Below are 72,089 nucleotides of genomic sequence, written 5' to 3' on the forward strand. Positions count from 1 at the left end.
GTTGACTACGTAACTGTTATACCTTAAGTCCAATCAATTTAGTTGTAAACACTTTTAGCCCTTGTTTGAACCCCATTTTTGAGGAAAAAAAGAATTTTTGAATAGTATATTGACGGAAAGTGTGTGATTAATAATTAAGAAAAAAATTTGGATTTACGTATAATATTATTTTATTGAAAAATGTGTGGTTAAAATAATGTCAAATTATCATAGAAAAATGCATTTTTTCTAAATAATGGGTCTCAAACAAGCTGTTAATATGTTAGTGCATTTATTTTGGGAAGAGTTATTATTTATTTGAATTACTATTCTAATAAATTATTTAAATAATAGAGTCCGTATATTTAAGTCTTAGTGATTTGTCAATTACAAGTAGTTGTAACTGTGAGATATAAATAATAAAATGATTGAATCTTAAATTATCCGTGATCGTAAGTAATAACGAGATACGGACATCACTATTACGGGTAGACCCATCACATGTGACATTTCTTATTTGAAAAGTAAGTAGCTAATCTCAAATACTAAAGTTTAGTGATATTTAAATGAACATGTGAATATATTTTTTATAGCACAAAACATTGGAGACACATTTGGGAGATTCCATATGGATAATTATTCGAGTGTCGGTGGTTAACCTCTAGCGTTCGATAGTGGAATTGATCATTTGACTTGAGGTCATCATAGTGTCTTATATGATGACAGTCATACTTTGGTGATATTGGATATTGCTCTGCCAAGTTCTACGAATACGGCATCGCTCAGATATGTCAATAATCATATAAATGTTATGAATGATCAATAAAGGATTTATCACACTTAGATAGGAAGAGATTATAATTTATATTTCATTTAGCTAAGTTGATTATGAAATCTTTAGTCAATGTGTACTTATAATATTTACTTAATAGTTGAGATTGAAACATATTTATATCTTGTAATTGATCGGATCATATTGATGAAATGATTATAGTTTTACGGTAAATGAACAAGTTTGGTATTGTCATAACATGTAACATTTTCCATCACATATATTACCTTGACACATTACTAGATGTGAATTTGGAATGACGAATGTGAATTAGTAATAAATTAGAAAGGGGTATTTCAATTCCTCCTCTGCATGTATTGCATATATATGAGCACAACACTTATTGGTTATGAATTAGTCAATTGATTCAGCCAAATCAACGCCCGGATAGCAATCAATTGATTATATTCAACACTCCTAATTAATTATTTGATTGGAAATAGAGAGTATTATAGACTTTTAAGTCTCTACAAGTCATGATCATGATGTATGCAAATTAAGAATGACTTCGGGGCCCCCCAAGGCATAGCTCAACTGGTGGATCAATCAACATTGTCTTACTTCCAGCGACATAGTGGAGGTTAGAATCCTGGTGGGAACCTGTGGCCAGATTTATTTGGTATGGAGCAATTACTTCGGAGGAGGATTTCTTGTGCGCAGAACTGTACAGGCGGTAGGGGAAACCTGTGATCCAATTGAGGCATAACCAGCGATTTACCCCCTCCAAGGTTCTAGGGGCAATGGTCTTGGGGGGTCCAAGATTTAATCTAGTGTAAGTTGGGATACCTGGATATAAAAAAAGAATGACTTCGGGGAATCTTTTACTTACTAGACTTGTGAAGAATTTTTAGTGGAAAATATAAATAGAAAATCTCAAATATAATATCCCTTATACAGTAAGATTTGTGAAGACTAGAAAAAAGAACCCGTCATTTCTTTCACTCCTAGAATTTTCTCTACCTCTTCTAGGTGAGAATTTTCTATAATTATTTTATAAAAATTAACATAATACAATGCCCACAAATGATGTTACTATGTTAATCTTTTTGTATATATTTCTTCACCCTGCCCCTAACCTTGGCCTCCACACACACAATTTCTGGTAATTTGTCTTGTTTTGGTCTTATAACGTCAATGTGTGAGTTAAAGAATATTTTAGATTTTGCTTTTGACTGTTCGAATTCAATGGTTTAGAAAGGCTCTCTTTATGTCTATATTTGATTTTCAAGGATGGTAATCTTATGATTTTTGACTATGTAACTGTTACGCCCTAGGTCGAATCAATTTAGGTTGTAAGCACTTTTAATATGTTAGTGCATTTATTTTGGGAAGAGTTATTATTTATTTGAATTACTATTCTAATAAATTATATTAAATAATAGAGTCCGTATATTTAAGTCTTAGTGATTTGCCAATTACAAGTAGTTGTGATTGTATGATACAAATTACAATATAATTGAATCTTAAATTATCCGTGATCCTAAGTAATAACGAGATACGAACATCACTATTACGGATAGATCCATAATAGCTAATCTCAAATACTAAAGTTTAGTGACATTTAAATGAACATGTGAATATATTTTTTATAGCACAAAACATTGGAGACACATTTGGGAGATTCCACATGGATAATTATTCAAGTGTTAATGGTTAATCTCTAACGTTCGATATTGGAATTGGTCATTTGACTTGAGGTCATCACAGTGTCTTATATGATGACAGTCATACTTTGGCGATATTGGATGTTGCTCTGACAATGGCTACTTATATGACATGGCTCAGATATATCAAGAATCATATAAAGGTTATGAATGATCAATAGAGGATTTATCACACTTAGATAGTAAGAGATTATAATTTATAGCTAAGTTGATTATGAAATCCTTGACCAAGATGTACTTATAATATTAACTTAATAGTTGAGATTGAAATATATTCATATCTCATAATTGATTGGATCATATTGATGAAAAGATTGTAGTTTTACGGTAAACGAACAAGTTTGGTATTGCCATAACATGTAACATTTTCCATCACATATATTACCTTGATATATTACTAGATGTCAATTTGATATATTACTTGATATATTACTAGAAAGGGGTATTTCAATTTATTGATTTTCATTAGATCAAAATAATAATTCACGTCGTTAGGTATCGTGATTGGGAACCTAAAGTGTCATACACAAAAGAAAAACTAAAAGAATGAGATTTACCAATTAATTAATTGACAAGTGCTAGATAATTAATTAATTAAGTTACTTGTTAATAGTCTCAAATTAATTAATTGGATTAATTAATTTATGAACCATATTTAATTGATCAAATTAACTAAATATTGGACCGGATTAAATTAACAGACAAGTCAAGTCCACTTGAACTTATATTAATAGGTTGCTAGGGTTGGAAAAATTTGTAAAGAATACAATTTCATATTCTTGCTAGCATAAGATAAGAAAACTCTAGTTTTCTCGTTCTTGTTTCTCGTGTGAATTTCTATTATAGGCTGAATGATTCGACAGTTGTGAATAGCATTGTCAATGGTTCGGTTATGGGTCGGTTTGGCCAAAACTATAACCGCAACACTAATTTTTTGACCATACCATAACCGCACCATAACCACGTAAATCGATTTGGTTCGGTTCGTATCTTGATTCGGTTCGATTAGTAACCACAAAAATAAATTATTTTTTATAGGTTCATCCGTCAAGTTGATATAAAACAATTTCTAAAAAAAGTTAATGAAAACAAAAAACACAAATATTCCAAACGAAAATGCAAACAATATTCTAAACGAAAATGCAAATATTATCCCAATTTCCAATTACAAAATACAAATTTAACAAACAATATTATGAATATAATAATACTAAACTTTTTCCTTCATTCTTGATTGTTGTGCATCGAAGTTAGTTGATACTAGCATAGATCAACACTCAAAATTGATTCCTATATAGTAAATAAAAAATGTAAGTAGAGAATACAACGATACTACCTATTCCAGAATGGTCTTAACTAAGATTTAAATAAAAAAATGTACATCTTCGTTAGCTTTCTCCTTGCTAAACGTTGCACAAACTCCAAAGTATAATGAAGGAGTAAAACTTTCTACAGAAAAAATTAACAATAAAATGAAGTGCATAAATAATAAATATAAAACAATAATGATTGAGATGAAATTTTTGTTCCAATAAGCCCCTCACTTGAAGTCTTGTCTTTTCTTTAAAACTAAAGTCCAATCTGATTCAAACTGAAATCATGTGGAAATTTTTTCGAAGGCGACGACGGCTTGGACCGTGAAGACAGTGGAACCGTGCGTAAATTTGTGGTTTGTGGAGAGTAGGGTTTGCATTTATATACTGTTATACTAATACTATTATTATGAGCTAATGGTCAGTGGGTTGGCCGGCTGTGTCAGGTAGATGTAATGGGGGAATTTTGTTTTGGACTGGATAGAAAAATAGTGTTAAGCCCAATAATCAATTCAATTGTGTGTGTATGTGTGTGTGTGTTTTTTTTTAGTGGGTAATCGATTCGGTTTCGATTTAACGGCGTAAATATCATACCCACACCGCCACGAACCGGTTCATTAAAATCAAATATCATATCAGCCCGATTGCACCATCGATTTGATTTTTTCGCTCCATTCGGTTCAGTTAACTACGATATTCGATTTTAACAGTTCAAATTGCCATCTCTAATTATGAATTGCATATTAGAAGTAGAGATGTCAATGGGCTGACCCGAGCCGGCTCAGCCCATAAAAGCACGAGCTCGGCTCAGGCTCGCCATGAGCTCGTGGCTCGTGGGCCGAGCCGAGCCCCGCTGGCGAGCAAACATCTTTTTTTTTTCAACAAATAGGTAAATTGGAAAATAAAAAAGTAATTTTAATTTTTAAATCGTGAATTATCAATTATATATAAAAAAAACTAGGTAAAAAATTTAAACCATCGTTCTTTATCCGGGCTTGGGATTGACTACTTAAATTTAGAGTAGGCGGAGTTAAAAATTGTGTTGGTTGTTTGTTTGTTCGTGTACAATTTTTAAAAAAAAATTTAAAACGGTAGTAAAAATAATTATTTCAAACAACGTTGCGCATCCTCTTGCATATAATTTTCGAAGTAAATCTCTTCTAAAAATTGAAAGGGTAATCGAATGCCCTATCAATTGTTAGAAGTTTTCACTTCGAAGATTATATAAAGACTATATATAATTTTCGAAGTGAAAGACTTCTGACAATTGAAATGACAATCATTTGATTACCTTTTCAATTTTTAGAAGAAATTTACTTCGAAAATTATATGTAAAGGTATGCAGAACGTTGTTCAAGGAAAGAATTAAAAATGTAGATATATAGTAGTAATAGTACCAAATACTAACAAAAATTTAATTAAATTGGTCGAAAGAAATTTTTTTTCTTTTTTTTTATAACTAAAAGAAATAGAAAAAAATAAAAATGAAATCTTTAATTTTTTTTCTTTTTAAAATAGATAAAATATAAATCCTCATCTTTTATCCGGGCTTGGGACCAGCTACTTAAATTTTCAGTATGCGGAATTAAAAATTGTACAAGAACAATTTTTTGTAGCGTGTACAATTTTTTTAAAGAAAATTAAAAGTAACGATAAGAAAAGAAAAGTTCCATCAATATAATTAAATCAAATATCACTTACTTGACGACATGTAATTTCGGCATATTTATCTTGTAGTTGAAAATGAACGTCCTGCCAATCCTTAAGGCACATTAACACATCTAAAATATCTTCTTTTAGTCGGCTCCTGACCTCGCTCAAATTTTTTTTACCTGCACTAAAAGCAGATTTCGAAGAAACAGCGTTAACCGGAGGTGTCAACAGATCTTTTGCAATCGCGGATATAACTGGCCAACGTCGTTCATACCTTCGCCAGAATTCAATTACTTCGTCTGAACTTTTTTTAATTATTTTATCTGTTGGCATATTCTGGTTAAAATAATCAATTAATTCAACAGACAATGGATTATGGTTTGAGTCCGTAGATGTTTGATGAGAATGAGATACAGATGATGATGACATAGCAGTGGTAGTAGATGAACACATTGCAGATGAATCATATCTATATGAATTAATACCTTGAAATAAATTAAATATTTTCACATCTTCTTCTTCAATTTTAACGGAAGGAGTAGGTGCATATGGTACCCGACTAATATTGGTACCCATTAGGTTCGCCTATAATTCATACATTTCACATAATATTTGCTCTAAATTTCTATATGTGATAAGTGTATCAAATGTTAAGGAGTTTGAAATTTGATCAATTATATATTTAGTTCCCGATAAATTATATCGGGGGTCCATCGCGCATGCTAAAGGAAATGACATAGGCAAATCTTCTCAATATTTTCTAAATTTTAATTCCATTGCAATTATAATTTCACTAAAATTAGGGTCGTTTCTCTATTTATGAAATGTTCTTGTAATTATATAAAGAGGTTCAAGCACCATACAACTGGTGGGATAGTAAACGCCCGATAAAATCTTAGTGATTTTATAAAAAGATGTCAAAAATCTTTTAACTTTCAAAACTATTTGCTAATCACGTTCAGTCAATATACACTTGTCATCACTTCTAACATGTCTATTGTTATAAAAATCAGTTATTAAATGTTCAAAACCTTCACATGACTTTAATAATGAGTACGTAGAGTTTCACCTATGACCTACGTCACTAACAAATGTTTTAGTATTTTGCACTCCTATTTCGACACAGTAATCCTCAAATGCTTGTTTTCTATTTGGGAAGATTGTGATATATATTAGTGCGTTCCTAATATTTTGAAATTCATCATTTATATGTTTTAAACCATCTTGAACAATTAAATTCAAAATATGACATACACAACGAATATGAGACAAATACCCACCAAAATCAGGTTGTAGTACCCTCTACAATTTATCGGCAACTATTTTATTAACACTAGTATTATTGAAAGTAAATGAACGAATTTTACCTTCGCAATGATATTCTCTAACAATACTAATAATATCATTAAATATATTATTAGCGTTGTGAGGAAACTCAATAATTCTAAAAGCAATAATTTTTTATGCATGCACCAAAGTGGGTCTATATAATGTGCAGTTGCAGCTATATATGCTCTTTTATTAATTCCTTCCCATATATTCGAATTTAAAGATACGACACCCCCATATTTTTACAAATCCATAATTAATTGTTGTTTTGTTAAAGTAAAATATTGTATTGTATCAGAACGAAGAGTGTTTCGACTTACCCCAATGTACCTTGGCTGCAGATATTCTTTCACATACGAGACGTAGTGTTTGTTGTTAATTAATGCCAAAAGCAACTCAAAACCAGCAACAAGTTTCATCATTCCGGTTCGAGCTTTCTCTTTCGAATACACCCATGTGGATAGGAGTACAGTAGAACCACCGGCGTCTGGACTGTCAAATTACAATTGTGTTTGACAGCCTGGAATAAGTCCGTGTTTGGCTCCACGTACTTTGTAATGACGGTTGAGATGGGTGGTACCAATTCCTCTTTACTATGTCAATTTTTGTTGACAGTATTTACATACTGCTTTGGATTCTTGGACTCCATTGATGATTTTTCCCGTTGAAAGCAACTTAAAGTGATCCCAATATTTTGCTTGTTTTTTCCCCTCGCATCAGGAATATTTAATTCAGCCTCTTCTTCCTGATCGTGTTCTGCTTCGTGAACATCAATATTATCCAAATTAATTGGATAATTTGGATTGCCGCTTACATGATGAAGATCCAAATCTGGAATATCTTCAGGCAGGGGTACGTCATTTAGAGTTTCAAATTGATTCTGAAATTGACTTTGCGGTGTCATAAGCGATTCGTTTCCTCCCACACTGAACAAGTTTTCGACAAATGTGCTGGGATCCATTCATTTAATTGTAATAAGTAATAACTAGTAAAAGAATAATTGTATAAATGTAGTGAGAAATGAAAATTAGATGAAATTTCAATAAAATATAGTGAAAACTGTAAAATGAGAATTGAATATTGTATATAAAAATTGCACAACTATCAACACAATACAAGAGAGTTGAGAAAAAGCTAATTGAGAGTTGAGAGTGAATTGTAAAAAAATTTGTGGCTAAATGCCACTATTTATAGAAGAAAAAAAGAAAAAAAATAAAATTTAAGGTCCAAAACGTTAACGATAAAAAAAAATTCAGAGACCGAAACGGTCACTTTTGAAAATGAGCCGCTTGCGGCTCTTTTTTGTGCGAGCCGAGCCAAGCTCGAACTGGCCCGTGCGGCTCGCGCTCGGGCTCGTGTTTTTACGAGTTCGAGCCGCCCACGAGCTCCGTTTTCACGAGTCGAGAGCGTGAGCCGACGAGCCATTCGACCCATTTGCCACCCCTAATTAGAAGTGTTCTTACCCATACATGGACTAACATCCTCTCCTAGTATCATGGGATATGTTTTATGAAATATCTAATTTATTGATTCTCGTAATTACTAATGTATCCTCTTGACTATAAATATATTATTTTGTCAATGCCTTAAATATGAGTACAAGTAGCCGAAAATTTTGATTAAATAAGTTAATTTTTTAAGGACTTTTTAATTTTTACTCACTACTGTGTACAAATTATAGGCAGCTAACCTACATTGAACACAAAAAGATAAATAAATAAAATAAAATTGGACACATTGAGTCGTGTATCATGATATAACCTTATAGCTAATATCTTCAATTGCCGACCCAAAAAGTAGATGAAGTTATAAAAAACAATCATGCTATATATAAACTTTATTTGACATCATTTTTTACATTGTGTCACGTGTTATAGCATGAATGAACAGTTTTAAAATGAAACACACTTTTTCTGGGATACAATGAATTGCAAATGTTGGTTTTGTTGTGGAAAATAACACAAATATTGAGGAGAATAGAAGTCAAACTCAAGAAGTTTATATATTCTATATTTCAAAATTTAGAGAGTAAAAATAAAGCCTTCTTAAATAAATATGATGTGAAATCGTGTGAATTGACCTTTTAGTGTCAGTTGCACAACCATGATATCAATCAATCGTGTGAGTCTTATTTTGATTGAATCTTTGTACAAAAGATCTCTTATTTAAAATAGACAAGACGTCGTGATAGTATTTCAACAGCGTCGTTCCACCTTTTACCACTTCGACATATATCATTCCTAGGCGTATCACATCGGTGCCTCGATCAAATCACGAATATACATGTTGACCACTTCACCCGTGGGGTGACATGAATTGCAGATTTTGTTGATGTGCTTAATTTCTTCACCCTGCCTCTAACCTTGGTCTCCACACACACAATTTCTGGTAATTTGTCTCATTTTGGTCTTATAACGTCAATGTGTGAGTTAAAGAATATTTTAGATTTTGCTTTTGACTGTTCGAATTCAAGAAAAGGTTTGTATGGATTAGAAAGGCTCTCTTTATGTCTATATTTGATATTCAAGGATGGTAATCTTATGATTGTTGACTATGTAACTGTTATGCCTTAAGTCCAATCAATTTAGTTGTAAACACTTTTAGCCCTTGTTTGAACCCCATTTTTGAGGAAAAAATGAATTTTTGAATAGTATATTGATGGAAAGTGTGTGATTAATAATTAAGAAAAAATTTTGGATTTACGTATAATATTATTTTATTGAAAAATGTGTGGTTAAAATGATGTCAAAATATCATAGAAAAATACAATGTGTGATTAAAATGATGTCAAAATATCATAGAAAAATGCATTTTTCTAAATAATGGGGCTCAAACAAGCTGTTAATATGTTAGTGCATTTATTTTGGGAAGAGTTATTATTTATTTGAATTATTATTCTAATAAATTATTTAAATAATAGAGTCCGTATATTTAAGTTTTAGTGATTTGTCAATTACAAGTGGTTGTAACTGTGAGATATAAATTATAATATGATTGAATCTTAAATTATCCGTGATCGTAAGCAATAACGAGATACGGACATCACTATTATGGGTAGACCCATCACATGTGACATTTCTTATTTGAAAAGTAAATAGCTAATCTCAAATACTAAAGTTTAGTGATATTTAAATGAACATGTGAATATTTTTTTAATAGCACAAAACATTGGAGACACATTTGGGAGATTCCACATGGATAATTATTCGAGTGTCAGTGGTTAACCTCTACCGTTTGATAGTGGAATTGATCATTTGATTTGAGGTCATCATAGTATCTTATATGATGACAATCATACTTTGACAATATTGGATGTTGCTCTGTCAAGGTCTACTAATACGGCATCGCTCAGATATGTCAAGAATCATATAAATGTTATGAATGATCAATAAAGGATTTATCACACTTAGATAGGAAGAGATTATAATTTATATTTCATTTAGCCAAGTTGATTATCAAATCTTTGGCCAATGTGTACTTATAATATTTACTTAATAGTTGAGATTGAAACATATTTATATCTTGTAATTGATCGGATCATATTGATGAAATGATTATAGTTTTACGGTAAATGAACAAGTTTGGTATTGTCATAACATGTAACATTTTCCATCACATATATTACCTTGACACATTACTAGATGTGAATTTGGAATGACGAATGTGAATTAGTAATAAATTAGAAAGGGGTATTTCAATTCCTCCTCTGCATGTATTGCATATATATGAGCACAACACTTATTGGTTATGAATTAGTCAATTGATTCAGCCAAATCAACGCCCGGATAGCAATCAATTGATTATATTCAACACTCCTAATTAATTATTTGATTGGAAATAGAGAGTATTATAGACTTTTAAGTCTCTACAAGTCATGATCATGATGTATGCAAATTAAGAATGACTTCGGTGGCCCCCCAAGGCATAGCTCAACTGGTGGAGCAATCAACATTATCTTGCTTCCAGTGGTAGGGTGGAGGTTAGAATCCTGATGGGAACCTGCGGCCAGATTTATTTGGTATGGAGCAATCACTTCGGAGGAGGATTTCTTGTGCGCAGAACTGTACAAGCGGTGGAGAGAATCTGTGATCCAGTTGAGGCATAACCAGCGATTTACCCCCTCCAAGGTTCTAGGGGCAAAGGTCCTGGGAGTCCAAAATTTAGTTTAGTGTAAGTTGGGATACCTGGATATAAAAAAAAACAAAAAAAAAAAAAAAAAAACCTGGAAAAAAAAAAAAAAAAAAAAAAAAAAAAAGAATGACTTCGGGGAATCTTTTGCTTACTAGACTTGTGAAGAATTTTTAGTGGAAAATATAAATAGAAAATCTCAAATATAATATCCCTTATACAGTAAGATTTGTGAAGACTAGAAAAAAGAACCCGTCATTTCTTTCACTCCTAGAATTTTCTCTACCTCTTCTAGGTGAGAATTTTCTATAATTATTTTATGAAAATTAACATAATACAATGCCCACAAATGATGTCACTATGTTAATCTTTTTGTATATATTTCTTCACCCTGCCCCTAACCTTGGCCTCACACACACAATTTCTGGTAATTTGTCTTGTTTTGGTCTCGTAACGTCAATGCGTGAGTTAAAGAATATTTTAGATTTTGCTTTTGACTGTTCGAATTCAATGGCTTAGAAAGGCTCCCTTTATGTCTATATTTGATTTTCAAGGATGGTAATCTTATGATTTTTGACTATGTAACTGTTATGTCCTAGGTCGAATCAATTTAGGTTGTAAGCACTTTTAATATGTTAGTGCATTTATTTTGGGAAGAGTTATTATTTATTTGAATTACTATTCAAATAAATTATATTAAATAATAGAGTCCATATATTTAAGTCTTAGTGATTTGCCAATTACAAGTAGTTGTGATTGTATGATACAAATTACAATATGATTGAATCTTAGATTATCCGTGATCGTAAGTAATAATGAGATACGAACATTACTATTACGGATAGATCCATCACATGTGACATTTCTTATTTGAGAAGTAAGTAGCTAATTTCAAATACTAAAGTTTAGTGACATTTAAATGAACATGTGAATATATTTTTTATAGCACAAAACATTGGAGACACATTTGGGAGATTCCACATGGATAATTATTCAAGTGTTAGTAGTTAATCTCTAACGTTCGATATTGGAATTGGTCATTTGACTTGAGGTCATCACAGTGTCTTATATGATAACAGTCATACTTTGGCGATATTGGATGTTGCTATGCCAATGGCTACTTATATGGCATGGCTCAGATATAGCAAGAGTCACATAAAGGTTATGAATGATCAATAGATGATTTATCACACTTAGATAGTAAGAGATTATAATTTATAGCTAAGTTGATTATGAAATCTTTGGCCAAGATGTACTTATAATATTAACTTAATAGTTGAGATTGAAATATATTCATATCTCGTAATTGATCGGAGCATATTGATGAAAAGATTATAGTTTTACGGTAAACGAACAAGTTTAGTATTGCCATAACATGTAACATTTTCCATCACATATATTAGCTTGATACATTACTAGATGTCAATTTGAAATAACGAATGTGAATTGGTAATAAATTAGAAAGGGGTATTTCAATTTATTGATTTTCATTATATCAAAATAATAATTCACGTCGTTAGGTATCATGATTGGGAACCTAAATTGTCATACACAAAAGAAAAACTAAAAGAATGAGATTTACCAATTAACTAATTGACAAGTGCTAGATAATTAATTAATTAAGTTACTTGTTAATAGTCTCGAATTAATTAATTTGATTAATTAATTTATGAACCATATTTAATTGATTGAATTAACTAAATATTGGAACGGATTAAGTTAAGAGACAAGCCAAGTCCACTTGAACTTATATTAATAGGTTGCTAGGGTTGGAAAAATTTGTAAAGAATACAATTTCATATTCTTGCTAGCACAAGATAAGTAAACTCTAGTTTTCTCGTTCTTGTTTCTCGTGTGAATTTCTATTATAGGCTGGATGATTCAACAGTTGTGAATAGCATTGTCAATGGTTCGGTTATGGGTCGGTTTGGTTCGGCCAAAACTATAACCGCAACACCAATTTTTTGACTATACCATAACCGCACCATAACCACGTAAATCAATTTGGTTCGGTTTGTATCTCGATTCGGTTCGATTAGTAACCACGAAAATAAATTATTTTTTATAGGTTCATCCGTCAAATTGATATAAAATAATTTATGAAAAAAGTTAATGAAAACAAAAAACACAAATATTCCAAACGAAAATGGAAACAATATTCTAAACGAAAATGCAAATATTATCCCAATTTCCAATTACAAAATACAAATTTAACAAACAATATTATGAATATAATAATACTAAACTTTTTCCTTCATTCTTGATTGTTGTGCATCGAAATTAGTTGATACTAGCATAGATCAACACTCAAAGTTGATTCCTATATAGTAAATAAGAAATGTAAGTAGAGAATACAACGATACTACCTATTCCAGAATGATCTTAACTAAAATTTAAATAAAAAAATTTGCATCTTCGTTAGCTTCCTCCTTACTAAACGTTGCACAAGCTCCAAAGTATAATGAAGGAGTAAAACTTTCTACAGAAAAAATTAACAATAAAATGAAGTGCATAAATAATAATTATAAAACAATAATGATTGAGATGAAATTTTTGTTCCAATAATCTTGATTAAGAAAGCCCTTCACTTGAGGTCTTGTCTTTTCTTTAAAACTAAAGTCCAATCTGATTCAAACTGAAATCATGTGGAAATTTTTTGGAGGCGACGACGGCTTGGACCATGAAGGCAGTGGAACTGTGAGTAAATTTGTGGTTTGTGGAGAGTAGGGTTTGCATTTATATACTGTTATACTAATACTATTATTATGGGTTAATGGTCAGTGGGTTGGCCGGCTGTGTCAGGTAGATGTAATGGGGGGAATTTTGTTTTGGGCTGGATAGAAAAATAGTGTTAAGCCCAATAATCAATTCAATTGTGTGTGTGTGTATTTTTTTAGTGGGTAATCGGTTCGGTTTCGATTTAACGGCGTAAATATCATACCCGCACCACCACGAACCGGTTCATTAAAATCAAATATCATATCAGCCCGATTGTACCATCGATTCGATTTTTTCGACCCATTCGATTCGGTTAACTGCGATTTTCGATTTTAATAGTTTAAATTGCCATCTCTAGTTGTAAATTGCATATTAGAAGTAGAGGTGTCAATGGGCTGACCCGAGCCAGCTCGGCCCATAAAAGCACGAGCTCGGCTCAGGCTCGCCATGAGCTCGTGGCTCATGGGCCGAGCCGAGCCGAGCCTAGCTGGCGAGCAAACATCTTTTTTTTTTTTTAACACATAGGTAAATTGGAAAATAAAAAAGTAATTTTAATTTCTAAATCGTAAATTATCAATTATATATAAAAAAAACTAGGTAAAAAATTTAAACCATCGTCCTTTATCCGAGCTTGGGACTGACTACTTAAATTTAGAGTAGACGGAGTTAAAAATTGTGTTATTTGTTTGTTTGTTTGTTCATGTACAATTTTTTAAAGAAAATTTAAAACAGTATTAAAAATAATTATTTCAAACAACGCTACGCGTCCTCTTGCATATAATTTTCGAAGTAAATCTCTTCTAAAAATTGAAAGGGTAATCGAATGCCCTATCAATTGTTAGAAGTTTTCACTTCGAAGATTATATAAAGACTATATATAATTTTCGAAGTGAAAGTCTTATGACAATTGAAATGGCAATCATTTGATTATCTTTTCAATTTTTAGAAGAAATTTATTTCAAAAATTATATGTAAAGGTACGCACAGCGTTGTTCAAGAAAAAAAATTAAAAATGTAGATATATAGTAATAAGAGTACCAAATGCTAACAAAAATTTAATTAAATTGGTGGAAATAAATTTTTTTTCTTTTTTTTTATAACCAAAAGACAGAAAAAAATAAAAAAGAAATCTTTATTTTTTTTATTTTTCTTTTTAAAATAGATAAAATATAAATCCTTATCTTTTATCCGGGTTTGGGACTGGCTACTTAAATTTTTAGTATGCGGAATTAAAAATTGTACACGAACAATTTTTTGTAGCGTGTATAATTTTTTAAAGAAAATTAAAAGTAACGATAAGAAAAGAAAATTTTCATCAATATAATTAAATCAAATATCACTTACTTGACGACATACAATTTCGGCATATTTATCTTGTAGTTGAAAATGAGCGTCCTGTCATCCTTAAGGCACATTAACACATCTAAAATATCTTCTTTCAGTCGGTTCCTGACCTCGCTCAAAATTCTTTTATCTGCACTAAAAGCAAACTTCGAAGAAACAGCGTTAACCAGAGGTGTCAACAGATCTTTTGCAATCGCGGATATAACTGGCCAACGTTGTTCATATCTTCGCCAGAATTCAATTACTTCGTCTGAACTTTTTTAATTGTTTTATCTGTTGGCATATTCTGGTTGAAATAATCAATTAATTCAGCAGACAATGCATTATGGTTTGAGTCCGTAGATGTTTGATGAGAATGAGATACAGATGGTGATGACATAGCAGTGGTAGTAGATGAACACATTGCAGATGAATCATATCTATACGAATTAATACCTTGAAATAAATTAAATATTTTCACATCTTCTTCTTCAATTTCAACGGAAGGAGTAGGTGTAGATGGTACCCGACTAATATTGGTATCCATTAGGTTCGCCTATAATTCATACATTTCACATAATAGTTGTTCTAAATTTCTATACGTGATAAATGTATCAAATGTTAAAGAGTTTGAAATTTGATCAATTATATATTTAGTTCCCGATAAATTATATCGGGGGTCCATCACACATGCTAAAGAAAATGACATAGGCAAATCTTCTCAATATTTTCTAAATTTTAATTCCATTGCAATTATAATTTCACTAAAATCAAGGTCATTTCTCTATTATGAAATGTTCTTGCAATTATATAAAGAGGTTCAAGCACCATACAACTGGTGGGATAGTAAACGCCCGACAAAATTTTAGTGGTTTTATAAAAAGATGTCAAAAATCTTTTAACTTTCAAAACTATTTGCCAATCACGTTCAGTCAACATACCCTTGTCATCACTTCTAACATATCTATTGTTATAAAAATCAGTTATTAAATGTTCAAAACCTTCACATGACTTTAATAATGAGTACGTAGAGTTCCACCTATGACCTACGTCACTAACAAATGTTTTAGCATTTTACACTCTTATTTCGACACAATAATCCTCAAATACTTGTTTTCTACTTGGGGAGATTGTGATATATATTAGTGCGTTTCTCATATTTTGAAATTCATCCTTTGTATGTTTTAAACCATCTTGGACAATTAAATTCAAAATATGACATACACAATGAATATGAAACAAATACCCACCAAAATCAGGTTGTAGTACCCTATACAATTTATCGGCAACTATTTTATTAACACTAGCATTATCGAAAGTAAATGAACGAATTTTACCTTCGCAATGATATTCTCTAACAATACTAATAATATAATTAAATATATTATTAGCGTTGTGAGGAAACTCAATAATTCTAAAAGCAATAATTTTTTTATGCATGCACCAAAGTGAGTCTATATAATGTGCAGTTGCAGCTATATATGTTCTTTTATTAATTCCTTACCATATATTCGAATTTAAAGATATGACACCCCCATATTTTTACAAATCCATAATTAATTGTTGTTTTGTTAAAGTAAAATATTATATTGTATCAGAACGAAGAGTGTTTCGACTTACCCTAACGTACCTTGGCTGCAGATATTCTTTCACATACAAGACGTAGTGTTGGTTGTTAATTAATGCCAAAAGCAACTCAGAACCAGCAACAAGTTTCACCATTCCGGTTCGAGCTTTCTCTTCCGAATACACCCATGTGGATAGGAGTGCAGTAGAACTACCGGCGTCTAGACTGCCAAATTACAATTGTGTTTGACAGCCTGGAATAAGTCCGTGTTTGGCCCCACATACTTTGTAATGACGATTGAGATGGGTGGTACCAATTCCTCTTTACTATGCCAATCTTAGTTGGCAGTATTTACATACTGCTTTGGATTCTTGGACTCCATTGATGATTTTTCCCGTTTAAAGTAACTTAAAATGATCCCGATATTTTGCTTGATTTTTTCCCTTTTCGCTTTCCCCTCGCATCGGGAATATTTAATTCAGCATCTTCTTCCTGATCGTGATCCGTTTCGTGAACGTCAATATTATCCAAATTAATTGGATAATTTGGATTGTCGCTTACATGATGAAGATCCAAATCTGGAATATCTTCAGGCAGGGGTACGTCATTTAGAGCTTCAAATTAATTCTGAAATTGACTTTGCGGTGTCATAGGCGATTCGTTTCCTCCCACACCGAACAAGTTTTCGACAAATGTACGTGGATCTATTTATTTAATTGTAATAAGTAATAACTAGTAAAAGAATAATTGTATAAATGTAGTGAGAAATGAAAATTGGATGAAATTTCAATAAAATATAGTGAGAACTGAGAAATGAGAATTGAATATTGTATAAATTGTATATAAAAATTGCACAACTATCAACACAACACAAGAGAGTTGAGAGAAAGCTAATTGAGAGTTGAGAGTGAATTGTAGAAAATTTTGTGGCTAAATGCCACTATTTATAGAGGAAAAAAAGAAAAAAAATAAAATTTAAGGACCAAAACGGTCACTGAAAAAATTCAGTGACCGTTAACGATAAAAAAAAAATTCAGGGACCGAAACGGTCACTTTTGAAAACAAGCCGCTCGCGGCTCGTTTTTTGTGCGAGTCGAGCCCGAACTGGCCCGCTCGGCTCCTGCTCGGGCTCGTGTTTTTACGAGTCCGAGTCATTCGACCCATTTGCCACCCCTAATCAGAAGTGTTCTTACCCATACATGGACTAACATCCTCTCCTAGTGTCATGGGATATGTTTTATGAAATATCTAATTTATTGATTCTCGTAATTACTAATGTATCCTCTTGACTATAAATATATTATTTTGTCAATGCCTTAAATATGAGTACAAGTAGCCGAAAATTTTGATTAAATAAGTTAATTTTTTAAGGACTTTTTAATTTTTACTCACTACTGTGTACAAATTATAGGCAGCTAACCTACATTGAACACAAAAAGATAAATAAATAAAATAAAATTGGACACATTGAGTCGTGTATCATGATATAACCTTATAGCTAATATCTTCAATTGCCGAGCCAAAAAGTAGATGAAGTTATAAAAAAACAATCATGCTATATATAAACTTTATTTGACATCATTTTTTACATTGTGTCACGTGTCATAGTATGAATGAACAGTTTTAAAATGAAACACACTTTTTCTGGGATACAATGAATTGCAAATGTTGGTTTTGTTGTGGAAAATAACGCAAATAATGAGGTGAATAGAAGTCAAACTCAAGAAGTTTATATATTCTACATTTCAAAATTTAGAGAGTAAAAATAAAGCCTTCTTAAATAAATATGATGTGAAATCGTGTGAGTTGACCTTTTAGTGTCTGTTGCACAACCATATATCAATCAATCGTGTGAGTCTTATTTTGATTGAATCTTTGTACAAAAGATCTCTTATTTAATATAGACAAGACATCGTGATAGTATTTCAACAGCGTCGTTCCACCTCTTACCACTTCGACATATATCATTCCTAGGCGTATCACATTGGTGCCTCGATCAAATCACGAATATACATGTTGACCACTTCACCCGTGGGGTGACATGAATTGCAGATTTTGTTGATGTGCTTAGCTAATTGTCATGCTGATGGCGATCTGGAGCCTCTTCATAAGAGGCTTAGCAATATTAATTCTCAATATCTAGTCTATCGTTTGATCATTTAACATGTGCACCTCACATCTCAACTTTTAATGCATTATACGGTCTTAAGAAAATATTCTCGAATAATAAATAATATGATCAAGGAATGCGAATGAAAGGACTCAAGGAATGAAGGGATAATAAAATTTGAAATGAAGGCTTCAAGGTTGGCAGAGTGTTGCCGTGGTGGTTTTCCCATTATATATATATATATATATATATATATTTTTTCATTAGCTTCTACTAGTTTATTTATTTTTATTAACTTTACTTTAATTAAAAGTAGGGTAATTATATTCCCACAACACTTTTTTATATCTACACCACGTTTTAATTATGAGAAATGTTTCTGCTATTCGCCCACTTTTACCTTTATGTCCTCAATTTTTTTTCTCGTGATATTGTCATTCTTGACCTTCAATTAATTAAATCTCTAATCATAATTTTCAACCAGATGTTCTACTTATGTGGATTGAAAAGACTAACAAATATTTTGTTAAACTTTTATATTAGTTATTTATCTTGATTATTAAAAATACAAGAGATATATATGCCTTTTTGACCCTCATAACAAATATTTTGGACGAAAATGATCTCTATAAAATAGATGTGAAAATTATTAGAAGGTTGACGGCGTCACTAATGCGTGATACTTGGCAGAAACGTCAAGTCAAGTGATTTGACGCCTTATTTATTGGTCAACAGCAATCGTTGACCGCTAATGTACGCCTAAGTGTGGTTATGCACACCCAGGCGCGTATAATTATTATTTTTTAAATAAATTTGAATTTTTTATTTTTACAATTTTTCTAAGTTAAAACTTAAATATTAATTTTTCCATTTCGTCATTTCTAAATTCAAAATAGTCGCTTTTGAAGCCTTGAAGAAAGGAAATCTCCAAAAAAATTCTTATTTATTTACCATTTAATATTTGCATTTAGAACTTACTTTTTTGTTGAAAACTTTAGAAAATATATAAATTTTCTATAAATTTGTTTTAGATGTTTGGTAGGCATTATTTTTAATTATTAAACGATTTTCGATTGATTAAAAATTAAAATAATATTAAAATAAAAAAGTCTTTTTACGTTTTTTTATACCTATGCCTTGCTTAAACTCGCCTAACCCATAGTTTGATCTCCACACATTGTTACGTATTGCACCTTTTAGAATACTGGTGTATATACTTACCCTTAAAAGTAAAGTATAATTAATTAGCAATATCTTGAGTTTTATACCCTTTACAAATTAAGCACGTGTAACTAACTATTAAAATTACGTAAATAAGTATTGTAGACTATGCTTCTGTTTGATGGATTTTAAAATCAGACTTTTTAAAAAAATTGATAACATTTGAAGAAATATATGACTGAAAAGTTATATATTCCATAAAATATGTAAAAAAAATTAATTGTTATTTTTAATTTCAATTAAAATATAGATTTCAATCACTATCAAACAAGGACTATATTACTGCAAAACTAATCAAAAAATAGAAATTTTCAAATGACTATGTAAAAAATGTGTCTATCTTGAGTTGAGATCTGATGTTCAATTTTATTTATTTTTTTGTTCAACAATTAATTATTGACATATTATTTTACGTTAAAATATTACATATTTTTAAGTATAAGGAGTAGTTATGGAAAAATTTAACATGGTAATTTAAAATAATATGTCAACAATTAATTGTGAACAATAAATTGAATAACAAAACATTAGACAATAAATCTTAACTCATCCACCCAACCTTCTAAATAGTATAAGAATATTCCACAAAAATATTCTGTCCATTCAAAGTAATTAAAGCAATCTAATGAAACAGAAGTCAAACATTCCCAGCTACTTCTAGAGGGAAAATTAGAAAGCATAGTTAGCAATATAATACTCTTCTTTTTCATACAGTGTAATGATAAATAGACAAGCAGAAATACAGGGAATAAAAAATAGGTTGATGTTTCAATAAGTTGTTGGCTATTTTTTTTTATTTATTTTTTCTAATTTTTAAATCTTTTCAATCATGCATCAACACGTGTGCAGTATATTTTTAACCCTGTATTTCACTCTGTTTATGTAACAAAACTCTTTCATATATGCTTAAAATTCTAAGGGCTTGTTTGGGAGCGATTTTTTCTGCCAAAAAATTGATTTTTTGATCGTTATTTCACTATTTCAGCCGTCATATTTGACTTTTTCTCTCACAAGTGGACCCCACTTTTCCCTTAACGGTCAAAAAATCAATTTTCAAAATCACTCCCCAACATGCTCTAAATGAAAATCATTCTTCATTTAAATTCAAAATATATAATATAGAGGGTTATACTATTTGTCCAAAAAAGAACATCCAAAACTGTGCCAAAAAATATTATGTGTAGTGAAATGATTAAATAAAAAATTTGATTGTGTTTGATAGGCATTTTTATGTAAAAAAGCATTTTAGAATAGTAAATTGATGTGAAATGTGTGGTTGAGAAATAAGGAGATACTTTTTTTTATTTACGTGTAATATTATTTTAATAAATAATGTGTGATTGAAAAGAAGGGAGAGAAAAATACATTTTGAAAAAAATGCTACCAAATGGGGCCCTAATCTGTAAAAATATTAGAATCTTACATTTTTCTAAAATAAGAATTTACTAAGGGAGTGTTTGAGAGACATTTTTATATAAAAATGTATTTTAGAATAGTAAATTGATGAGAAATGTATGATTGAAAAATAAGAAATTTTTTTTAATTTACGTGTAATATTATTTTAATAAAAAATGTGTGGTTAAAAAGAAAAGAGAGAAAAATAAATTTTTGAAAAAAAAATTGGTACCAAATGGGGCTTAAATAAGTTAATTTATTCATAAATAAATAAAAAATTCTAAATCAAATATCTCATTAAAATTGAAAACAAGTATCCATCTGGTCCGACATAATTAGCTCGAGTGAAAATTAATTAATTAATTAATTAATACCCAAATCTCAGCTCGAGTTCAGTCCAGTCCAGGTGTCATAGAGAATAAAAAATTAATCGAGTCTCTGTCCTCAACAGAATAAACCAAGAGATATCCTCTATACCAAAGAATATTCCCAACTCTACCCCTCGCATATTCTCTCTCCTCCGTTACCGTTATATCAAGCCCGGCCCCTCTATTTTTACTCATTTCCTCTTCACAACGATAAGTTCAGTCCATTCGTTTTCCGTTTTCCAATCAAACCCATAATTTTGAAACCACTGATTTTGTGTTTTCAACCAAACCCGTAATTTCAATTTCGGCTTTTGGGCTTTTAATCGGTATGAAGTTTGGCAAGAGTTTGAGCAATCAAATTGATGAGACGTTGCCCGAGTGGAGGGATAAGTTCTTGTCGTACAAGGGGCTGAAAAAGAAGCTCAAGCTGATCGAGCCGAAGAGGCCGTCGTCTTCGGCTGGGGAAGAGGTGAGGGCCAAGAAGAAGCAGAAACTGGACAGTGAATTAGCCGACGGAAGGGAGGCTATGACTGAGGCGGAGGCAAATTTTGTCAAGTTATTGGAGGATGAACTTGAGAAATTCAACGCTTTCTTTGTTGAGAAAGAAGAAGAGTGTATCATCAGATTAAAGGTAATTTTGCCATTAGGCTATAAGCATATTCTATTTTACCTTTAATTATTTCCTGATACTTTTTTTGATCGAATAGTTTGTACATTTGAGGCGATTTTGTTTGTCGAAGAAATTTTTACTTGTTTCTGTTAGGAAAAATACAAAAAGAAATATGCTGGAATTATAAAATAATGGAAAGAAATGCTATAATAGACAGAGTAACAGTAAAAGAGACGAATTCTGGTTGTCTATGCAGTAGCTGTATTGAATCAAAATTGTTGTTACGTCTCATGCACCATTTAATTTATCTTTTCCAACAGTTTATTAGTAATCTTTCGGAGTTGGAGCCCTCTGTCCCCTTTGAAGAATATTTGCAACTTGGCAATTTACTATTTCAAGATTTTGACCACAATTTAATTTGGAATTCTTTCTTGAATCGTGAATCCGGTTTTTGTGATCTGAAAGAAGGCCAATTCATTAACTTGTGGCTTATATGAGCAGTTTAACTCGTGGTTTAATATGAAATCAGAACTTACAAATATATTTACCGTAAATCTTGCAAAGATATTTAGTATAAATGACTGAGGTTGCTGTGCAGGAATTAGGGATTTTCTTGGTTGCTTGTTGAGGTAAAAGATTTGAATAAATGAATATATTGCGGCGCTTAAATCTTTAGATGAAGTGGTTCACGAGGACTCTCATGCGTACAAGTATTGAAGCAATATCCCTAAGCTACTAAAATTATGGCCAAAAAATACTATTGTTATCAGTTATTGAGATGTAGGAGTAGGATACAGAAGAGTGACCATCCTTTCCTTTCACCTGAGTATTATGATTTTTAAACTGCTTGTTTCAGTAATTTTATGGTACTACCTTCGTCTCATGAAGATAGGCTTGTTTCTATTTTCACACTGATTTAAAAAATGAAATTAATATAGTTGAAAATATAATTTTTTTTTTACATTTTTCCTAATATACTATACCCTTTAAATATGATTAGCTTATATTTATTGATAATAAGGTAGATTAAATAAGGGCATATTAGTAAACCAAAAATTATCTATACCTTTAATAAGGAAAATGACCTATAATTCGGGATTGACGAAAAAGGAAGCCAAGTCTATCTTTATGCGACAGACGTAGTATTTAGTTTGTTGCTGGATTACATCTCGGCTACAATGATGTGAGCATGATGGCAGTGTATAGCCACTCCATGAGTAATTCTAATAGTTCATATCAATTAATCCCCTATATGTTTAGTAGGATATAATTGTCATTGTGATTTTAGAGTTTGAGATGTTTTTCTGCACTTCGTTGGACTACTTTAAGAAATAGTATCTTCGTCTCCTGTCTAATATTGTATGCCGAAAATGCTCTTATTATTTTGTAGCGAGATTCTTTACTTTAAAATTACTTTAAAATTAGAGTGAATATTTGGTTTTGGTAGTGAACTTACATATTACATTATTTGGTGTAAAGGAATTGCAAGATCGGGTGGCTAAGGCCGATAAGAATGATGAGATGATTAAAATACGGAAAGAAATTGTCGACTTACATGGGGAGATGGTTTTGCTGGAGAATTACAGTGCTCTTAATTATACAGGTAATAAACCTTTGCATTTTTGGTCTTTTAGCTCTGGAATCTAATTGCTTTTGTTGCTTTTGCATTAATGATGGCTCTAGTACTACGAATTCCTCGATTTTCAAATTTGGACCATAAAATAATTTGGGCTATAATATGAACAAATTAGAACTTCCATGACATGCTTCTTTCTGTCTATTGCTCTAAAACTCATAGAATTATCCCTTGTGACATCAATAGCTAATTTGCATATATAAAAGTCATAATAACAACTGTACTTCATAGCAACCATAGTTCCAATATTTTTCATTTTGATGTGCTGTAGAGAAGTGGGTCGATAGATAAGGCTGGTACCATCCTTTTGCTGGAAAATATGTTCATTAAAAATTGGCAATATGCTCGAAATGTAGTATAAATAATCCCGTTCAAATGGTTATCTTTAAACTGTAACGTCTAAGATGAAACATTATTGACATTTAATTTTTATCACCTTGTGCTAAACAGGACTGGCTAAAATATTGAAGAAGTATGACAAAAGAACTGGTGCTCTTCTTCGCCTGCCCTTTATACAGAAGGTTGTTCAACAGCCATTTTTTACCACCGACTTGCTGTACAAGCTTGTGAAGGAGTGTGAGAGGATGCTTGACTGCCTGTTCCCAGTGAACAAACCCCCACCTGAAAATGATGCAGCTGATGGAGAAGAACCCTCGACCAGTTCCACAGCCAACAATGAAGTTCTGCTCAAAGGTCCAAATGAACTTGCTGAGATCAAGTTCATGGAGGGCCTGTATATGAAAAGTACCATATCTGCATTACGAGTTTTGAAAGAGATTCGTAGTGGAAGCTCAACTGTTAGTGTGTTTTCATTGCCACCATTGCAGCTTGTTGGATTAGAGGATGCTTGGAATAAAGTCCCTGCCGTAGAACAAGTTGCTAAATAGTCGAATTATATGGAGGAGGATAATAGGCCTTTTATTGTCACCGTGTAATTGAATTTTGATCACTTTCGGTTTCTCTTTTCGTGCATTTGCTATGCATGTATTCTATCCTAACACATGTAAAATGCATATATGATGATAAGTTCTTATAATTGTGTGTAAAATTCTGGATCAAATGTCAACTTTCCGGGTGATGATGTATAAATATCAACTTTCTAATTCAAGACGGAGGTAGCGCCCACATATCAACTATAAGGTGTAGTAATCCTTGCAACTGATGAGATATATATGTCGACAAACATCAGAGTGGGATCTCCATCCGTTACTAGTCGATTCTTTTACCTAAGGACCACATCTTCCATCAAAATCTGTTGCTGTTGCACCACTATATAAGGTTTGACAAAAGTAGAAAAAAGTAGATTCGGAGCTTTGCATTTGTCACAACAATCTCAAGGAGAGGACAGTTTTGTAGAGATTTTTTCAGAATAGATTTTCCGAAAAAAGATATATTTATTATTTTTTTTCCCTTTGAAATATGTGATTAAAGAGTGGGAAAAGTTATGATTTTATGTGTAAAATTATTTTATTGAAAAAAAAAGTGTGATTGAAAATGAGTGCCGAAGAAAATAAATTTTAGAAAATAGTGCCAAATAGAGGCATAATTTCATCTGTTTTGTATGTCCAGCACATGCACATAAATATAGGCTACCATTTGAAAGGAGGACTTTACCATTTGTATACTCTTGTTGACACTTGCATTGTTATCAAAGAAATGATTGGATGAAAATTTGTTTTTCTTAAACTGTCAAATGGCAGTTTGCCATGGTTTACTCCCAATCGACGTTATGATTTAGCGACAGATTGGGCCCCATTTAGCATCCCAATGTCGATGCTATTCGGCGATCGAGACATCCCACACTTGTTCACCGGGAGCAAAGTTTCAGATTAGGTGTGGCGTCATTTCTTTAACATATTTCAAGTCTCTCTTCAAGAGGATGAAGGATTTCAATACCGCTTTCAGAGCAGCAGATGTAAGTACAATTTGTGAAGAGTAAGCATATTCGCATGATCATTCCTTTGTTGATCCTCTGGTTCTTATAGACTGCGAAGAATGATGCAAAGTCCCATGGAATTACTATGTAGTCTTGGAGGATCTTTGACATGTCTATCGGACTATCTCATCTTCAAATGCACCATTTATTTCAATTTCTTCATTAGCGAGGGGACTTAAATGTCATCCCTTTTTTCGATATTTCTCTCACTCATCAGTCATCACCCACATTCCTCCCTTCCTATTTTTATTTTTTGGCATACTTCGCCGATGAGATCTTACAGGATCAATACAAATTGGGCACGTCGGGGAAGAATTTGCTAGCTATGGAGTATCATCCAGGATCAATTATGGCGTTGTATTGGTGTCTTCTCCTTATGGTGATTGTTTTGTACTTGAAGCGAAGCTGCAAGCCATTGTTTGTATCCTTCTTGCTTGCCGACTTGAACTTTCGAATGTGTGGATAGAGGTGGACCGCTCTCTAGCCATTCATTGCCTCACCTGTGGTGGAGGTCTTTGGTCGATCAACAGTACTCTCAAACATATTAGTCATTTACTTTCTTCCTCCGACCATGACACTATTTTCCATCTCTTTCATGAAAGAACAAGGTTACTAACTCACTGGGGGCAAAAAAAATATAATAGACGCTACTATTAAGTGTATGATCATCTCAACTTATCGTGATGACTTCACACCCTAGTTGATATGGCCTTTCAACGATGAGAGGCATTTATGGTTTATTGTTTCATCTATCATATTTGGACAAAAGGTAGAACTCCTCATTTACTGCTTTCATTTCTTATGCTCTTGGTTAGAGGTCGTGTATATACCCACCATCCCTCTCTCCTCTTTTCTCACCCTCATGTCACTAAAGGGGAAACACGGGGATGTAAAAAAGGGATCTTGTCAACTTCTTCTGACCTAGGATAATAGAATGGAATGGGATATGAATGAAGTAGAGCCACTTTGAGGTATGTTCAATCTACGTTGTGGTAAGGAAAAAAAAAAAAAAAAGAAAAAAAAAAGATGATATGGTGCATCAAATTTACTTAAATTTGACTATACAACTAACATTGATACAAGTTAAGCATTGACATCTTCTCAGCAATTAAGCAGAATCTCATTATTACTAACATAATCTTTTAAAATGTGGCTAGGGTACCACATCCTTCGTCGAACTACAACTCCTAGACAAACATCGCACCGCCAAGACCACTTCCGACTATCAAGGGGAACGAGATTAGCGTTCAAGGGAGACCATGTCCTCGAATTAGGCATTTTCCCCATCTCCATAAATAGTTTGTCATCTTCAGATACTCAAGACATGAATGGAATAGTCTAGCCTAAATTTGTTGTACATAATAACTATTTCGACCACCGAACCGGACAAATAGAATTTATGATCTGTATATTGAAATAAAATGGGAAAACGGTGTAATAAGAATATAATGATCTCTTTCAAAATATTAACAAAAAATATTGAATATATTATCAAATTAAATGTGGAAGCTATCAAACAAAGTGTTTGCTGATAAATCCCATAACTAATTCAAATCATCCTATTATTTATAAATGAAAATATATAATAGAGACCCACGGGCACTGAGAGTCACATTATCATTCACATAATCATTAAGAAATGAATGTTCTGACAACTTATCGATAGCTTATATTGAGAGCTTTATCTTTCAACTTTGACATGAAAAATGTGCTGACAACAATCATATATCTATATACAAATGGCACACATTTAGTCTTATAAGATCAAAATTGTGAAAGTTTAGATCAAATTCCATTTTTGACCAATCATTAAATTTGTTAGTATAATATGATATTCAACAAAATCACCTTGTAAAATCCATTTATTAGACTTGTAAATAGCATGACTTAAACGTATGCCATAAAGATGAGAGTTCTCAAGCAATATTTACATGTATTAACGTCTTCTTTCTTATCAATGATGATAAATCAACATCAAGAATTTTCATAGCTTATTGTAAATCAAAATATCAAAGGAAATTTATTAGTCACATATGAGACCTAAAATAATATCCATATTAAATCAGGAATAAGCATGATTGTCATTTTAGATTATAATTTATCTATTTCTTATAAGTGGTTTTCAACATATAATTAGAGTTGAGAGAAATTTGAATATTGAAGTTTGCATGGTTGGAATGCTACAATATTGGCTAAATGCAATGAAATAAACCTATAAATAGAGCATATTTTTTGTATATTACAATAAATAATAAAATGATTATTACTATATTGAGCTTGCTTTATTTTTATAGATTGTAGAAGTGTTATTCTACGAAAGTACAAAAATTCATATATATTGGCAGTAAATAAACAAGGAGGATTCAGTGGCAGACCACAATTTTTGTGTTCTGAAGGGTAAAAAATACCCAAAGCAACCTATTAATCTCAAAAGTATTAACTTATTGTTACTTGGTAGAGTTTTAGCTGGGAATTCTTCATTAGAGGGCTGTACACAGACAGTTTAGGTTGCGTTTCATACATGATTGCTGACTGCTACAAAAATAATGTAGATGAAGACATTAGTCTGGTCATCGTTTTAATAGTCTTTGTGAGTCTTTTTTTGGCTTTGAGTCTATTTCAATAATTTTATCTAATGTTTGGAAGAGAGACCTTTTTTTGCATTTGCTGTAGTCATTTCTTTGATTCCATAAAGACTTCAGTGGTGGGGTTGTGCATCTTCTTTTTGCTTTTTGTGCCTTTCTTGTCTGAACTTTCCTTCATTTCAATTGGAATACTCACATCGGATATGGTATTTGAAGGATTTGTTTTAGTAATTGTAGTTAAATACTCGCTATCAGTGATTGCTGCTAAAGAGTTGAATGCAAAGATGATTTCAAAGTGGTATTCAGAAGGGTTTTGACGTTGTCGTGTCACCTTCGGATAAAATAGGAATTCTATTTCACTTTCAGTTTTTCATAACATTGTTGATTTTTGTATTTGTTTCTTGTGATAGATTAAATATGTTTGAATAGTGAATGATGATGTGTTGAAGGAATTATTGTTGAAGGATGTTAGAACTTGGATTTTACCTTTTCAAAATGGTTCATTATATCATTGGCATTAGTTCCAATACTGCTTCTGCTATGTTTTCTATAATGCTTGCGTTGAACCATCCAGATTTGTCTTCGAGGCGCACAAATGCATTTGCTCTATGGATATTTTTTTTCCAAGCACATATTATGTAATTTTTTAATGAAAAAGAATTTGTTTGACTTCTTTTTATGAATATTTCATGAATTTAAAAAAAAAAATTAAAATTCACGAGTCGGCTTGGCTTGGCTTGGCTTGGCTTGGTGAAGCTCAAGTCAATCCTCCAAATTTTGGCCGGGATAAGGCTTGACTGGGCTCCAGCTTTTTTGATCGGGCAGCGCACGAGCTACGAGTTTCAGCTTGGGAACCAGCTCGACCCGAATCATTGACATCTCTATGCCTGAATAAGTGTAGAAATAAGAATTAATATGTGCTTGTGTTTTTTGTTTTTAATAGTGTTGTAAATGAATGGATGTGTACGAATTGAATATAACATTGAATGAAGAAACCTTAAATTAGTAGCCCATATGACAGGTCTGTTTCCAAGGTATTCAAGAATTGTAATGCATTCTCATTTGACAAAAGCTGTCCAATATGTTAGCATCATTGTCCGAAATTGTTTGTCCATCAATATAACATCTTGAAGAGAGGCCTGTGTTCCAAAATGGGTTTAAATAATTCATTTTTGTCTAATGTCTACAGCTGCACCTATAACACTTGCAAGAAAGCTTAAGTTTTCTTTATGTATTTTGTATGCAGTAAATTTCAAAATCATAAAATAATTGTGAAAGATTGTATGGAATTACTGGTTGTAAAGTTGGTGTATTAGAAATCTTACTAATGTTGATGCTCTTATCCATGTGTTGCTCTAGTTCATCAATGGAGTAAGTTGATATTGTGAGAAGATGAAGTTCAAGTTGTTCTCATATAGTTCTTAAATCTTTGTTCTTTTGTGGTCCAAATTTTTTCATTAGTTGAGCTCTTAAACTGACTTTTGTTATCTTTAATTGTTGCATTCGAGACAATATATATTTTTTACAGTTCTAGCTGATCATTATGTGCTATAATGTTTGAATCGTACAGTGTTGCTGTAACTTGATTCCCCTATTTAACAATAGAAAAGGTTGAGATTGTTTCCAAAATACACAGGAATAGTAAAAGTTAGAAATTATTGTAACTATTACTACTTATGTACTTCTGAATCCATTAGGACAACATTCTAGTATCTCCTAGTAGAATTACGAGCAATTTCCGGTGGTTGTTTTCCTGCGACGACTACTTTTACAGATCAACTAGTCTCTAAAGTTGCAATTTTGTGGGATAAATTTATAGAGCACAGCCATGTTTGATATCTGCAAATGACAATAAGAATAAGTTAAAAGTAAAGATAGTTGTAGGTATGAATGTAATATTCTAATTTTAACTCTATAGAAGAAATGCAAGGAGATTGATAATAATGTGAAAAAAGGAAGAAGGAATTTTAGCTGGGAAAGTAAAAATTGCCAGTAATGAAAAGGAGAGAGAGTTTCTGAAGTGTTGGTTGCTGGAAATATAAGTATAATGTGTGTTTTCTGTTTGCATGTTTCAATTTGAAGTATAAAGTTAAGGTATTTTCAGAATACCTAGTACAAACAAATATTTAAGATATTTTGACATTTCAATATACAATTTGGGTGTCGGAAAGATAAAAGTTAAAAGTACTAATGTGGCCATGTGTCAGTTTAAAAATATCTACTATGATAATAAAAGTTATAATTTTAGATATGTGTATCTATTTGATAGAAAAGATCTGCTCTCAATTATCTAATGCTGTAAAGTAAGAATTATATGTATGTAAAGAAGTGTGGTAAAGTTGGTTTTGTTTCTAGTGGGAATGCAACTTCTTTTCTTGCTACTTATTTATTAATGTAGAAGTTTTAAATATCAACGTTTTAAGTGCTAATTCGACACAGCTGCATGTATGAAAGGTTTTCCATAATTATCTATTTCGTTTGAAGTTCTATACAATTATGTAAGGATGTAATTGTTAGTGTAGTTGTGAGAAGAAGGGCTACATGAATGGGAGTGAATAATTTTCAAACAATAAGTTAGTAATTAATATGATTTGTAAACGAATCTGGTAATTCGAAATGCAAGTACCTTCTTTGCAATCTCAATCAATTTTTTCGACTTTGTACGTAGTAGTTACTTCTTGTACCGCTTTTCTACATTGAAGAAAACAAAAATATTGAATTAATTATATTTGAAATTGTATTTACCTTGTTTAAAATGTTATAAGGCTATCGTTTAAGTAAGTGGAAGAATGAAATTTACAATTGTTTATTTATTTTACCTGTTTTAAGCACTTGGAGCCACTGATGCTATCGAAGCTTTTGACGAGTTAAAAATGTTCAATTTATAGCTAAAAAGGATGAGAACGGTGTCTGTTAACGTAAAATGAGTTGGTGATTTGAAAAATACAAGCCACGTTAGAATGTCTTTTGCATATTCATGAACTCAGAGAAATGTGTTTGTAGCGTATGAGGATTTACGGTGGTAAAAAATGATGAAGTGAAGGATGTGTTGATGAAAATCTACAAAGAAGACGATGAATAAATTAAGTACCTGTATTGAATGTATGGTAAAAGCGTTTTGAGTCTCTTTATACCTTTAGGGGGTATGAAATTTGTTGTATAAACATTATCGTACTTGACATCCATGGTCTTCAAATCAGTGAAGATTTCCTTAAACACCAATATACGATCTTTTAAAGATTTAGCTTCTCTCAAGCAATGAGAATACAAACATTGCTTCTTGTGTAACTTACTAGTTAAACTCCTTGTCATACAAAATTGATCCGATTTTAACCACCACCCTACGGCACTTTTATTCTTTACCACGTCCTGAAGATATTGATTTGAAAGATTAAAATGCATCTGTGATAGAGCTTTCCAATCCTTACATTGCTTCGCTTGCATAGTAATTGTTACAAGCATTTTATCCAACCCAACCAAGCATCATCCAAGTCCAATTGAGCAAATACTGCTCGCATCTTGACCTACCAAAAAGAAAATATATAGTTGTGATCCAAAAGTCGAATATCAAATTTCATAGTTGCCATCCTTGAAAAAATCAACTTTGTGCAAACCTCAATTTAGTAACCAATTTGGATCTTCCAAGAACTGACAAAAAGTTTTGGCTCTAATAATAATTTTTTGAGTACCGGGCCAAATAATAAAGACAAAAAAATAAGAGCAATATGAAAAATAATAGATCAAACAAGAATACAAGATTAATGTGGAAGAGAGGAAGAATTTCAATATACCAAAAAACTAAAATTATTTTACAAAATTTTGACAATCTAAATTTAAACAATTCTCTCAAATTTCTAATGTATACGATAACGATCTTATTGTTAGTTGAACCTTTTAAGAGCCTACACCACGTAGAGTATACATAGGAACTTATTACAAGTCTTTTGGATGAAATACAACTGAAGAAACAAGTCAAAATTGAAAAAGGATCCTCCCCGATAACAATGCTGCTTGAGCGTTAGGTGAGTGCCAGGCAGGCAGCAGCTTATCGCTCGAGCGAAGCCTAATGCTAGCTCTCTACTTTGTTTTACTCCTGATGCTCAAGCGCCAAAGCTAAAACTCCTTCTCCTCTTCTTCTACTGGTAGTAAAAGGGCACTGCTTTTATTGTAGGCTAACATGAGGCCAGCTAGCGAAACTACGAGGACTTTCTCTCTACCAAAACTCCAGCACCAAATCTTCAATTTTCCAGAGTCCTAACAATCAAATTTCCAATCCATAATGTACTTTGATCCCTTTTTCAATCGGGCTTTTAAATCGAGAAGACTCTTATTACAATCTACTAACTCAATCCTAATCCCAATAGGAATTTGGATAATATTCTAACAAGAAAAATGCCTGTCATCATGTGATTAACACCTAAATTTCTGCAGAAAATTATTGTATGAGCACTTAAATTAACACCCCCAATAGTACATGTATGTCAACATCTTGACCATTGTGTAAGAAAATAACAAATATGAGTACTGTAAAAACGGTTTATCCTTTTGTCTATATTGAAGGTTCAATAATTTTGAGGAATAACATGCAGTTGTACAAACTATAAAGCTTCGCATAGTCTTCAACACAACTTATCAAAGCCATACTCCAATTAAACCAACAGATAGTAAATTTTATGCACTATTTCTCCTCCTTTTCTTGTGCACACAAGTAAACAATACCGTTGACTTCACGAATAGGGCCTTTCATGTAGCCAACCGAGAGCCACGCCACGTGTTTTTCCCCGCGCACAGGAGTAAACAATCAGACGTATACGGTCGATACCAGGGAGTGGTGGCGGTCGCAAACACTCCGACGATCAAGTTAGTGGACGGTGATAGGGACGGTGCGGAATTGTGCAAGAGAGTGGGAGGAGAATATATGTTACTTGGTTGTGGAATGCCTAGAATTAAAAAGATTACATTTGTCTCTTGCTAAGTCTTTGGTATTTATAGGCGAAGGGTACCGGTGGATGTAGAACACGTGTATGCATTTGACAGCGTAAGGCGTCTGCTCGTAGGCGTCAATCAGTGGTATCTTAGGAGGACGAGTTATTAATCTTTTGATATGTGAGTTGACATAAGGTTGAGATGTCGCATCAATCAATTCATAAAGATAACGGGATCCTGGCGTGTAGATACATCTCTAAAACTGACGATGGAGGGGCCTTTACACTCCTCTATCGTATGGTGCCTCGTCTCCTCACACTTCCGTATCAGATGACGCCTCGGATAATATCACTTCGGTAGTGTCATTGTAATGTCCCGAAAATTTTGGTGGAATGGAATTTAATTTTGTATGCAATATTTTAATGTTTTGAAAGTTCAGGGACTAAGATATATATAAAGTAAATTTTAATTTTATTTGGGTTAAAATGTAGATATTGACGGAACAGTAATAAGTTTATGAATATTGGACTTGTTGGATAGATCGTAATTAATCACGCGCATTAGACCTGAGAAAAAGTTTATTCAGATAAGTTAGACTCAAAATATTGAAATTTATAGATCTCGTCATGCATTATAATTGTTTATAATTGTTTTGAATATATAAAAGATGCAACACGTGTGAATTGGGTGGGCAAGAATAAGGTAAATTCTTCTTTTATTGGAATGTATAATAAAATATATATTATATCAACTTTCTTTGAATAGTACATAATAATTATGACCTGTACCTCATCATGTCAGCCGCCTTGATTGAAAATAGGTAATTGTCTTAATTGGGTGAAATGAAATGTGTATAACCAAAAAAATAAATAAATCAGTTATTTGGGTCACTGACATGGAAAAACGCGTGGTTTTGTTGGGATATAAATATTGTAGATTGTATACACATAGAGAATCCTGATCTACTTTAATAAGCATCTCACATCAAGGAAAAAAAGGAGAGGGAGGTCTGAGAACGTGAAGCTAGTAATTTTCTTTCAAGAAAACTCTTTTCATCAATCAAGGCAGCACTACGAGTTACAAGTGTTTTGTCCCGTTTAAATTATATTTTTTTCATGTTGGTAAATTATTATACTTGTGAAAGTTATGAAGTGATATGATGATTATGATATGATATGAAATGGCTACCCGATACCAAAGATATGATATATTATGAGTTCTTATTGATTTCTAATGATATGATGATGATATGATTTTTTAAAGCATGATTTAAATATTTTATTCGGGATTGCATCACTATTTTTGTATCCTACTAAGTATTCCTATATACTCATCCTTTTTATTACTCTTCACAGGTTAAAACGGGTCGTTGGTTGATGGACGATGTGGTGCAGTCGTAATGCTAGAAATCATGGAATTTAAAATAAAAAAATTCGGAGTAACCTGACTATGAACTTTTATTTTTTATTCTTTATTTTTGCACAGTTTTATCTTCATGTGAAATTTTAAGATTTGGGACACATTTTAGTTAATTATGTTTTCCATATGTTTTATTTATTTTATAGATGAAACTAGAAAGATTTTTCATGTTGGATGTTTGAATTAATTTATTTAATTATGGAATAAAAATTTTGTTAACAATTTTAAATCCTTAAAATTTTGGGTCGTTACAGTCTATGCCTCACAACATATCAACTTGAGGTTTGGGTGAGGCATATATCACTTCGGTGCATGACACCTTGGCTTGACACGTGGCACCTCGCTACAGAGTGGACCTCGACTGGCCTCTTGCTTTTACTTGGCTGCCACTTGGGCCTCTGTTATCCAATACCGATGGATCTACCCCGGCTCCAATAAGATGGCCCAACATAGAATGATAATTTAGACAATAAGATAGTCCAATATGAAATGATAATTTAGAGGCATAACAACTATAATTAACTATAGAATTAATTTGCCTAAAACTTAAGGGTAAGATGGGAAAATGAACAGAAGCTTCAGGAATGAACAGTAAATTGTGGATCTTCTCTTTTAAGATAAGGTAGAATAACATGGTAAAAACAATGAGGATTTTTCATTCTAGTAGAGCCATTAAATTAAGACTAAAATATGGAAAATTTTGTTATGGACTTAACAGGGCACACATGAAATATTTGGTGGTATGTAATGATTTACATCACTAATACTGATTGACAAAATATTACACCTCAAAAAAAATGAAAACTATAATGAAAATGAAGAAATTGAGAGAAAAAATTGAAAAATATTGCTCTGTGGATTGAAATGTCGACTATGATTGACATAATAATTCGTGTGAGGTAAACACTTCACGGTCCAATGATCGAAAAAGCTACATCATCAGCCTCCTCTAACTCCAAATCCAAATGGCAAAACTGTTTTATTGGATAGTAATGCGCAAAACTCTTATTTCCCATGTTAACTAACCCTTTCTTTGTTGCATCAAGAATTCTTAAATTCATAAATTCAAAATTTAACTAAAAATGACACCCCAAATTAAATTATAATAAGCCAAAAATTAACAATTAATAAATTCAAATTTTAAACAACCAATCATAGTATATAAGCATTAGAATCTTAATTCGTATCTTCAACTTTTAATTACAGAAAATTCTTCTACACTAAATATGAAATATATCAGCTACAATAACAAGAAATGGTAAAATATAAATTTGCACCATTCAATAACGAAGCTAAATTAGAGTTCAAAACTAAAAAGCTTTTTTATGCTCCTATTTACCTGAGAAATCAGGAGACTTCTGTAGTTGTTCCAGAAAAATGAGAAATCGACTTCCTGGGTTTTATTTTTGTTCCTCATACATCACCAGAAAAAAAACTATGGAATGAAAAAATAAACACTCGTGTATCAAGAAATCCTCCTACGCTCAGTCGGTTACAAAAGAGTACTCCTACCGTCATGCAATTATAGAAGAATATATTTTCAAGAATCAAAATCATAAAATTTAAAAACTATAACTATATATTTACACATACCTATTAAGTGCGGGATAAGTGAGTGAACTGGACTCAAAAAGTCATTTGTTGAAGTTGAAAAGATTTTGATTGTCGGTCTTCTTATGGTTCGAAGCCGTTGAAGATTACTAAACTCAAAGCGAATTTTGGCGTTAGGTAAAACGACTTCACGAAAATAACTCAAAACTCCTATTTCATACCTTTGTCACATTATTCGGAAAAAGTTCCTCCAAAAATACCCCAGAACTTTCTAGAAATGCTGCAATACCTTCATCGGTGACATGAAAAAGAATAACCAAGAAAAGCAAACAACATTATCATGGAAAGGAGAAGAAAGTGAATCACTGAATGAGTGAATTCTATCATATAATTTATAATGGTGCAAAAATTTAATCTAGACAACATAATTAATGAATAAAATATTAACTTCTTTTTCTTCCTTAATAGTCTTGAGTGCTATCCAATTCTTCCTAGTTCCTTTGAAACATGACAAAAACGCACAATAGATATTGACCCTCCCAAAAAAAAAAAAAAAAAAAAAAAAGGAAAGAGAAAGAGAAAAAAAAAAGAAAAAGAAAAAGATAAACACAGACTATGACAACCAGTACCAGTTTTTGTGCTGAATATGTTAAGATTTAAATGTTTTATTTCATATTTATTAATAGTCTAGTTGATAGGTTTGACTAAGTCTTTAGGTAGTTGTTTTTTATTTCGTGGTGTCTTATGTGTGAACTGTTTTCTAGGAGTCGTGGCTAGTGGAGTTATTCTGATGTAAAGCCTATATATAGGCCCTTTTTCTTTATCAATTGAATGCACAGAGTCTTCCCTTCAACTCATCTCTTTTCGTTACTTTCCTTAAGCTTTGCATCAATGGTATCAGAGCCAGAAACGTGTGAGAGAAAGAAAGCGAGAAATACTTCCCAAACAGTGAGAGTCTCTACAAACAATTCAAAATAGCCGCAGCTATTTTCTCATTCTTATTTCTGGGTTTAGGAATCGATGGCTTCCGATTCAAATTTTGTGCAGGCAGCAATCCCACGTTTTGATGGCCACTATGACCATTGGAGTATGCTAATGGAGAATTTTCTATGGTCAAAAGAGTATTGGTCGATCATTGAATTTGGAATTGAAGCAGCTGCAGCAATTACAGTCTTAATAGATGTCCAGAAAACAGAATTGGAAGTGCGAAAGCTAAAAGATTTGAAGGTAAAAAATTACCTTTTTCAGGCCATTGATCGTCCCATCTTGGAAACGATTCTTTGCAAAGAAACTTCCAAAGATATTTGGGATTTCATGAAAAAGAAATATCAAGGCTCAGCTAGAGTGAAGCGTGCACAACTTCAAGCTTTGAGAAGAGATTTTGAGACTCTACAAATGAAGGATGGGGAATCTATCACCAGCTACAATACCAGGACTATGGAGATAAGCAGCAAAATGCGATTTCATGGTGAGAAGATGGAAGATGTCACCATTGGGAAAAAATATTACGTTCCCTGACACCAATGTTTGACTATGTCGTGTGTTCCATTGAAGAATCAAAAGACATAGATGCATTCTCTCTTGATGAACTACAGAGTTCTCCGCTGGTCCATGAACAGAAGATGAACAAAAGTTCAACTTCAGAGGAACAAGCTTTGAAGGCTTCTACCTCTACTCATTTATCGAACTCTAGAAGAAGGGGTAGAGGTCGAGGTAGAGGCAGAGGAAGGGAAGATCGAGGCAATAGAGATGCTAGCAGGTTTTTCAAAGTCAATAATGATCAATTTTAGGGCAGAGGCAGAGGACGAGATCAACATTTTGACAAATCCAAAGTAGAGTGCTTTTGATGTCATAAATTTGGACATTATCATTCTGAATGTCTTACTAGGCTGCCTAATGACAAAGAAAATGAAGAGCAATCAAATTTTGCTACGAACGAAGTGGAAACTTTGTTGATGACTGATCAAGCCAATCAGGTTCCTGACTCTGATGTTTGGTATGTGGATACGGGCTGCAGTAACCACATGTGTGGAAGTAAGTCTTCTTTTTCTTATTTAAATGAAGGCTTTCATTCTACAGTAAGTTTTGGTGATTGTTCCACTATGAGGGTAATGGGAAAGGGTGATATTAAGATAAGAACCAAGAATGGTTTTGTTAAAACAATTTCTAATGTCCTTTATGTTCCAAACTTGAAAAGCAATTTGTTAAGTGCTAGTCAATTGCAATAAAAGGGTTATGTAATCACTATTCAAAATGGTGTTTGTGAGATTTATGATCCTACTAAAGGAGCTATTGCTGTTGTGAAAATGAGTTCAAAAAGAATGTTTCCATTGAAGATTGAAAGTGTGCAATCTTATTTGGTAGCCGAAGTAAAAGATTCTTCTTGGCTGTGGCATTTTCGTTATGGCCACTTGAGTTTTGGTAGACTAAAGACCCTCTAGCAGAAAAATATGGTGATCGGTCTTCCTCAAATTAGTATTCCTTCCCAAGTTTGTGAAGAATGTGCTTTTGGTAAACAACATCGTTCTCAATTTCCTCAAGGAAAGTCATGGCGAGCAAAAGGTGTTTTGGAGCTAGTTCATTCCGATATTTGTGGCCTTATAACACCAATTTCAAATGAAGGTAAAAAATACTTAATTACCTTCATTGATAATTACATTCGAAAAACCTCAGTTTATTTTTTACAGGAAAAATCAGAAGCTTTTTGTGCATTTAAAAGCTTCAAGGCTCGTCTGGAAAATGAAACACAAAGACCATTAAGACCCTCCGAACAGATCGTGGTGGAGAATATTGCTCAACTGAATTTGAAGTTTTTTGTGAAGTTCATGGCATTCGAAGAGAGCTGACAACTGCTTATACACCACAACAAAATGGTGTATCAAAGAGGAAATGGTGAGAATCTTGTTGGCAAGAGGGAGAATTCCAAAAACTTTTTGGCCTGAAGCAATAAATTAGAGTATTCACATCTTAAACAGAAGTCCTACATTTGCTGTTCAAATACCAGAGGAGGCTTGGAGTGGAAGAAGACCAGCTGTGGATCATTTTAAAATTTTTGGCTGCATTGCTTATGCACATATCTCGGATGAGAAAAGGAAGAAACTTGATGATAAAGGGGAAAAGTGTGTGTTTTGATGATAAAGGCCCACATGGATGGAAGACTATGAGATGACTGAAATTGAAGATCCAATCACTCATTTTGCCTTATTTTCAGATTGTGATCCTATAACTTTTGAAAGTGTCGTCAAAGAAGCAAAATGACGGAAGGCGATGGATGATGAAATTGATGTCATTGAAAGAAATGATACTTGGGAGTTGACTGATCTTCCGAATGGGCATAAAACCATTGGTGTAAAATGGGTCTTCAAATCAAAATTAAAAGAAAATGGTGAAGTGGATAAGTATAAGGCGCGTTAAGTAGCTAAGGGATATAAATAGGAATTTGGGATCGATTATACAGAAGTTTTTGCTCCCATTGCAAGAGATGATACAATCAGATTGGTGATTGCATTAGCACAGAACTTATGGCCTATTTTCCAACTGGATGTCAAATCGGCATTCTTGCATGGAAATTTGGAAGAGCATGTATTTGTAGAACAACCCCTTGAAATATTAAGATCAGAAATGAGCATAAAGTGTACAGACTAAAGAAAGCTCTTTATGGATTAAAACAAGCTCCACGAGATTGGTGTAGTCGTATTGAGGCTTATTTTTTGAAAGAAGGCTTTCACAAATGTCCATATGAGCACACACTTTTCGTTAAAATTGGAGATAAAGGGAAACTGCTCATTGTTTCTTTATATGTTGACGATCTTATATTTACTGGAAATGATGGTGTCATGTTTAAAGAATTCAAGAAATCCACGTTGGTTGAATTTGAAATGACTGACCTTGGTATGATGCATTACTTCCTTGGCATAGAAGTAGTACAAGTAGCTAATGGGATCTTCGTTTCTCCAGAGAAGTATGTGCGAGATATTTTGCATAGGTTTCGGATGAAGGATTGTAATCCTGCAAGCACACCAACTGAGTTTGGCTTGAAGCTAAACAAAGATCATGAAGGAAAGAAGGTGGACAGTACACTTTACAAGCAAATTGTTGGCAGTTTGATGTATTTAACTGCAACAAGGGCTGACATAATGCATTCTGTGAGTTTAATAAGTAGATATATGGAGAATCCAACAGAAATGCATTTGTTAGCAACCAAGAAAATCGTTCATTACTTGCAAAGAACTAAAGATTTTGGGCTATTCTACAGGAAGGGTGAAAAGCTAGAGTTGTTTGGGTTTACTGACAATGATTATGCAGGAGATCAAGATGATAGAAGGAGTACTTCGGGCTATGTTTTTATGTTTGGCACAGGGGCTGTTTCATGGTCTTCTAAGAAGTAATCAATTGTCACCTTGTCAACTATAGAAGCTGAATTTATTTCAGCAACAGCTTGTGCTTGTCAAGCTATTTGGTTGAGAAGAATTCTTGAAGAGCTACAGTTAAAGCAAGTTGAAGCTATTCCAATTTTTTGTGACAACAACTCGCAATCAAACTCTCCAAGAATCTTGTGCTACATGGCAGAAGCAAACATATCGATGTGAAATATTATTTTTTAAGAGATCCCACCAATGATGGAACAATCAATCTAGTTTATTGTCGAAGTGAAGACCAAGTTGCAGATATACAGACCAAGCCTCTCAAGTTGGCTACATTTGTGAAGTTGCGTGGTCTACTTGGAGTTTGCTCAAGTGTTGCTGTAAAGGAAGACTATCTAGATGGTTGATTTTCTTTTAAACTGATTTCTGCGTGTTAGGAAAATGTGTAATTGGCAATCTGTGACCAAAGGACCTATTTGTCATGTTTGTAAAGTCAGGGACTAAATTGTAAAGGTCTAATAGTTAAGGGACTAGAGTTGCAATTTAATAAATTTCATAGCATAGGTCTAGGGTAAAGTGGGATGCTTTGAAGATGCAAACGGTGCGTTGATTTCGGTAGAGTTTCGCCCTGACCTTGCTCTAGCCAAAATTGCAGAATTGATCTCGCTGGAGTTTCGCTGGGCAGTCGCTCGAGCGAAGGTGCGTCGCTCGAGTTTCGCCAGCACCTCGCTCGAGCGACAGTGTTATCTGGCCATTGGTAATTTTAATGTCTCGCGATTTTTTAACGCTCCATATTTCCAACTTTGACTTATTATATAAACAAAACGTCCGATTTTCATTAAATACTTTTGGAAAACATTCAAACAAGAACTTCTTTTAACTTCAAAAGGATTTAGAGCCAAACATTCGATCTTTCTCATCTTTTGATTCTCATGATTTTTGAATAAAAACATCAACCATCACAAAACTAAAAACACCCCTTCATATCTCCATATCAACTTCCAGAAGATCATCTGTTGAAGATTCGGAAAGGAAATTGCTTGAAGAGCTGGAGTGCTTGGTGATTCACGGGAAGTAGAAGATATTCAAGGCTGAGATTTTGGCGCAGATCTGCAGAATCCAGGAGAGTTTTGGTTGATACAGTAAGGAGGTTAGAGAATTGTTAGTTTCAATTATGTCTGGCGTACTGTAAGTCAATATCTTCGATAGTGGATCTCTACTGACTTGTGCCCGGAGTTTTTACCCAGTTAGGTTTTCTCCGTCAACATTTTGTGGTGTTTTTACTACTTTTTGTTATTTATTTCTCAACCGGTAATTCAATTTTGGTAGATAAAGTATGTGAATGAATCTAGGCAATGTATAATTTATGTGAATTGTTGCATAAGTTAATTAATTGTTTTAATTCCGCATAAACACCTATTCATCCCCCTTAGGTGTTGGTTGGGTCGAACTATATCTTTTTCAAGTGGTATCAGAGCCAAATCTCGAGTCATGACCCATAGTTGTCTAGATGAGTCAATCACTTTTTGTACCTCCATATTTTGACGGAAGTAATTATGCCTATTGGAAGGTTAGAATGCGTGCGTTTCTTAAGTCTTTAGATGAGCATGTTTGGGTAAGTGTGCAAAATGGTTGGAAACCTCCCTCTACTATCGTATTAGGAACTGTTAACCTTACCGACATATCACTGTGGACTAAAGATGAAATAGCTGAGTGTAATTGGAATAGCAAGGGTCTTCATGCCCTGTTTATGGCCGTGTTTCCCGAAGAGTTTAGGAGAGTGTCAATGTGTGAAACTGCTAAAGAGGTTTGGGACATTCTTGAAACTACACATGAGTGAACTAAAATGGTAAAGAACTCTAAGCTACAAATGCTAACTTCTAGGTTTGAAAAAGTGAGAATGAAGGATGATGAAACGTTTGACGAATTCTATGCTAAATTGAATGACATTGTCAATTCTAGCTTCAATCTAGGTGAGAAAATTTTCGAGTCTAAAATTGTGAGAAAAGTGTTTAGATCCTTGCCCGACAGATTTAGGCCTAAAGTCACTGCCATTGAAGAAAGTAAGGACCTAGATGAAGTTAAAATTGAAGAACTGGTAGGATCGTTGCAAACGTATGAACTCACTATTACACAACCTAAGAAAGGAAAGTCCATAGCCCTAAAATCCATCAAAGAAGATGAATCTTCTGATACTGAGTCACTTAGGGACGAGAAAATTGCATACTTTGTTAAGAAATTCCAACAAGTTCAACAAGAATAGGTTCACATGCTTTTACACTTGATATTTGAATTTTTGATTTTCAAGAAACAGGTTCAACAAGAGATTGCTAATTTGGTTGAATAGATAGGTTGTTTGGAGTCATGTTTATTTCTTCCTTGACTGTCATATGTATTTTTGTCACAGAATGCCAAAGGGGGAGTTTGTTAGGAAAATGTGTAATTGGCAATCTGTGACCAAAGGACCTATTTGTCATGTTTATAAAGTCAGGGACTAAATTGTAAAGGTCTAATAGTTCAGGGGACTAGAGTTGCAATTTAATAAATTTCATAGCATAGGTCTAGGGTAAAGTAGGATGCTTTGAAGATGCAAACGGCGCGTTGATTTCGCTAGAGTTTCGCCTTGACCTTGCTCGAGCCAAAATTGTAGAATTGATCTCGCTGGAGTTTCGCTGGGCAGTCGCTCGAGCGAAGGTGCGTCGCTCGAGTTTCGCCAGCACCTCACTCGAGCGACGGTGTTATCTGGCCATTGGTAATTTTAATGCCTCGCGAATTTTTAACGCTCCATATTTCCAAATTTGACCTACTATATAAACAAAACGTCCGATTTTCATTAAATACTTTTGTAAAACATTCAAACAAGAACTTCTTTTAACTTCCAAAGGATTTAGAGCCAAACATTCGATCTTTCTCATCTTTTGATTCTCATGATTTTTGAATAAAAACATCAACCATCACAAAACCAAAAACATCCCTTCATATCTCCATATCAACTTCTAGAAGATCATCTGTTTGAAGATTCGGGAAGGAAATTGCTTGAAGAGTTAGAGTGCTTGGTGATTTACGGGAAGTAGAAGATATTCAAGGCTGGAATTTTGGCGCGGATCTGCAGAATCAAGGAGAGCTTTGGTTGATACAGTAAGGAGGTCTGAGAATTGTTAGTTTCAATTATGTTTGGCATACTGTAAGTCAATATCTTCGTTAGTGGATCTCTACTGGCTTGTGCCCAGAGTTTTTACCTAGTTGGGTTTTCTCCGTTAACATTTTGTGGTGTTTTTACTGCTTTTTGTTATTTATTATTTAACCGGTAATTCAACTTAGGTAGATAAAGTATGTGAATGAATCTAGGCAATGCATAATTTATGTGACTTGTTGCATAAGTTAATTAATTGTTTTAATTCCACATAAACACCTATTCACCCCCCCTCTAGGTGTTGGTTGGGTCAAACTATATCTTTTTCACTGCGTATTTCAGTTTAAGGAAGGGTGTTAAGATTTAAACGTTTTATTTCATATTTATTAATGGTCTAGTTGATAGGTTTGACTGAGTCTTTAGGTAGTTGTTTTTGATTTCGTGGTGTCTTATGTGTGAACTGTTTTCTAGGAGTCGGAGCTAGTGGAGTTATTTTGATGTAAAGCCTATATATAGGCCCTCTTTCTTTATCAATTGAATGCACAGAGACTTCCCTTCAACTCATCTCTTTTCGTTACTTTCCTTAAGCTTTGTATCAGATATTACAGCTTCCAAACTCTCTCAGCTCTTAAATATCTTGAATAACTGGTATTCTATTTAAGGTTCACCTTCCCAGACGAACATTCGAACCAATTTTTTACTGAAGCTTTATCAATCAATGAAGTTGCTAACAGCAATGGAAAAAAGGGAGGAAAATAGAGCTCAATTACTTGCATTTCGTCACATCTGAACCATTAAGTACTATCAGGAAGATGAATTTAACCATGATAAACCCAAATATTTGGTGCCAGCAAGAAATAAAAAACGATCCCATTAACCTTAGAATAATCCCTAGTAAATAAAGCTCCCTGTCATGGCAAAGAAGCAGTTTCTTAACTGCTCGTGTCTATCATCTTTTAGCCACATATGGTAATGCTACTCCTCGAAAACTCTCTTTTAGTTATCAGGCCAAATTCTTAAAAATAGGTATTGAAGCTTTATCTACATAATCATATATAACATTAATGGAGAAGAACTCACACACCCAATGTCCCAAGATCGTATCAGATATGATGGACTGAATAAGTATTTGGTTCAAGACAATAACCACCTGGCAAAAAATAGCCAACTGAAGGAAATTTCCCGACCCCTAGTGATGTATGGTTTTTCCCAATGTGATTCCAAACCAGTCTAGGACTATTGCCTTTATGATTTTCCACCTTAAAATGTAAGGGGTTCTAGTCACGGTTCGATAACGGCTCAATCTCGATCTATATTATACATGTTATACACTTTGTTAACTTTATTTCACTGAGTATTATTTTGGAGGACACACTATTTGTTATTTAAAATTCTGCTAAAGTATCTTCAATTGGTATGCGAAAGGGATATCCCATTTTCCAAATAGCTTTCACATATTCTTATCACAAATGGGATAATTATGTTTGGTTTTAATTTCATCACTGTCTGGTATGGATTGATATCAAATTTTTAGTAAATTTTGTACAGAATAACTTCTTACAGAATGTTGCTAGGATAGTCTCATGATGTGGGGCTCATCATGAAAAAAAATTGTCAAAAAATACCCTACCCACCCCCTATGTGTGTATTCTAGCAGTATTCTGTGAAAACTTCTTTTGTACATCTAGCATGTTTCGTCCATAACATATGTGGTTAAAATTAATTGTTAACTTAAACTTAGATTAAAATTAAGGTTTTAATCCGGACCAAACATGGGCTTCATTTCATCTGTCCTTTTTCCACTAGGTCAAGTTAACGGTATTTAGTATAATATTAAAACTTCAATAAATACTATCTTAACATATTATGTAGAATAGTATTCTATGAATCATGTTACAATTAGAGTTCCATCTTGAAAAGTCAATCTTGTTCAGAGGAATAGTCCAAACCCTTATAAGTTTGTCTCTATTTTTATCTTTATTCGATGTGAAATTTTAAACCTGAATACAAGTAATTTTCTTAGAGTTTAATACTGAAAACACTTGTCCTCAACCAAAAAGGCTATAAATAAGTAAGAAATGAAAACAAATAAAAGATTGGAGATGTATAAACTTACAAAATGAAAGTATGAAGATCATGAGGAAGGAAGTCTTTCAAATGATTATGATCGATATAATTTATACAACTAATGTTAAAGCTAATTAAAAAGTGACACAGTAAGAATTGTTGGAATTGGTTCAAAAACTAATCGAAAATTGGTTAGGTTTAAAACTGGGAAAATAAAAAGGTATGACTTCGTGTCAATTTCGGTCGAATGTTCGGATTTGATCCGATGGTCAAATTACAAAAGTAAATAGACAAACTTATTCTACTTGTCGAGTAGATCATCGTGGTATATTTGAAATCTCGAAACCAATTTCGGATGAATGAGAATTGCGGTCCAAATTTGGAAGAGTGAAGTGTTGTAACTTTTCGAAAGGATGCAAGTTTGAAATGAAATATTGCAACTTTTCGAAATGAAGTGTTGCAACTTTCCATGAAAAGTGCTGGATTTGGGGTGTGTCCATTCACCCACAACCCTTCATCTTTTATATATAGGACCCTTTGAATGTGTATTTGTCATTCCAATTCATTCCATAATTCCATATTATTCATTTCATGTTAAGTTACATAAAACATTTTGTAGAAGTGATTATCTTTTGCATCAAAATCATTGTTATGGTAGAGAGGGAATTTTGTTCAAGTTCGTTGGTCGAAGCCATTTGGAGTGCTCCTATGGCTTGACGTGGTTGTTATATCTTGGGAGATGATTGTCGAAAAATCGTTAGTATCGATGAGGGGCAAATTCATTTTAAGAAAAGAGTTATACTCGCCTTAGCCAATCACATCACTTACATCTAATTTTTTCTGATTTCATTTCTACTTGATTTTAAAAAATGATTAATTTTATTTATATGGTTTATGCAAGGGTTCGATATGAAAAATCACATGTTTTAATTCAAAAATGAAAATGGTCAGATTCAATAATCATTGGTTAGTTTCTCAAACTCCATTTCGATAAGTTAAAACCTTGTTTCATTTTAGTGAACATAAACGGTATTTTTTTGTGAATATAATATGCACATAATCGGTGTATTTCCCCAACAATCTTAAGATGAAATTTTTTATGCATATTATATTTTATTTGCAATCGAAATCAAGATACTGCATGAATAAAATCATAAGACAGAGTTTTGACATATCATGATTCTAGTAAATATGTTCTATTACAACATTTTAATTAGAGAAATTCATGTGTAATGAATCTGTATATTATAACAGAATCGATAGTGATTCTAGAACTTGGAATCATTCATTTATATGTTGAATTCATTACAATATATTTCAAGTTGATTTGTGGACGTACAATATGATATTATTCAATCATGCACCATATAATGTAGACTCTGGTTTTGATCCATTAGAAGAATTCTAATATTCAGAGATTAGAGTGGAAAGTCTCAAATTGGTGCACCATATTATATGATAATTAGTTGTGAAATTCATAATACATGATATTTATGAACTGGTGCATATATGTTTTTGTATTATATTTGTTGGCAGTCTCATCTATGAATTTTATTTGTTGGCACTCTTTTAATACAAAGTATATCTATATTAAAAGATAATTTGTGTCAAAGTTGCCTAAGAAATTTTGATTGGGAAGGTTGGTAAAATCTTGTTAACTGTTTGTAAACAAATAGTAAGCATGCTATATGGAAAAATGTATCTTTCCAAATTAAAATAGTTTTTACTTTCTGAAATGGTGTGACCCGTTTAAATTGTGTAGCATGAAATATCGTCCAAATAGTATATAAATGTAAACTGATTTGTAAAGTCAAATTGCACGTGGACATTGTGAATTTTATATGCTAACCATTGCGTTCCTTCATGTTTAAACTACCTCAATTCAAAATTATCAAGAAGTAAATTTACTAAACCTGGGAAAGATGCATGTTGGGATAATCTTAATTGTTCAAAGCATGTTGGCTTTGGCTTTGTCAAAATCTAGTAATGTTGAAATTTATGGTTTGTGCAGAATTCCTTACTTTTAGTTTATACGTATGTCATCCAAATAACTTTTGTTCTCTCACTGGTAAATTATTATGCGTTTGAATATATTACTTGCATGAAAATACATATTTTAACTGATAAATATGTCCATAACGGTAATGGCATGAGTATGCATTTATTTTAAGTAGGAAACTTTGTTGGGTATCTATATGATAATCATGTGAAGCGGATTAGTGTATTCATTTGATGAATTCATACAAGCCTTTGGATTTTGGATAGACCTTTTTGGTTAAAATGGTCTAGTTGGTTAAATTTTCATATCTTGTTGAAATTATACTAGCTTTGATTAATGTTGATAGCCTCATTTAATCCTATGAAATTAAGTGACACGACTTAAGTGGATATAATTATTTAGTTATGAGAATTAAGCCACTTAATTATTTGAAATATCCTACGATCAAAAGGTGCGTCCTTTCATATGAATAATCATGACTTTTGGTATGATTATTTTTCAATGGGTGTGTCTCTTCATAGAGATTAATTCAAAAGGTGTGTCCTTTTGTAGGATTGTGTCTCGTGAAGAATACAACTTTTCAACCTATGGTTGATTCGTTCGTTCAAGTTTGAATATGATGAATAAGGTGAATATGTACCTTATTATTTGATATAAAATGAAACTATCATGTGAAATGTCACAAATGTGATAAGTTGCATATCTTGCAATGCTTAACCCTCTTTATTGTTGAATTTAACTTCAATCATGAAACCAATTAAGGTGGTAAATGTTTTGAAAGTTTTGTTGGTCCATATGATGACCTTGATTTAATTTGAATGATCAAAATTAATTAGATTGAAGTACGTTATATGCAAGTAATGACCACTACTTTGAAAGTACATAGACTTTCACGAAGCAATCGAAACATATATTTTCTAAGAGATAAATGAATAGAACTATAAAAGAGTTACTGAATTCTAAGTTCAAGTATAACCCAAAAATGTGGGGAGGGGGGGGGGTTAAATTTAATGCTTATGAATTTGAAATGAAACTCAATTTAACAGTTACGTTTGCTTCTATCTTATAATCACAGAACGATATCTATGAAGGTAGAAAGATAGAAAACCATTATACTAATTATAAGGATGATATATACTAAGTCTAAAATGGATGAAATGGATTGTAAAGCTGATTATGGCGTTTGTTTAGACATGCAAGAACAATTGGAATATATGGAGAATATTTATAAAGCTCAAATGCATGGTAATATTTCAATGATGTTATTGAATACCCATGATTCTGAAATCCACTTGTAAACATGGTTGACTAGTGTAATAATTAGATAGAAATCCTCTAACAATGTTGTTTGGAAATTGATAGAGCTTTAGACAAAACAAATAAGGCATATAGTTTCATGAGAGGATTTCTTGGTGACAATAATTTGTATTTATCAAATGAATCGATCATTAGCTAGCAATATTTGATAAGATACTAAGTTACATGTAATGATAGGTCTAGACGTATAAGGCATAGATATAATATCATTAAGCAGATGATCTCAGTAGTGTAAACTCGTGGTACCTTTAAGAGATTTACTAAGAGAGATCAAGAATACTGCATATCGAAGGGAATGAGGTAAAGCTTACTACGTTAGAGTCCTTGTAATGGTAACCTACCTTGTTGACTGGAGATCCCAAAATCTTGGTTCAAAGGGACAACTAAGTTATAAGGATTCCATGAAGCACTAAGGAAAATAATTTCCTAACTTATTTCTATGACATTAAAGTGCTTTCTGCAGAGTTGCAAGAGGTTAAGATATTCTTTTAATAATTCCTATATCATGATTAAGTCAAGTGGAATAGGGTAGAATACTCTTAATAGGAGGTCACCTATGTGAGTGTGAAGTGGGCCGCTTCAATGAGAATTATTCAAGGCTTAAATTCTCTAAACACTCGCAGAACCAAGAAGGGTTCAAGGCCAAAATGAACCAAGTCATGAGAACCATGAACGATTTAGGGAAGACATTCTGTGAATATCGTTGTCTTAACTTATACTAAAGGCTGAATGATTCAAGACATCATGTTCACTAATTAGCCGAGTAAGTCCAATGGCTTTTCACTACGGGAGGTTCAAGGCCAGAAACTACTATCCTCGATGCAGTGGCTTTTCGCTCTCTTTCTCTACTTGCATCACATCACAGCATTACATTTGCATACTCAAATTTCCATTCATATGAGAGATTGTTGGAATTGGTTCAAAAATTAACCGAAAATTGGTTAAATTTAAAACTGGGAAAATAAAAAGGTGTGACTTCGTGTCAAATTCGATCGAATGTTCGAACTTGATCCGATAGTCAAATTACAAAAGTAAATAGACCAATTTATTCTACTCGTCGAGTACATCATCGTGGTATATTTGAAATCTCGAAATCAATTCTTGATGAATGAGAAATTGTGGTCCAAAGTTGGAAGAATGAAGTGTTGTAACTTTCTAAAGGATGCAGGTTTGAAATGAAGTGTTGCAACTTTCCATGAAAAATGTTGGATTTGGGGTGTGTCCCTTCACCCACAACCCTTCATCTTCTATATATAGGACCCCTTGGATGTGTATTTGTCATTCCAATTCATTCCATAATTCCATATTATTCATTTCATGTCAAGTTACATAAAACACTTTGTAGAAGTGATTATCTTTTGCATCAAAATCATTGTTATGGTAGAGAGGGAATTCTATTCGAGTTCGTTGGTCGAAGCCATTTGGAGTGCTCCTATGGCTTGACGTGGTCGTTGTATCTTGGGAGATGATTCTCGAAAAACCGTTAGCATTGATACGGGGCAAATTCATCTTAAGGAAAGAGTTATACTTGCCTCGGCCAGTCGCATCGCTTACATCTAATTTTTTCTGATTTCATTTTTACTTGATTTCAGAAAATGATTAATTTTATTTATATGGTTTATGGAAGGGTTCGATATGAAGAATCATATGTTTTAATTCAAGAATGAAAATGGTCAAATTCAATAATCATTGGTTAGTTTTTCAAACTCCATTTCAGTAAGTCAAAACCTTGTTTCGATTTCGTGTACATAAACGGTATATTTTTGTGAATATAATGTGCACATAATTGGTGTATTTCCCCAATAAGAATAATAACAATAAAACTGAGGGAAGATAAAACAGAAAACACAGGAAAAGAGAACAAACCGTATTTGCTATGAGATATGTTTATCAAATTGTTGTAGGTAAGTTTTTATAGTATGAGAGCATCTTCAAAAGACTCTTTAAGCATAGTATCCTCTCTATTTTAAAGAGTTATTCCATAAAATTATATTCTAAGAAACTCTTTAAATTAACATTTAAAATAGAGAGTAGATTTGGCTCTCCAAATCTGGAGAACCAAACCACCTCTCTATAATTTAATGCATTCAAAATATCTTAGGTTTCAATGTAGTAAAATAATTTAATAATTTAGAAGGAAGTTAGTAAAAATAAAAGATAAAAGAAACAATTAATATTTCGTAATAGTAGTAAAATTAAGTGTTAGGAAATAAAGAGCTTGTTAGATTACTTGAAAATTTTTGCACTCTAAATTGCTAAATATGCTATTTAAAAGTTGAGTCTCTTGGAAATGCTCTGATAATTCAATTTGACGACATTGAATTGCATTTTAGAAAAAGTGAAGTAAAATCTGCCGAATAGGAGAAACTATTTATGTAATGGTATAATTCTATGGATGTTTGAATAAAAAATTTCCTTACAAACAAAAAATCTAGTACATGTGAAGTGTGCATCTTAAGTGGCTACTAGGCTAAGTAAAACTTTTCAAGACTTCATTGTTTTAGCTCTGGACAATGCTACGTAAAGTTGACTATGACAAAAGACTGGTTTTGGAAGATATAAACTAACAAAATCTAGTGTTTGTCCTTAAGCTTTGTATATTGTCATTGTAAAAGATTACCTAATAGGAAATTGAGTTCTTCTAAATGGAATTGAGGTTTGATTACTTCGTAGAGTTATGAAAGGAATTCTTGGTTAAAAAAAGAAAAGAAAAGAAAAAACATGTTTTCCATACTATTCACCTATTGTAATTTTAGCAAGCACTACATTTTTCTCAAATTTTAACAAGTAAGACATGTTCCATTGCATAACCCCTTGGATGTATTGATATTACGCAACAATATTATAGGATAGTTCACTTTAAGTTTCGGTTCATGCAATGGAGTACCATTTTGAGATCAAACTATTTAAAACATCCTCTTGAAGGCGTTGTTAAGATTTCTCAATCACTTCATCAAAACTATAGTAGATATAAATTTTATCGGGAATTTGTTCTAAGAAAATTTTATTAACATGCTTAGCACATTCATATATGGGCGTAAGAATAACTCTATTTGCCATTGCATGTAAATTGTCAAAATATGTTTCTATATTTGGAAAGACATGATGGATTAAAATTTTCAAAGATGTAATTTTATCCTCATATGGTATAATAATGTCATTCGTAAACTTAATACACTTATAGTTATGTTGTTGCTCTATTCCATATCCAATTCTTAGCAAGTATTCATAGAAAGTCGGATCAAAATTTGCCTTCATATTCTCAATTAATGGTAGATCGTTGGAAGGGAATTAAGGGACCGATTACTTGCATTTTCTTCTACTTCTATGAACACTGGCACTATACTTAACTTTGGTTGCAATTCTATAGATTACTATTTATTTTGAGGATCGAAAACCTAAAATCTAGCGGCGGCGTCTCTTTTGACCAAATTGGTGATTTTAATTCAATAAATCAATCCATCTCTTCTAACCCTAGGTAAACGAGATATTTTGAGTAATTAGGTGCATTTTTCCGTTATGGAAAAATGACAATCGGCAATATAAAATGAAGAATAAGAAAACAAGAGCTGCGGCTACTCCAAATAATATATTGTAATGAAACCCTAGTGCGTGTATGTGCGCATATATATATATAACAAGTCTATACCCTCTCGGCCCAATGCCTCCTCTACCACCACAAACCCTTCACAACGTATGTCGCCCACTAACTTTTTGGGTTAGGCAATCACACTCTAACAAATTTTTTCTGAGGTCCTAGTTAAGCTTGGGCCCAAGCCGAGCCCAGAAATATTTTCAAGATGAAAGTATTATCATCTTAAGAAATCATACGGTAACAAGAATCGAGTTGGATCGAAATTTTTGAATATTTATAAGTAAAATCGTCGTGTCCAAATTTAATTATGGAACCATTCAGGTTTGGTTCCATTCGGTTCCCAGGTTCCATATTATAATTAATTTTTTTTAATATTTACAAAGTTACATTAATTCAACTAATGATATGTTTAATCTAATTCTTACAAAATAACGTAGTCCAATCTTATGTATCTTTTACATCTTTCTTTACTGAGTTTTCCATAGATTTTATCATTAAAAACATAAGAAGAGAAAGATAGCGAGCTCAAAATAATTAATAGAGCGTTTCTCAGATTCAATTCGATTTCTTCAGAACAGTAGAAGCGACACTACGGTAGAATAACAGATTAATTTAGGTCAATTTGATTACGTTGGCTTTGAACTGAAAATTAAAAATAGGAAAAACATATTTTTGGGTTTGAACTAAATTAACTAGTTAAAAAATTTATTTTAGAAAATAATTTGGCTTATTTAAAAATAAATTAATTAAAAAATTAGGAAAATTTGGTTCTTATTCGATTCTTGATCTAGAACCGAACTAACTCATCGGTTCTTGATTCAAATACCCGTTCTGATATTTAACTTAAGAAGAATCATTCGGTTCAGGAGTTTTGTCCAGCTTTAAATAATTTTGACAACATTGTTGATAACATGCCACTTGGCATTCTATTATTGGGCAGTTTTAAAAACAATTCATCTTTTTCACTGATACATTTTTTTTTCAGAGTCGGGTATCATATACAATATGTATTGGACAACGTCATGCCTCGGACACAAAGACATGTGTCTACAAGTTTGACGATGCCATAGGTTGTGCTCTACTTTATTTATTTTTCAAATTTCTGAAAACTAGTGATATGACCCTCAAACATCGGATTTGTTTGGCACAACATGTGGCATGTCATAGTTTATATCCTCAACAAGCTATGGAAATTAGAATAGAAGCCCCATTTTGTAAAATTTGAAAAATAAAACCTTATGAAAACGAAGATTTAATGGATAAATGTTGATGGTGACATTTTCCAATATCCCCCGATCAGTATATCCCGAGGACTATTTTTGATAAAGTTGTAAATCCATCTGCGGTGTCCTCGAGCATGTTCATCCTCGAGACACTATGCCCAACCACATCTCCATGCTGCTTCGCATATTGCAAACATATGTCCACGGGCATAGTCCTCGGGAATGTGCTCCCCCTCACAACTGACGATGGTTGACCCTTTAGAATTCCTACGCAATTAGGAATCTTAGCTCCCACAAGAATCCTATCTCACATATAATTCTGGAATTCAACCAACTCCTTAACTACTCAGAACTCCAACAGATGAGGACATCCAGCTAGTTGAGTCCAATTAGGAGAACGTCACTTACTACTATAAATACAGAACCTTGAACCATTATTCAGGTACGTTTTACATTGTTCTTCAGCACATAGCCTCACGCATATATTTCCCTTTCTGACTTAAGCATCGGAGGGGCGACGAGAACACACCTCGTTGCCTTTATTTCAGGTATCGGAAGATCACGTTCGTGCTCCACATCTGTCATCAAGCTCGGGAAATCTACAGGTACGACTTTTGGTAGCATCATTGGCGCCGTCTGTGGGAAGCGCTACCAAAAGCCATGGTAAACACACGATCAGATATTCCACCCGCAAGCTCATCCACTCCAAACCAACCCCCTCCTGAGGATATCCCTGTTCCTCAAGAGGAATCATCAGAAGTGCCGGAGCCCCAGCCGGCAGTCGTCACTACTGGAGCCTTTAAAGAGCTCGGACAACAGGTCGCCGCACTGACTCAGCTGCTAAGTCAAAGAAATTCGCATCCGTCACCCACACCGGCACCCCAGGGGGGTTTTATGGCTGATGCTCGAGCTCGAGCACATGTCCTTGACAATGGTGGAGCAGGGGCCTCGGGTATACCACATTGACCTCGGCCTCGAGATCAGTGACCATGGAGTCCGGGGCACTCGCTAGGATTATTCAAGAAGGAATTGCGGCGGGCCTACTTCAGGGCAATAAAGGGACGACAAGATTCAGTCCCAACACTCCATTTACTCCCGAGATATTAACATTCCCCTTGCCAGACAGATTTAAGTATCCTAGGATCAAAGAATATGATGGGACCACCGATCCAATCAATCATCTGAACATATACACGGACGTCATGAATCTGCAGGTTGCACCAGATCAAGTGATGTGCAAGGCCTTCCTGCAAACTTTGACGAATGCTGCTAGGGATTGGTTCTCAACCTTAGAGTCCAACTCCATAGCCTCATTCTCGGATTTGGCAGACAAGTTCTCCGCTTTCTTCGCAAGCAGCAAACGCATCAGGAAGACAGCAGCTTCCCTCACGCAACTTAGACAAGGGCAAAATGAGACCCTACGTGACTTCGTGACCAGGTTAAACAAGGAAAGACTTCAGATTCCCGACCTACACATAACTGCAACAGTTTCTGCCCTCACATATGCCATAAAGTGCGAGGCTTTCAAGATGTCTTTATCCAAAACTCCGCCGAAGACAGTCACCGAGCTTCTTACCCGAGTCGAGAAGTACATAAATATGGAGGAAACACTGAACCCGAGAAAGGTTGGACCACCCCATGACAGGGTCGAGCATAAAAGACAGCATGACCCGAACCCCCGTGAAGAACAACATCGGAAAAAACAGAGGCAGGAGGTTCCCCCGACACCGTTCACGCGTTTAAACACGTCAAAGACCAATTTATTGATGGAGATCAAGGATATGAAGGAACTGAAATGGCCTGTCAGAATGAGGTCACCACCCGAATCCAGGGACATGAACAAGTACTGTGAGTTCCATCGGGATCATGGGCATACCACGGAGAACTGTAAGGCCCTGCAACGGGAGATTGAAGCCCTTATTAAAAGAGGACTCTTGAGTTCCTACGTCGGTAACGACAAGCGTCCGAGGAATGATCGTGGCAGGGAAAAAGACCCTGAGGGAAAAAGGGATGGTCAACCCACTGCTGGAACCATCAATATCATCATTGGAGGTATTGCCTCGGGAGGAAACTCCAACAGTGGAAGAAAACAATATGCCCGACGATATGCCTTGGCATTTGGAATGCCCCATGGAAAGCTGGAGGATATTACTTTTGGGACCGGAGACTTAGAATGCGTATCACTCCCACATGATGACGCCTTGGTAATCTCAGCAATTTTGGCCAATTTCGAAGTAAAGAGGATCTTGGTTGATAACGGGAGTGCGGCCAATATACTTTCACAAGAAGCTTTTGCTAAAATGGAAATCTCGTCTCACCAGCTCAAAGCGGTTAAAACTCCTCTCCAGGGGTTTGGTGGAAGAGTCATCACTCCAGAGGGTGTCGTCGAGCTTCCACTAACTTTGGGTTCTGGCTAGAAACAGGTTACAGAGATGACATCTTTTCAAGTGGTACGTGTCCCAATGGCCTATAACACGATTCTGGGAAGACCACTCCTGAACAAGATTAAAGTCATTGTGTTCACCTTCCACCTAGCCATGAAGTTTCCAACAAGTAATGGCGTTGGGGTTGTCCGTGGAGACCAGACAGCTGCCAGACAATGCTATGTTGCCAGCGTTCGGGAAATAAATAGCGACGTCATGCAAATCTAGAGGATGAATCCCGAGGATGGGCTACAAGTCAGACTTGCTCCTGTCGAAGAATTGATGGAAATTGAGCTCGAGCACGATAAGAAGGTGACAATTGGTCGGGATCTTGACGTCACCCTGAAGACAGAACTTGTTGGTTGCTTATCTCGCAACATTGACCTTTTTGCCTGGAAAGTTGAGGATATGTCAGGGATAGACCCTAAAATTGCAGTCCACAGGCTTAACATTAGCCCAGGGGCCAGGCCAATAAAACAGAGGAAAAGACAGTTTGCCCCAGAACGTCGGGAAGTCATCCGCGAAGAAATTAACAAACTCGTCAGTGCTCGGTTCATTCGGGAGGTCCAATATCCTGATTGGCTTGCCAATGTTGTTTTAGTGAAGAAGGCCAATGGTAAGTGGAGAGTCTGCATTGACTTCACAGATCTTAATAAAGCATGTCCAAAGGATAGTTATCCCCTACCGCAGATTGACAACTTGGTGGATAGCACGTCTGGACATAAGCTATACAGCTTCTTGGATGCATTTTCTGGTTACCATCAAATCCTCATGGCCGAGGAAGATCAAGAGAAGACCTCATTCATGGCCGATTCTGCCATATACTGTTATAAGGTCATGCTTTTCGGTTTGAAGAATGCAGGGGCAACATACCAAAGGCTCATCAACAAAGTCTTTGCTAACTTGATTGTAAGGAACGTAGAGGCATACGTTGATGACATGGTGGTCAAGAGCAAACGGTGGACCAACATATTTCAGATCTTGAAGAAGTGTTCAACACCTTGCGAAAGTACGGAATGAAGTTGAACCCCGCAAAATGTGCATTTGGCGTGGCCTCGGGCAAGTTCTTGGGCTTCATGATCACTCATCGGGGGATAGAGGCCAACCCTGACAAAATACAAGCATTAGCATCTATGGAATCACCAAGGAACAAGAAAGAGGTACAGAGGTTGACTGGTAGGATAGCAGCCTTGAACAGGTTCATGTCCCGAGCATCAGACAGGTGCTATCCCTTCTTCAAAGTCCTCAGAGGAAACCAAGGCTTTGATTGGAGTGAAGACTGTGAGAAAGCTCTTCAGGAGCTCAAACAGACATTAGCATCTCCTCCAATTCTAACTAAGCCTGAGCCAGGTGACACCTTATTTTTGTACCTGGCTGTATCTCAAAATGCGGTCAGCGGGGTCTTGGTAAAAGAGGTTAACAAAGTCCAACAACCGATCTACTATGTAAGCAAGGTCCTACTAGATGCGGAAACAAGGTATACTTTGGCGGAACAACTTACCCTTGCCTTGGTTATAGCAGCACGGAAACTGTGGCAGTACTTTCAGTCTAACCCTATTGTGGTGCTCACTAATCAACCACTTAGGCACATACTTCAAAAGCCAGACGTATCAGGAAGACTGATGAAATGGGCAATCGAGCTTGGAGAATTTGACATAGAATTCAAACCACGCCCATCTATCAAAGCCCAAGCTCTAGCCGACTTCATTGCAGAACTAACCCCTAGGCCTCGGGGGCCAGGTGACAGCTCGAGCATGAGCACTAATTTGGACACTTGGCAAATTTTTGTGGATGGAGCATCGAACTCCTCGGGCTCGGGCGCAGGGGTCATCATCATCAGCCCTGACAAACAAACAGAGATCCAATGCGCTCTCAGGTTCGAGTTTGAAGCAACCAACAACGAGGCTGAGTATGAGGCCGTCGTTATTGCTCTTGAGCTAGCCCGTTGCCTAGAGCTCGAGTTCGTAAAGATATTCAGCGATTCACAGCTAGTGGTCGGACAGATTGAAGAATCATTTGAAAGAAAGGAGGAGAAAATAAGTTTGTACTGTATGAAGGTTCAGGATCTTCAACGAAAATTCAAGAGCTGTGAAATTACAAAAATTGCTCGAAAGGACAACGGAAAAGCTGACGCACTATCCAAGCTTGTGTTCATGGGGATAGACGGCCTTGACAGAACGGTTCACATTAAAATCATCACAGAACCCAGCATCAGTCAAATCCTCGACATCATGGACATTGACAATGAACCATCCTGGATGGACCCGATCATAGAATTCATCACAAACAGAAATCTACCAAGCGATGCCAGGTTGGCCAGAAGCATCAGAGCCCGAGCTCCTAGGTACTGCATGATCAGCGGTATCCTTTTTCGCAGAAGTATTACTCTTCCGTACCTAAGGTGTCTTAGGCCATCAGAATCATCCCAGGCCCTTGCTGAATTTCATGAAGGTGTGTGCGGGAATCATCAAGGAGCCAGGGCCTTGGCCTTTAAACTCGTACGATATGGATACTACTGGCCAACTATGAAAAAAGACGCCTCAGAATATGTTAAAAATTGTGATAAGTGCTAGAGGTTTGGTAATGTTATCCACTCACCAGCCGAAGACCTCACCAACATTAATTGTTCAGCCCCGTTTGAACAATGGGGAGTTGACATCCTCGGCCCCTTTCCTATGGCAAGAGGTCAATTAAAGTTTGTTGCTGTAGCAGTAGAGTACTTCACAAAATGGGTAGAGGCCGAACCTCTCGCCACAATATCGGAGCCCAAGCTAAGAGCCTTCACTTGGAGGTCTATCATTTGCAGGTTTAGGATACCAATGGTCCTCATCACCAACAATGGCAGGCAATTTGATAACCAACAGTTTAGAAACTTTTGCTCAAACCTTGGGATTGATCACCGTCTGACATCAGTTTCGCATCCTCAGAGCAATGGTCTGGTCGAGGTAACAAATCGAATCATATTGCAAGACCTCCGAACAATAAGTGATGCTAGGGGTTCTTGGTCTGACGAGCTGCCTTCTATACTTTGTACAGAACAACTCATAGGACAACCATAGGAGAAACCTCTTTTATGTTAGCCTATGGCGTTGAAGCAATGGTCCCAGTGAAAATTAGACTGCCATGCCATAGGAGGCTCGTGCCAGAAACCTCGGAGCATACAACTGAACATCTTGATCTCTTGGAAGAAATACGGGAGCAAGCCGCTATAAAAGTGGCCTCTTACCAAACTAGGACAGCAAAACATTTTAATAGCAAAGTCAAGGCTCGGAGGTTCAGAGCTGGCGATTTGGTCTTGAGGAGGGCCGAAGCAGCAGGCCACCCCCCAGGGAAGCTCGGGCCCATCTGGGAAGGGCCCTTTGAGGTCATACGACAGGTTCGCAAAGGAGCATACAGCCTAAGAGACACTTCGGGTAGACCTCTTTCGAGGCCCTGGAATGCCGACAATCTAAAAATATATTACAAGTAATATTCCCGACGCCGTTTAGAAGATTTTCTTTTTCTGCATGTTATTTTTGGTTCTTCGGGCCTGCGTGTCCTTGCATTTTATTTCTAGTTTAGCGGGCCTGCATGCCCATGCGTTGTTTTCTTCCTTTTGTAATGAACTACGTTCGGCTTGATCCCATTTGGGTACGTAGGCAGCTTGGATACAATATAAATCCAAGTCCAGTCCAAACAATTAATAAATCCAAACCCCGGGTATAACAGCCCGATAGTTTGCCTTGCATCCAGCAAGCCCCCTTAAGCCTTGTCCTTGACAAGCCAATGTAAGCCTTGCCCTCGAGCAAGCCCCCTTAAGTCTTGTCCTTGACAAGCCAGTGTAAGCCTTGCCCTCGAGCAAGCCGTCTAAAGCCTTGCCTCGAGCAAGCACCAAAATCTTGGAGCTCATAATCAGCACATCAAAATAGTGCAGCACAAGTATAAATACCGAGGACATACATCCCGACCATATATCCTTGTATTTTTGTCCGAGGCTAGAAAGTGAAAGCTTGGGATAAACTTATATACAGAGGTCGGTCACAATTATTCGTACACCTCAGGGACTACCATCCCTTGAAATTAATCCTCGAGTGTTACGTGTCTAGAAAACTACATCCTACACTGTCCTCGGCATTATCACTTGTTTGAAAATTTCAAATTGAGTTATTCTCAATCATCGAGATGATTAATTAGTCGTCGAATTAATTACTCTTCTTTAGTCGTCGGAGGGAATTGTCTACGTGCTCGAGGTTCACACTTAGATGTTCCAAGATAATTTTACTATTTAGTCCTCGAGGTAAAACTTGTTTAATGCGCGGGGTTCAACACATGTTCCCAAATTATTATTTTACAGTTTGAGTCCTCGGGATTAATTTTTGTACGTTATAATGTTCAGAAATATTCACAAATTAGGTCCTCGAGATGTTTTAACTATTCTAGGCGTCGAGTTATTTAACCATCATACATCGGGCTATTTGAGTTTGTCATGATCGAGATATCAATACACAGTAAGAAGGAAAATGCTTGATCGAGTAAAACACATGTTCAAATTACAAAAAGAAAGGAAAAAACAAAAACTAATCTAAGTCCTCGGCCCTTTCTCCCGAGGCTGTGTTCCCCTGCTCCTCCACTGCGTCGTCGCCGTCAACGTCAACCTCACGATCCTCGACGGTTTCCTTGGACTCTGAAAGCTCGAGGGCATCAGCAACCTTAGGGATGTTCTTTAAATCCTCGGGTTTAGCGTCGGGCTTCGATCTCAAAAATGCCCAAGCTTCCTTAAAGGCATGGAAGTACGAGCCCATGGCGTACTCTCCCTTAAGGCCGTTAAACTCCTCGGACACTTTGAAGTCCTCAATCGCAGCCCCCCGAGCTTCAGCCAGGCGATTCTCAAAATCGATCTTCGAACGCTCGATCTCGAGCTTTAAACATTCGGCCTCGCCCTTGGCAGTTCCAGCCTCTTCTCGAGCTCTCTGGATATCCCTCTTCGAGTCCTCGAGCTCCTTCTGAAGAAGAAAGCGCTCAGCTTCCAAGTCGGCTATCCTTTTCTCCTGTGCTCGCGAGGAGTCCTCGAGCTTGGTGGTCTTTTGGGCCTCATCTTTTCCTTTTAGAGAAAGGCCTCGGGCAATGCTCAGAGCCTACACCATATAACCCGAACCTAATTAATCACAGCGTTCAAACCTTTTTAAACCTTGTATTTTAAACAAAGTAGAATGGGTGAGCTTACCATAAGAGTAAGGGATTCCAGAGCCTTCATACCCTCATCAAAACCGAGGTCCTTCCTATACTTGTCCACGATGCTTGACACCAGAGGACACCAGTCAGGCTCCTGGTTTTGGAAAGAGGGCATAGGTCGAACCTCATCCTCGAGGTCAACAACCTCGGGAGTACTCCTTGGCCAAGGATGTGACCGAGGTGGACCAGTAGGAGTCTCCGTGGCCTGTGTGGTCGGGGTATGTCCTCGGGCAGAAGTTTCGCCAGGCCCACTTCTGATATTCTCCGTGTCCCGAGCTCTCTTCTTCCCTCTCTTCTGCCCTGGAGCTCGGGTTTGAGGGGCCTTTGACTTCTTGGTCACGGCCTATCTGAGGGCTGAAGGATCAAAAGTCATCTCTACAAAAAAGAACAAGTCATTAGAACGAGCACAATTATAAGTTCAAGGACAGATCAGTAAAGAGGAAGGCAAAAAGGTCCTACCCTCAGTGCCTTTCACATCCGCGAGATCGAGAACGTCATCCCCGAGGATGTCATCTATATCATATACAAGAGGCTCGAGGTTCTCTAACATTACCCTATGCCTCTCTAAAGATTCGAAATAGGCCTGGCCTTCACAAAATCGGGGAGTGTCGGGCAAAACCCACCTAGGACTAAAAGGAAGGTCGCTATCCTGAGGTACGACATAAAACCACTTTTCTTTCCAACCTTTTAAAGAACTGGGCATCCTCGGTAATCTAAATCCTCCTCGGGATGAAAGGTAAGCAAAACAAGTATATTGAGGAAGCTGTTTCAGGTCGAACACCATCTTGCAGAGATCGACGTACGGGTTAATTCCTAGGTATCTATATGCTATAAAGAAATAGGTAAGCATCCTCCACCCATTTGGCACGAGCTGTCCAGGGCTCATATTATGCTCAACCAATACGGCCACAAAAAAGGGATGTAGAGGCCATCAAAATCCCCCCTCAAGTGAGTCCCTAAAAATCACGAACTCTCCATCCCGAGCAAAGGCCATCCTATCCTCTACCCTTGGCGTCCTAACGTCGCATTTGGGCATGAGCCCATGCTCACTAGCCGTCGATAATGCTAGATGTTCTTTAAATTTACAGGGGACCTCGGGATACCTAAAAGGGGTTTGGATACTTTGTGCCCGAGGTTGGGCATTAATTGGGACAGCCATAGGTGTGATTGAGCATCCTATGTCCTCGGGAGTACTCCTCGAGGATGATGAGGACGAAGTGTCGCTACTGCTACTACTAGACATCCTGACCTAGGTAAAAAATGCCTAAAGAATAACTTAAAAACTCGAGGTCTTACCTTAAAGTCGACGCCTAAAAACTCAAAGTCCGATCCGACGATTAGCGAGAGAAGTTTATTGAGAGTAAAAAGTGAAAAATGAAATGAGGGGAGGGTATTTATAGGCAACCGGAGCAGGAAGCCCAAAGGTCACTACCCCGACCGTTAGATCTGGACACGTGTCCTACATCTAACCCTACCAATTTTTACCGCCTTTTCCTATTCTAGGGCTGACGTCAGTACACGTCAGCTTTCTGATCAATCACAGGTGTTCAGAAATCCCCGAGCTAAAACTCGAGCTTTTATTTCTAGTCTCTTTGCATCATATCCTCGAGCATATCTTCGAGCATATATGCACGGGGGCCTATGATGGTGACATTTTCCAATATCCCCCGATCAGTATATCCCGAGGACTATTTTTGATAAAGTTGTAAATCCATCTGCGGTGTCCTCGAGCATGTTCATCCTCGAGACACTATGCCCGACCACATCTCCATGCTGCTTCGCATATTGCAAACATATGTCCTCGGGCATAGTCCTCGGGAATGTGCTTCCCCTCACAACTGACGATGGTTGACCCTTTAGAATTCCTACGCAATTAGGAATCTTAGCTCCCACAAGAATCCTATCTCACATATAATTCTGGAATTCAACCAACTCCTTAACTACTCAGAACTCCAACAGATGAGGACATCCAGCTAGTTGAGTCCAATTAGGAGAACGTCACTTACTACTATAAATACAGAACCTTGAACCATTATTCAGGTACGTTTTACATTGTTCTTCAGCACATAGCCTCACGCATATATTTCCCTTTCTGACTTAAGCATCAGAGGGGCGACGAGAACACACCTCGTTGCCTTTGTTTCAGGTATCGGAAGATCACGTTCGTGCTCCACATCTGTCATCAAGTTCGGGAAATCTACAGGTATGACTTTTGGTAACATCATTATATCCTCCGATCAGTATATCCTGAGGACTATTTTTGATAAAGTTGTAAATCCATCTGCGGTGTCCTCGAGCATGTTCATCCTCGAGACACTATGCCCGACCACATCTCCATGCTACTTCGCATATTGCAAACATATGTCCTCAGGCATAGTCCTCGGGAATGTGCTCCCCTCACAACTGACGATGGTTGACCCTTTAGAATTCCTACGCAATTAGGAATCTTAGCTCCCACAAGAATCCTATCTCACATATAATTCTGGAATTCAACCAACTCCTTAATTACTCAAAACTCCAACAGATGAGGACATCCAGCTAGTTGAGTCCAATTAGGAGAACGTCACTTACTACTATAAATATAGAACCTTGAACCATTATTCAGGTACGTTTTACATTGTTCTTCAGCACATAGCCTCACACATATATTTCCCTTTCTGACTTAAGCATCGGAGGGGCGACGAGAACACACCTCGTTGCCTTTGTTTCAGGTATCGGAAGATCACGTTCGTGCTCCACATCTGTCATCAAGCTCGGAAAATCTACAGGTACGACTTTTGGTAGCATCAAATGTGTTCTAAGAATTTAATCAATTTTGCCTTAACTCGTCATGACCTACATTTTGGCAAATTTACATATGCGCATGTTTCCCTCCTGGGCATATTTGACTTTGGGGCATTTTTCTAACCTTAATCAATTAACCGACATGGAATAAGGATGGGTTCTCGTTGAACTAAGGATCTGTTTGATTACAAAGATGAAATTTGGGTGGAAAGAAAACGAATTTAGGGAATTGAATTGCTTGAAAATTATTTTCCTGAAAGTTGTAAATTATTGTGTTTGATTGAAATAATTTTTCACGTGAAAAATATTAAAATAAAAATGTTTTTTTTTTTGTATTCGTTTGACTTTATTTTATATGAAAATTGTCAATTAAAGGGATGAAATTCACTGGTATTGTGGATGAAATTTGTTTTTATTGCCAAAACCAAAAAAAAATCAAGAAAATCATCTATCTTTTCGTGTTCGTTTAACTTTGTTTTATATGAAAATTGTCAATTAAAGGAAAATATTTTTTTACAATAATTCTTAGAATTTATTTTAAAAAAAATGTCAACTGTAACTGGAAAAATCAATTCCCACCAAAAACTAGACAAACACAAGTCCCAAGAAAACCAAGAATTTAATTTACATGGAAAATAAAGTCTATCAAACACCATAAAAAGTGAAAGTTGGAAAATAATTTTCATTTTCCATAGAATTTAACCTCTTTCAAACATGGCCTAGCCTAATTTATTGAGTCTATAGTTTATTACCTCTCCTATTTGCTTTTGTACAAGGTCAACTTTTGAATTAATTGTAACATGTACTGTGTCTATAGGGCATATTCTAGTGGTGCAAAGGATAGGAGTGAGATTATCTCACGCCTTGCTGACAGCCGCAGTGTGGGGGTTCGATTCCTGAAACATGGAATTAGACTCCTTGTAGGTGCAGTGTACAGACAACTCTTGTTCCCTGTCTTGTTGGGACACATCCTATGATTTACTTCCCTCACAAATCTCTAGGGGCGGGGGACAGTGGGGGGCCCTCAAGGTTGGGATTCAACTACCATTTTTTTTTTTTGGTAAGAAAAGGAGCTAATACATTTATTTTCCGATGAAATAAAAACTATCACGTCTAAGTTTGAATGAAAATTGTTACCTTGTCTATGATATATAATTAAAATGATTTCTCGTGAGAAAATTTCATTGGTTCTCAAAGTTTTAACATGGTTATATTTATGTTTTTCAAGTTGGGACACTTCCGTGAATATTTTTCACTGGTGTACGAACATCTAATTTTTGTTAGAATTTGGATGTAATCCGAATTTTTTGTTAAAATAATTGTAGAGTTCTAATTGAAATTCACATCAAGAGAAATTCTAATTAGAATGTTATCATGGAATCCTATTCAAATTTAATTGTCAAATTACAGTTAAAGTTTTATTTGGAAGCCCTAATAAAAGTTGGAATTTTTGTTGGACTTGAATAGATTAAAATAAGAAAACTTTCGACACTTTATTTTATGTACAACTCTACTTATAGGGATTGAATTTTTCCCTATAAATACTACTCTTTTTCTAGATTTGTAAAAGAAAAGAAGCCTAAAAGGCGTTATTATTCAATTCTTTGTACTCTCTCTGGTTGTTATTAATAAAAGATCGCTCCTACGTCAATTTCTCTTTTTGTTCTTTACTTTAAACCTTGTTTCTATGTTTGTGATCTAATATACTTCATTTTGTTCCATAAATCTCGAGGGGGCTCTCCATCAACTGGTACTCTATTGCTATTCTACCTCCAACAAGTGGTTTCAGAGCATAGCCTATGGATATCGAGCGGATGAAGATTTTTTTTTTGTGAGGTAGAGAGTTTTGGTTATTGTTTAAAGAGTTAGGTTTATTTTGCAGCAGACGGACTTATTTTTTCAGGTAGAGAAATTTTGAAGTTTTGTTCATTGTAGAAAAATTCGTGTCAAGGTGGAGATTGTCAAAATTCGAGTGTGATCCAAATTCCTTGTTGAAATAATTTTAGAGTTCAAATTGAAGTGCATATCAAAAGGAATTTTAGGGCTTTTTTGAGCCACATTATTCCAAAAAAATGTATTTTTAAACAGTGATTTGACATCATTTCAATCACACATTTTTCAATAAAATAATATTACACACAAATCAAAATAACCACACATTTCCCATCAATACACTATTCAAGAATGCATTATTACCAAAATAATGTGGCTCAAACACCTCCTTAATTAGAATGCTATTGTGAAATCCTATTCAAATTTAATTCTCAAATTCTAGTTAAAATTCTATTTGGAAGCCCTATTGGAAGTTGAAATTTGTTTTGGACTTAAAGAGATCAAAATAAGAAAAATTTTGACATTTTATTTCATGTACAACTCTAATTATAGGGATTGGATTGTTCTCTATAAATACTACTATTTTTTCTAGATTTATGAAGCAAAAGAAGACAAAAAGGCATTATTGCTCAGTTCTTTATACTCTCTTTCTCTGGTTGTTATTAATAAAATAGGGCTAATTTCACAAACGATCACTAAAGTTGCCAAAAAATTACAAAACGGTCACTGAAGTTTAAAACTTTCAAAAACGATCACTTAAGTTCTAGGCGGTTTCACTAATGGTCACTTAAATTTAAAAACTTGCACAAATGGTCACGATCAGGACCTTTCTGATTCTAATTCAAACTTAAGGATCGAAAACACGTGACCATACAATATTGAGGACCTCAGGCACAAAATTTCAGCCCAACCATGGAAGCCAACTTCCGACCACCATAGCTACCGGATTTTTGCGCTACCACCATCTCCTCATCAACCCCTAACATCCCTACACAAACAACAGCCCCAAATCACCGCAAAATCGAGCTAATTCTCTTGCATAAACTGCTTGAAATTTCTAGGAAGAAGGTGAATTTTGAGGATATCGAGCCACCACTTTTGGCCACCACAACTCCAACCTCCGACCACCTTGGTCGTCGACCAACATACCACCTTGAAGCCCTCACTTCACTCGTTCCAACCCACCCAACCAATGGCCAAAACTCCATCAGATCTGCCTGAAAGCTCCGGTCAAAGAAGCTGCCCGCGCAACCAAAAACGACCAGCGCACCACTTCTGGCCACCACAACTCCAACCTCCGACCACCTTGGCTGTAGACTAACATACTACCTTGAAGCCCTCACTTCACTCGTTCCAACCCACCCAACCAATGGCCGAAACTCCATTAGATCTGCTTGAAATTTCCAATCAAAGAAGCTGCCCACACAACCAAAAATGAACAGCGAACTCGGACCATTCAACTCCAATTTTCGACGTCGGAAACACTACTCACGGTGGCGGACCACCACCCCTAGAACCGTCTCTTCATGGCTCATCCAATGGACGTATGGGTCACTGCCAATTTCGAACCAACAAGGCTGAATTTAACCAAGCAGCCCATGCAGAGGCGCATCGAACCGAATTAGATCTGCCTCCTTCAATTCCTCATCCCCACATCATTGAATCACAAAATTGGTCCTAATAGAGTCTCCAGCAGCATCATACAACTATGGGTAACAGTTCAATTGCACCTAATAATCTAGAAACGACCCCAATAATCAAATTGAGCAAATTTTTGAGTTTTTTTTAACGTTTTCTAAATTTTGCGCCTGAGGTCCTCAATAATGTATGGTCACGTGTTTCGATCCTTAAGTTTGAATTAGAATCAGAAAGGTCCTGATAGTGACCATTTGTGCAAATTTTTAAACTTAAGTGACCATTAGTGAAACCGCCTGGAACTTAAGTGATCGTTTTTGAAAGTTTTAAACTTCAGTGACCGTTTGTAAAATTAACCCTTAAATTATTGTTCCTCTGTCAATTTCTCTTTTTGTTCTTTACTTTAAATCTTGTTTCTGTGACTGTGATCTCGTATACTTCATATTGTTCCCTAAATCTGAAGGCGATTCTCCATGAACTAGTGGTTTATTGCTGTTCCGCCTCCAACAAATTTTGTACTGGTGTATCTGATATACAACAATTCTCCAGGAGATTCTTCATATTTGATGATGTTAAAAATTGTGACTACTCATAATTAAGCAGGAATAAAGTATGAAAATTACATCTCGTCTTCTGGTTTTGGCTTAATTTATGTGAACTTATTTTGCCATTGTGCTGTGTGAAACAATTAAGAACAATTCTTCCCAAAAAGGGCCACCTAGGCCCTGTTTTTCTAGCAAAACTCAACAATTAATCATACTTATCGCTTGCTGATGCTGGTAGATTCAATGATATGGGATTGGAACACGGGGAGGTACAAGTGATGGGATCCTCACAGATGGCAGGCCTTCACTTCGAACTGAATGTTATCTATTTGATTTGCACTTGAAATCTCTTATTTATAAATGTATATTTCCGTTTCACTGTTTGTAACTTTTTAGCTTCTTGGATATATTAATAATTATGATGGAATATTGTTAATTTATTTTAGTTGCATAGAATTCAATTTCGTTTGGTTAACGTTTTAAAAAACTGTTCGAGCATTAACTTAGAAAAAGTAAAAGGCCAATGGTTAAAATATCAAACCAGGGTCGAACCTAAGGATGCCAAACGGATCGAGCGGCTCGTGGACTCGTCAAAACCTGGCTCGTGAGTGGCTCGGGCTCGTCAAATCTAGAGCCAAGCAGGGGGCTCAATCCCACAAGCCGAGCCTCGTCGAGCCCACGAGCGGCTCATGGCCGTGGGGCTCGTGGGCTCGTCAAACCATATGAAACTTAAAAAAAAATTTAAAAAATCACGTGCTCACGAGCGGTTCGTGAACTCGGCTCGGCCCACAAGCTCGTGGGGCGAGCGAGCAACGATCCGAGCTCGAGCTCGAGCTCGACTCGTCTTTCACGAGCTCGGCTCATCATGAGCCTGAATCGAGCTCGTAGATTAAAGAACCGAACCGGCTCCACTCGACCCACTGTCATCCCTAGTTGAATCAATGATTAAAAAGAAAAATATTATCTTATTTCAATGGTTTTTGGTTTTTCAGATTGAACCAAACGAGTTGGTCTGGCTTTGATATCGTTGCTTTAGATAAGATCCAAGTCATATTCACTAGTTTCAAAATGCATTTCGGATTTGACTTGGGATAATTTGAGCTGAGTTGTCTTAACCCAATATGCAAATTGTAATTATCTTTGTTTTCTTCGTTTAAAACTTGGATTATAATTATCTTAAACTTTTGTAAGTCACAAGATTCATAACGATCTATAGAGATAGATAATTGGTAAACACTGATACTTAATATAATCAAAATGCTTTAGGAATAGGGACCCACTGAATATTCCTTTTATATTCTTGTTGAGATTAAAAATTTTGCATGCTATTTTAAAGGTTAAACCCTAACCTTAAAAGTCCGCCACCACCTCTATCTTGGAGTATCGTGAGGGAGGTAAATCGCAGGTTATGCCTTCAAAGGTACAGGGTGGAAGGCTACTTGTACACTTACACTTACCCAAGAGCCAAATCCATATTTCAGAATTCGAACCTCTGACGCAGCAGCCTCAAGTAAAGTTGGATTTCTCCACCCTCCCTTTTTACCACTTGGAGATGTGCCCTGGGGACAATTTTGCATGCTATTTTAATATAGAATAATGTTGTCAGCCTGCAATTGTTTATACGACGTTGTGGTCCATTACTAAATATCACCACCAAATTGGAACAATATTTGGACATTAATTATCTTCACCTAATTGAGGGCATCTGCCATCTGTAGTCCAAATTTGGAATCCTGTTTTACTTGATAAGCTATTTGCTATATTAAGGGACATAAAAATTCTAAGAATACTTTACCATTTGCTATTTGTTAAAGTTTTATTTAACGTATTATTCAATATTTTTGTGTATAATACTATGTATTTGACATGCACATAAACCAATATCAAGAGAAATACTATACTCACATATTATAGTAATTCACTTGGACAAATGAAATCCGTGCTTTTTGTCAAAGCGAATAAAGTTCTCTTTGTGCAAACTGAATCGATGTTAGGTTGAGCTTCTCTTCTTTGTTACAGGTTTTATTCTGAAAAATAAATGCACTTAGATGATACAATAGGATAAAGCAAATGTGAACAAGATGAAATATGTCGAAGGAAAATAATTGAAAAGATACAAAGGGACGTATAACGCGTAAAAGTGATAAAGCTACAGAATCAAAGACGAAGCTCCAATATAAAATGTTCAATCATGCACAATAAAGTCCACTGAACTTCAAAGCCAAGAAAAGAATAACATTTGTCTCCAATTTTTAAGGCCCCACACGTCTTACCCTCCACTAAGTCCCACAAATTCTAGAAAATAATACACAGCCAACATTCAAACACAGTATATATATATACACGTACTGATACAATTAAGAAATAATCATACACAAAGCTCATAATAATTGGACCTATCTTGATTCTTGGAAGTAAAGCAAAATAATAATGGGAGCTGCGCATTTAATAAATTTTCGACTCCTAGTTTGGGGAATTGTTATCATTCCTGCATTAAGCCAAGGAGCATTAAAAACTGGGTTTTATTCTTCATCATGTCAAAAAGCTGAATCCATAGTCAGATCCACAGTGGAATCACATTTCAATAAAGATCCTACTGTTGCAGCGGGATTGCTTAGGCTTCATTTCCATGATTGCTTTGTTCAAGTAATGAATAATAATCCCAAATTTTTTTTATTGAACTATTGTAGTGCATGGATTTATACTTTTCATGCATGCACAGGGTTGTGACGGCTCAATTTTGATTGCTGGGGCTTCCGCTGAAAAAACCGCGAGGCCTAATGCAGGGTTGCGAGGATTTGAAGTGATTGATGATGCGAAATCGCAGCTGGAGGGTTTGTGCCCGGGGGTTGTCTCATGTGCCGATATTCTAGCATTGGCTGCTCGGGATGCAGTCGACTTGGTGAACATTTCTTCCCACTTCTAAGCACTTATACTTTTCGTTATGTTTTCAATAGGCTGGTAGGTGTCCTTGTCACACCTACATCGACTGAGGGCATCCCCAAAGCACTCTTTATTTTCAAATAGTATATTTTGTGATTTAAAGAACATATGTAAATTTAGAAAGTAAAATTTTTTAAATACTTCAAAAACCTCTTTAAAATCGGGAGTATTTCACTTTTTAAGAGTGTTAAAAAACAAAATTCTCATCCACTTGACACCAAAACATGCAGACATGTGAGTTTCAAGTTTCTAACTTTTTCTCTTATGTATGTTTATCCAAGAGTGGAGGTCCAAGTTGGGGTGTGCCTACTGGAAGAAGAGATGGTCGTATCTCTTCATCGGCTGAGGCCTCGAGTTTGCCTACGCCGTTGGATCCTGTTCCTACCCAGAAACAGAAGTTTGCATCGAAAGGCCTTGATGATCATGATCTTGTCACACTAGTTGGTAATTAACCCTTTTTTTTTTCTTTTTTTCTTTTTCATACACAACATTTCGTGACACACTCATGCTTGTCTTTTTGGATTTTAGGGGCACATACCATTGGCCAAACGGACTGTCTTTTCTTCCAATATCGTCTATACAACTTCACAAGTACTGGGAATTCAGACCCAAGCATTAACCAAGCATTCTTGGTACAGTTACAATCTACTTGTCCTAAAAATGGTGATGGCTCAAAAAGGGTGGCTCTAGACAAAGATAGCCAGTTCAAATTCGATGTAAGCTTCTTCAAGAATGTAAGGGATGGAAATGGGAT

The 72,089-nt window shown here is 34.9% G+C and overlaps 5 protein-coding genes across 5 annotated transcripts in view; all 5 read left to right on the plus strand.

Annotated features, from left to right (window-relative positions):
- Positions 1–21,764: 21,764 nt before the first annotated feature.
- Positions 21,765–24,956, plus strand: LOC111382917 (SPX domain-containing protein 1-like). The gene is made up of 3 exons (XM_023006948.1): positions 21,765–22,231; positions 23,690–23,813; positions 24,297–24,956. Exons 1-3 carry the CDS (start codon positions 21,929–21,931, stop codon positions 24,731–24,733), a joined length of 864 nt encoding a protein of 287 aa, XP_022862716.1. The 5' UTR covers positions 21,765–21,928; the 3' UTR covers positions 24,734–24,956.
- Positions 24,957–37,283: 12,327 nt separating this feature from the next.
- On the plus strand, positions 37,284–38,704 carry LOC111382919. The gene is made up of 4 exons (XM_023006950.1): positions 37,284–37,731; positions 37,818–38,022; positions 38,152–38,341; positions 38,495–38,704. The coding sequence occupies exons 1-4, from the start codon at positions 37,284–37,286 to the stop codon at positions 38,702–38,704; spliced, it is 1,053 nt and encodes a 350-aa protein (XP_022862718.1).
- A 16,246-nt stretch (positions 38,705–54,950) lies between these two features.
- On the plus strand, positions 54,951–56,378 carry LOC111382920. Its single transcript, XM_023006951.1, has 2 exons — positions 54,951–55,240; positions 55,331–56,378. Exons 1-2 carry the CDS (start codon positions 54,951–54,953, stop codon positions 56,376–56,378), a joined length of 1,338 nt encoding a protein of 445 aa, XP_022862719.1.
- A 1,022-nt stretch (positions 56,379–57,400) lies between these two features.
- LOC111382921 lies at positions 57,401–58,957 on the plus strand. Its single transcript, XM_023006952.1, has one exon. It carries the CDS (start codon positions 57,401–57,403, stop codon positions 58,955–58,957), a length of 1,557 nt encoding a protein of 518 aa, XP_022862720.1.
- An 11,730-nt stretch (positions 58,958–70,687) lies between these two features.
- Positions 70,688–72,089, plus strand: part of LOC111382918 (peroxidase 25) — a 1,813-nt gene continuing 411 nt past the window's right edge. The window contains exons 1-4 of the mRNA XM_023006949.1: positions 70,688–71,038; positions 71,115–71,294; positions 71,617–71,779; positions 71,864–72,089. The exon at positions 71,864–72,089 is cut by the window's right edge and continues 411 nt beyond it. Of these exons, the coding sequence (XP_022862717.1) occupies positions 70,823–71,038; positions 71,115–71,294; positions 71,617–71,779; positions 71,864–72,089 (785 nt within the window). The 5' untranslated portion in view covers positions 70,688–70,822. The remainder of the gene's footprint in view (positions 71,039–71,114; positions 71,295–71,616; positions 71,780–71,863) is intronic.

This window comes from Olea europaea, unplaced genomic scaffold (assembly GCF_002742605.1).
Source record: "Olea europaea var. sylvestris unplaced genomic scaffold, O_europaea_v1 scaffold2585, whole genome shotgun sequence".
Classification (NCBI taxonomy): Eukaryota; Viridiplantae; Streptophyta; class Magnoliopsida; order Lamiales; family Oleaceae; genus Olea; species Olea europaea.

Bases quoted from the DNA above. Each gene is read 5' to 3' on its own strand.
- LOC111382917 (XM_023006948.1), top strand. From the start codon at position 21,929: ATGAAGTTTGGCAAGAGTTTGAGCAATCAAATTGATGAGACGTTGCCC. The intron at 22,232-23,689 runs GTAATTTTGCCA...TTTGGTGTAAAG, and splicing joins AGTGTATCATCAGATTAAAG to GAATTGCAAGATCGGGTGGC. The intron at 23,814-24,296 runs GTAATAAACCTT...TGTGCTAAACAG, and splicing joins CAGTGCTCTTAATTATACAG to GACTGGCTAAAATATTGAAG.
- LOC111382919 (XM_023006950.1), top strand. From the start codon at position 37,284: ATGGCTTCCGATTCAAATTTTGTGCAGGCAGCAATCCCACGTTTTGAT. The intron at 37,732-37,817 runs GTGAGAAGATGG...GTTCCATTGAAG, and splicing joins CAGCAAAATGCGATTTCATG to AATCAAAAGACATAGATGCA. The intron at 38,342-38,494 runs GTAAGTTTTGGT...TTGCAATAAAAG, and splicing joins ATGAAGGCTTTCATTCTACA to GGTTATGTAATCACTATTCA.
- LOC111382920 (XM_023006951.1), top strand. From the start codon at position 54,951: ATGGAGTCCGGGGCACTCGCTAGGATTATTCAAGAAGGAATTGCGGCG. The intron at 55,241-55,330 runs GTTCTCAACCTT...CAAACGCATCAG, and splicing joins ACGAATGCTGCTAGGGATTG to GAAGACAGCAGCTTCCCTCA.
- LOC111382921 (XM_023006952.1), top strand. From the start codon at position 57,401: ATGAAGTTGAACCCCGCAAAATGTGCATTTGGCGTGGCCTCGGGCAAG.